Genomic DNA, 72,089 nt, shown 5'->3' with positions numbered 1-72,089 from the left:
AAGTTATAAGTTATAAATTTATAAATTATAAGTTATAAGTTATATATTACATGAATATAAGTTATATATTTATAAGTTAAGTTGAATCCCACATTGAAAAATGTAGGATATGAATTTGATTTTAAAAAAATTAAAAATTCGGCTGGAACCGCCGGTTCAGGGTCGAACCGCCGGTTTGGACCACCGGTTCAGGATCGAAATATATGTGAACCTAAACCGGCCCTTAACGTTTGGCGGTTCGACCCTGAACCGGCCCGATGGTCAACGGTCCGGGCCAGAACTGTTGACCACCGGGCTGGTTCAGGGTCGAACCGCCGGTTCCGGTTGGCCCTTGGCACCACTAAAACCGCCGCCACGCCGGCTGTGTCGGTAGAAGAAGCACCACCTCTGCCGATGCTTCCGCCGAGAGATGAAGACAAGGTTGAGCCGGATGTTGGCCTGCTCGGAATTCTTGCAGAATCCAGTACAGATGTAGGCTCTCCGAAGATGCTGCTCAGGAAACAACCCTTCTTCATAAAATCTGTGATGAAATCTTTGTTCTTACTACGAAATCTAAGTCTAACACCCACTTCCTCTCAAAATCAAAGGGTAAAGGCATCCCCTTCATCTAAATCTCCAAATTCCACCACTTCCTTTAATACTTGCACCTCTCGACATAAACCACAAACAAAAATACTATTCAAACTCTACAACGTTTCCAAGAATGCCCACAACATATACATGCATGTATATACTCGAGTCGAGCTAGCGCGATTTTTCCCAAAAACCTTTCTCAGCTATAGAGGAAAATCAACAAAGTTGAAGAAAATGGTGGGTTTGCAAAATGGAGGAATTGCTCTTGTGTTTCTCTGGTCTGGTCGATGAAGGAGTACTACTCTGTCTGCCTTCTGTTTTCTGCCATGGATGCGTAAAACATAATAAAATAGTAAAGTGCCCCCCTCCCTCCCCCTTCATTCATCCTCCTCTTCTCTCTCTCTTTGAAGAAGACTATGAAGAAGAAGAGGTCACTGAGATGCAAGGGGAGTTTTAAGCCCGAGGATCTAAAGCATCCTCATTTCTATTTTCTGGTGATGGTGGTGTTGATTCTGTTGTTTCTCGCGATCTACGGCCGCTCCTTCGCGATCCCGTACGTGCACGTCGATCAGGTGGTATCTGGATCCGACGATCGCCGGAGGGAGCGGCGCAGCGGCAGTGGCTAGTGAGAGAATGCCTAAGAGGAAGAAGGAGTATGTGAGGAAGAAGAGCGAGGTTGTGGAAGAAATAAAAAATGGCCCCATAATTTAATTAAAAAAAATAAAAAATAGTTGACTAACGGTGGCAAAACGCCATTTGATCAGAGGGGCTTAATTGAGCCGTTTTTTTGAGTTCGATGGTTTAGTTGCACACACAGTGAGTAAGGAGAGTTATACGCTATAAGGGCTACCACTTGAAGGGTGGATTTGCACCTTTTCCCTTATTATTATTATATTATTATTATTATTATTATTATTATTATTATTATATTATTATATTATTATTAGTATGATTATGATTATTATTATTATTATTATATATTATTATTATTATTATTATTATTATTATTATTATTATTATGATTATTATTATTATTATTATTATTATTATTATTATTATTATTATTATTATTATTATTATTATTATTATTATTATTATTATTATTATTATTATTATTATTATTATTATTATTATTATTATTATTATTATTATTATTTAATTGATTAATTAGTTCATAATTTATTTTAAGCAAATTATAATGTAATTCTCAGAACTAAGAATCAACTTTATATTATTATTATTATTATTATTATTATTATTATTATTATTATTATTATTATTATTATTATTATTATTATTATTATTATTATTATTATTATTTAATTAATTAGTTAATAATTTATTTTAAGCAAATAATAATTTAATTCTCATAACTATGAAGGAAGAAAGATGGATTTAAAAGGTGATATTTTTTATCATTCATTTTCTCATGATAAAGTTTACAATAAAGAGAATATACCCTTAGACTGCGTTTACTTTGATGGATAAATTTATCCATTGAAAAGGATGGATAACACAAATTTATGTGTTTAAATGTCTCCTTACTTTTTCAACATTTGACACAAAAAGAGATGCTTACCATTTTTCCTTCCTTATTTTCACTTCAATGATGAATAATATTATCACACCAAAAATAGAGGGATAATATTATCCATCCTTGAAGTAAAAATAAGGAAGGAAAAACGGTGAGCATCTCTTTTCATGTCAAATGTTGGAAAATGAATGAGACATTTAAAGGCATAAATTTGTGTTATTCATCATTTTCCATGGATAAATTTATCTATTAGGGTGCGTTCTCTTTGATTGTAAATTTATCATGGGAAAATGAAGGATAAACAAAATTTCACCCTTTAAATTCTTCATTTTTTTTTATCACATTTCCTACTTGACCCTTACTCATTCCTCATTTACACTACAAAGGAAGGATAATATTATCCCTCCAAAAATGGTGTGATAATATTATCCCTCCTTTATTGTGTAAATGAGGAATGAGTAAAGGTCAAATAGGAAATGTGGGAAAAGAAAGTAAGAATTTAAAGGGTGAAATTTTGTTTATCCTTCTTTTTCTCAAGATAAAATTACAATCGAAGAGAACGCAACCTTAAAGTAAATGCAGCCTAAATGAAAAATCATATTGTCTGAACGAAATTAATTCCACTACTTATTGACGATGCCGCGTTGCGGGAGGAGGCGGCGAAAGCTTCACCGTAATGGGGCTTCAGGAATGTTAGAGATAAAGGGAAGATGAAGCAGAGGATGCAGATATGAGGCAGACAAAGATTTTTTAATATTTAAAACTAAAAATTCATTATAAAATTCAAATTCAAATTATAACTTAAGAATAATCCTTCAGATTAAGGGTGTGTTAATTCTCACATATGATAACATCATGAACCGAAAACTTGAAATGGAACCATCACATTTCAAACGAAATCACTCTAATTTTGGTGGGCTTATGCACTTGTAGGTTAGTGGAGAAAAAAATGGAAGTTCCTTCAGAAATTACCGAATAATAAAGTAAGTATTTTTCACACTAAATATCTTAAATTTGAATTATTTCATAAAAGTGAGATTTATTAAATTCACGTCTCAGATAATGGCCGTTGGGCCTCACCATCATGAAAAGAAGAAAGACGAAAGCGCCCAATAATTAGAATAATGCTAAATAGTCACATTGTGGCCACCCACAATTTACCAAAATAAAAAATAATTAATTTTATGTAACTTATTTTTTAAAATAAAAATAAGATTTAGTTATTTTATCATATTTTCGATATTGTACTTATTTTTTGCAGTTTTTTTGTAACTTTTTTATTTTTATTAAAAAAAATTAAAAATAAAAAAGCAAAAAAAATACTCCCTCCGTCCACAATTTAAAGCCCTACTTACTCTTAAATTTTTGTCCACAAATTAAAGCCCTATTGTGCTTTTTGTACCTTTTTACCCTCCCTCTTTATTTAAAATTACTACCATTTGCCACTAATGGACCCACCTTACAACACCTTTATTATTTTTATATTCTATATTTATTACACTTTATTACACTTTATCACTAGTGAACCCACCACACAACACCTTTAACACTTTAGTCAACTACTTTATCACTTTAGTCAACTACCCTTTTATTTCATCCACATCACCATTTTCAGCTTTCTTAATCTCCGTGCCCACATCAAAGTGGGGCTTTAAATTGTGGACGGAGGGAGTAAAAAATAAGAACAATGTAGAGAATATAATAAAATAACTCAATCCTATTTTTACTTAAAAAATTAAATTAAATAAATCAAAATTTTTCTTATTATACTAATTTATGGGTGGCCACAATGTGGCTGTATAGATTTATTGCAAAATTTAAGTGCATGTTTCAACTAATATTAATACATCATTTATATTCTTTCCGAAATTAAATGCTCTCTCCGTCTCATTATAAGTGGCTCAAAATTTATTGGCACAAAAATTAAGAAAAAAGTATAAATTGATTAAAAGTGATAGGACCTACACCTTTTTAAAAGTTAAATTTTTTCATTTGTGAAAACATACTACTTATAATGGAACGTCTCAAAATGAAATACAGACCACTTGTGGTGGAAGGGAGAGAGCATTGTATTAATTACGGCATTATGATCCAAAAACCAAATGAATAGTGATCGAGGACCTCTGAAAGTTTTGTCGGCAATATAACCCTCTTAAAATTGACCTTACTATGAAGAGGAAAAAAATAAAATAACTATCTTATAGTACTTGAGGAGGAAGACTTAATTCACTTTTGTCTTCGCAAGCATGGGGACATTTTTAACTATTTTACCTGAAAATATTGTGTACATATCTGTAATTAAAATTTAAAATAAAACAAGAAAGAAGACACACTTATATATATATAATTTATTAAGTTGCATTTTTTAAAAGTTATTATTAAATAAAACACACACATTCTAACATATTTGTTGGAGGAGAATCGTCTTAATTACCAACAAGCTAAGTTTCGTCGTCAAAATAATTTATATATATTAGATATTAGATTACTATTCTTAAACTAAATATATACTAAAAAAATAATAGACGAACCGAAATTAATTTGTAAAGAAAATGCTCTTTTATATAGATATACATAACCAACAATTGTTAAAAAGAAAATGCATTAATTAACTTTCAACTTATATTTTGTCAGGAAAAACAAACAAAAAAGAAGATAAAGTAACGATTATAAGTACAAAAATACGTGTTGGTTTTATGACTAACCGAGTAAATCTTTTTGTTGACAGGATAGGACTAAAACCTTACGACCTCATCAGTTTTCCAATTTATGAAAGAGTATACAATAATGAAGCATAAGTGAAAGAGTGAATCATCTATAATTACATAAAGGGTAAAGGTGCCCCTGAACTATACTCCATAGAACATTGATTCCCCATACTTGGACAAGTAGCGTTGACATCTATGAACTTTCGAAACAAAGGTGTAATTAACACCCCGCGTTAAACGGTTGTTAAACGCTGTTTAACTTAATTTTTTTTAATTTGCGGTGGGCCCCATCTCCCTCCACAGATCCACCAGCGTCGGCGATTCCAACCCTGGCGAGAACCACCGGCTTCGAGGCCTCCCTCACTCATCGCCTTCCCTCTCTCACTCAATCATCAAAATCGGTTCCCCTCCCCCTTCTCTCCACTCTCACCGCTCCTCTTTCTCTGTTTCTCACCGCACTCTCTCTCTGTCCGCCATTGCTCACTTCTCCGGCGAGAATCGCCAGCCGCCGTACCCCTCACATCCCTCTGCTCTCGCTACCGCCTCCCATTTGTCCTCTCTCTTTCTTTCGCATCTTCGATAGTGGACGGCCAAGGATGGAGCGCCGCCGCTCCCCTCCCCCTCATCCCTCTCTCGCATTTTCGGAAGCGGATCTGTCCTCCCTCTCTCTCTCGCATATTCGACAGTGGATGGCCAAGGATGGAGCGCCGCCACCGCCGCTCGCCTTCCCCCCATCCCTCTCTCGCGTTTCCGGCAGCGGATCTGTCCTCCCTCTCTCTCTTGCATCTCCGACAGCGGACGACCAAGGATGGAGTGCCGCTCGCTTCCCCTTCTTCCCTCTCTCGCATTTCCGGCAGCGGACGACCAAGGAGGAGTCGTCGCTGCAGATTTGCTTCGGTTACGCTGCGCATTTGGTTGGGGGTGGGGCCCACTATAAAAAAAAAAGAAATTAAGTTAAACAGCGTCTAACAGCTGTTTAACGCAAGGTGTTAATTGCACCTTTGTTTCGAGAGTTCAGGGAGGTCAACACAACTTAACCGAGTATGGGGGGTCAAAGCTCTAGGGGGGTGTAGTTCAGGGAGGAATCTGCACCTTTGCCCTTATATAAATTATACTCAAAGTTTGGTTAGTAATTAACAATATTTATTTAGTATAAAGTATATAAACTTTTACTTTTTATAAATTTGTTTAAAAATATTCTTGTCACACTTAATCCTATGTGAAAGATATCCAAACTTGTGTGCGTGTGTTGGCCAAGCGGTAATGGGTTAATGTCTAAGAGCAAAGAGTTTGGGTTCGAGTCCCCTATGGCGCGCGCGACCATTTAAAATCTTTATCTAATATTGTAAATTTATCATCAAAACTTCTTTTTTGAATTTACATGCTACGTACAACTGATCTGTTTTGTTTGTCAATTTCTACAAACAAATAGCGAAGAGATAAGTTTTGGCGAGCATATTATTTATGACATCTATATAATATATAGAAGAGGAGTTTTCTCATTTTTTCCTCCTTTTTTTATCTCTCTTCTCCCATCAATTTTTTAACTATTTTTTTTTTCTCTTTTCTTTTTTATAATTTTAATTCTTTTCTAAACATGATCAAATTTAATTTATAAAAAAATATTCAATGTGCATCTTAAACTTAAATTCGTCAGAAGATCTTTAATATGGTATTAAAATTATCAAAAATGAATTTAAAACGAATAGGTTACTAAAATTTTAAATATTTTATTTTCTTTTTCTTTGTTAAAATTTTTCAACTTTTTATTTATGTTTGTAAATGAAAATATTTATTTATTATTATTATGTGAAATACTCTATAATAATAATGTGTAATATTAATTTTCATTATCAAATAATTTAATAACTATAATTATCATTACACTTTATACAAAATTGAAAATTACGTTTTTAAATTCAAAATTTTATTGAGTAATTAGTATTTTATTTTTAAACCATATTTTGCATTTATTATATTTTATTTTTGTTAATATTTATATATTTTTATTTAAAGATATCATTTAATTTCGATTTCGCCGTGCATTGCACGGATGATCGTACTAGTATAAATTCAAAGGAAGTTATGACTTATGAATTGTCATACAATTAATTTTTGATATCCACACGTACAAGATAATAGTCTCAGCTAAAAACCAAAATTTGAATATGGTTCGCATATTTATAGAAAATTAATCCTACATATGTATGGGTAAAATGGAGTATATTTGACGTAATTTTGAACTCTTAAATTGTCATGTGAAAAGAAGGCTTGATTTGATTAAATACGCATTGATATTGGTTTTGGTCTCGCGTTTTAATTTATTGGTATCTCGTTTCTCTGATTCGCGAGTTTTGCAATAGAAATGTTAAATTTCCTTTATTAGTACATCTCAGAGGCCAAACATAGCCTATGTAGCAGTTGTTAGGCACAGACCTTTGTAGCGTTGAAAAAGGCTAGTTAAACAATGCAGCAATTCACAGGCAGATTGAATACGACACACACCTACACTAAACTCAAGAAATCACACACACACACACATGTATCTCTGTGTGTGTATTCATTCTATTTGTAACATAAGTAAGTTTTACTACAACAAAATCATTCCATCATAATTGCTAGCTGTGGGACATTTATATTTGTAAATATATTTCTTTATAGGGATGACTTGTGCTGTTAAAAGTGTCCTCATTTTATTAACTAGTTTGAAATCAAGTTAGTTATTGGTTCTTGACTAAATGGATGGTGATAATTAATTTTCATATTCATATGTAATACTCCTTTCGTCCAAGTTAATCTGTTAGTATTTCTTTTTGACATGTTACTTAAATAAATTTTATTTATTAATGGGATTATATAAAAACTTTCTTTTATTACATGGGAAAATGGTGTGTTAAAATAAGGATAAAATAGAACAAATTATATATATGCATACAAATTATTGTATCATGCGAAAAATGCATTTTCTTATTTTGTGTATAGGACATCTCTAAAAGATATCGTATAAGACATCTCTAAACCCGTAAATCGTAAAATTTGTATGGAGTTCGAATATCTAGTATTTGAATTTGCGATAAAATTGCTACAACATTAAAGTTTATGTATTTTTTTACACCTTTTAAATTTCATGTGCAAAACCAAACTATCCCCAAAATTGATGTATTTAGGCGCTAATAACCCTACTATTAATAAATACTTGAATTTTAAATATATATATTTCTAAATAATATCTCTCGTTCATCGCACGATCTCACAACTAATAATTATATAAACAATAATGAATATCACAACACTAGAAACCAACAATGCCAAATGATAACGTGCCTCTAAATCAATATTTTTGTTTAAATTCTCACAAAAAAAAAAAATTTGTTTAAACACTTGAACCACCTTTGGTTTCTAATCTGCCTCCCCCTCCCCCAGTGTAACCAATATAGAATAGATGGCCCCTGACTTGTTTTGTACAGCGATTTTTATATTAAAAAAAAAAAAAGATATATCCCTTTTCTTTGTTGATTGTACGTTGGCTGTTCAATGATGAGTGAATTTCTTCTTTAGGAAAAATAAACAAAAACGAAGATAGTCGCTTCAAGACAAATATGAAAACTACCTAGTGTTAGCCGCATGTAGATCGATCGATTGTGCTTTCTCATGTAGTCATCTTTATTAATTTGGTATTTATATATTTCTTCTAACTTATAAATAATTGACTCCATGTCAATGAAACAAACTTTAAAGCAAAATAGAAATTAAAATATTTATTTCAGCAACAATTAATCTAGTGGCTCGATACAAAATTTAGTTGTGGATCATGTTTGAATCAACAATAGGAAATACGGTCACAAAAATATGATATACTGATGATAGCAAAAAAAGAAAGGAAAGGAGAGGAAATAAAATAAAATGCAAGATTGATTGATTGTGAGAAATCTGTGCAAAGGGGGTTTATTTGAGGAGGATACAGATTCGAATATCTGGTGACATAACATATGGAAAATCCAGGTTGTCTAATAAAGAGAGAAATAGATTGGTAGTGATGCCCATATTATTATAATATTGTCGTTTACACATATGAGTTAAATGACATATGATCTAACCATTTTACACAATAACGTGGTATCCCAATTACTGTGCTGTCCCTTTTGGAATCTTCTCTGCACCCATTCTTATTTCACCCTCTCCTTTCTGTCTCCCTCTGTCCGTATCTCATTCCCCCACTCACCTCCCAGATCTTTCCACACACACACACTCTCTATGTGTCATCATGCATATTCATTCTCATTTTCTTATTTATCATTATATTTGACCATTTTCATTGAATCTTTTCTCCATCTTATATATAAGGGATAATAGTATGCATAATATCAAACTACGACTATATCTTGCTTTATACGCTACACAAAAAAATATATTGAGATTTGTAATGGACATCCCATTATGAAAAATGAGACATTTATAATGGGACGGAGGGAGTATATTTTTAGTATATTATGATTTGCGACGATAAAGTGCAGTATGTTGTTGGTAAGACGCTTCTTCTTCAACCAACAATTCGGGAATTTGAGTCACCTAAAGGTAATGTTGTCCACAGGTTGAAAATCGCGATTTCGGAAGTGAATCGGCGGTTCACGATTCACTAGGAAGTAGAACTGTGACCGGCCCATTAAGAGGTCGAAAAGGGCCGGTTCAAGAGCTGAGTCACCGGTTTTCGATGTGTATATATATATATATATGTATATTGGTGATGTATTTTTCTTGTGAAATTACATTATTTAATACATTACATATAATGAAATTGTTGAAAAAATAACAATCGAAATAAAATTATGACACACTTACAATCAAAATATAATAAAATTCATATTTTTATTAAATTCAAAATAAATAAAGAATTACAATTTACACATACAAATAAATCACAATCTTCAAAATTCAAATTACAATATTGAACAATTAAACTAAATTTACTAAACAATTTTATTACACTAAAGTTTCTAAACTACGTACCAAGACTAACAACTAATTCTAAAAAATAAATAAAGGGAGTAAATTACATTTTAGAAAATAAAATGATAAAGGGAAAAAATGAATAAAAGGCTTAAGCTAAATTTTAAAATAAATATTAAAATTGAGTGGCCTACGTATCTTCATTGAATAATAAAGAATAAAATTCCATGTAATTCTCTTACCTTAACTTACCTATTCGGCTCGACATGACTCCTAATCAAAGCCCCCATCTGCATTGGATCTTTCGGATTCGGTGACTTCATCATTTGGGCTCTCGTCGCTTGATCACATTTGTTCTCTTGCTCTTAAGTCGGCTTTGGACCAATCATCGAGTAACATGGTGGCCTCCATATTTTGAGTGTCCATGTTGCTTTTTCTTTCGTCCAACACGAGCCCACCAATGCTAAATTCTTGCTCGACCGAGACTGTGGATGTTGGGACGGTAAATAGCTCATTCGCCATAACGAAGAGAATGAGAAAAACCTTCTCGTGCGTCGACTTGACCACTTGGGCCTGTTTCTTCAGAAATATAAGTACTAGACAAATACATATCTAATTTATTATTAGATCGACTCATAGTGTAGTTCGATTGTAACAATGATGATACGACTTGAGTTATGAGATTCAAATCCCAAGAAGTTAAGGCGTTTGAATACGATTGCCTACTACTACTACTATCTACATTTCTTGAAGATGGTTTGATTGAAAATAATTTTGTTCATGTTCATTAAATAAAGCCTTTAATGTTCTTTCTACTCTATACCTAATCTCGTCTACGTTGGGAAATATCCAATTTAAGTGTTCACTACTTTGTAATCTAATTTCATAAAATGACATTTTACTAAAGGCTTTCTAATAAATATCTAACATTCGAAAAACACCACTAAGTTTTCATTTAGGATCTAAAATATTAGCAACTAAAAAAATATCGAGAATATCTGAATAAAATATTTTAGACATTTCTCTACTATCAATTATGTTACGTTCGATAGAGTTGATCTTTTACTACAAGCATTAAAAGTAACAAGAATATACATGCAATGTTCTAAAACACGAACACTAATACAATAATAAACAGCCGATAAATCTGTTGCTGCACTTTGAAAAACCTTTAACAAATAAAATAAATCCATGCACTTATCCAAATAAGTGTGCAACAAAGTCAAATTAGCTTCAATTACTCAAGTAAAAAAAATGACATAAATAATCTGTATGGTATAAGGTAGAATTAAGCATTCGATATGTTAATCTTTAATAAAAGTTGTATAAAAAATATTTTTTTGACGAAAATATTTTTGCCATTTTATAGCAATAGACATTTTGCTATGTGAAAATTTAATAGTGGTTTCCTCCACATCATGTTGTGATTGATTGACCTCCACTTTTTATAAACTTTTCGCCCATGAATTCGGTAGCCTCACAACATGATGATGAAGCCATTTTCCTTAATAATGATGAATGATGTGGAGGATAGGTTCACGTGCTTGCAACTACATCTTCGCCCTCAGAGTCGAGGTAGATAAACTTGTCAAGGTTATCACGAGATGAAGGATAATAAATATAAGAAATGTAATAGTAGGACAAGTAGAGGTTAATTTAACAAGAGCATGAGTATATATAACAATAGCAATTTAGTAAGAGCAACTAAAGCACCTAAAGAATGGAGGACAAGTAGAAGTAGATGGAGAAGAAATGGTAGAATTGTTAACATAACGCGGTGAATTTTAAGATGTGTGTGTGTGGGAGAGAGGGGGAGGGGTATTATAGATAACAATGAGGTGAAAAAAATATGAAAATTTGAATTTGAATTTGATTTTAAAAAAAATTAATGTAAAACCAAAAAATCGTCGATTTTCGGTAGTTAAATTTCCAGTTTCCGGTGAAAATCGCAGATTAATCGCCCAAAATCGGCGGTTTTTTGCCTTGACTACCGGCATCCTGCACCCATAGCTCATCTCCTACCTCTACCACCCTGTCACGCCTGCCACCCTACTGAACCGACGGTTCGGTCCGACGATTAACCGTTAGTTTTCGGTTCTTGATTTTTGGGACCAGAACTGAACAAGGTGTTTCACTGTTTCAATTTCGGCCTGTGGTCAATGGTTCGGGGCCCAGACTTATTGTGGGCCGGTTCACTCGATTCCAGTTACAATATGTTGAATTTGTCGAGACTCTTACTTGTTACTCCATCCATCCCATTCTAATAGGCTCATTTCTTTTCGGCACGGAGATTAAGAAACTTACTTTTTAGTAGTAAAGTGGTTTGGTCCACCCCAATTAAGTACATTTTTTTTACTTAAAATGAAAAATGAGCCTATTGGAGTGGGACGTCCCAAAAAGAAAAACGAGCCTATTGGAGTGGGACGGAGGGAGTACTATTTTTTACTGTTCATGCACGCAATTACTCTATTGGCGTACCGTGCATCTAATTCATTTCTCAGGTTTGTTGGTATAACTTTTTACATTTTATGTAGTTTATGCTCTTAAATATGTTAATATACTACAACTTTATGTGAACTATATATGTTTGTATGTGAATAGTTGAATACTCTTGTAATATAAGTAACTTTCATAACACAATTTAATAAATTTCAACAACGTGACAAGTATTTCAGCAAACTCCATTATGTGAACACTCATTGATGCATGTATATTTAACAAACTGAATAATTGTGAATTTGTTACGATTCATTTGCAACTCATAATCAGTAATTATGTCATGCAATTAACTAATATTAAAAAACCATAACATTTATTGTTAATACCAAAGGTTTTCACAAAAATAACCATAAATGTAGCTGCAAAAATGTTAAAAACAAAAACAAAAAAATATTCAATACCCAATCCTGACATTATTCATAAATTTTGGACAATATCACTTTAGTAACACTTTCAAAGCGTTAAAACTTGGATCGAGGCATGTCTCGCGGTAATAAGCAGATGCATTTGCCAAAAGATCATTCTTCACATATTGTATGCACAACTCATCAATGTTGCACAATACCTTACTCGCAACCTGCTTAATTGAACAATAGCCGATGTTGACAAACCACACTTCTAGCTTGAAAATCCATCACCCATAAATGTTTCAAGATGCCTCAAAAGGTATATGCCAGTGTCAATTGTATTCCTTTTGTCAACCCATCTCATCATCACTACATGCATTTTTGATTTGGCAACATTGAATGCCTTAATATGTTAGCCTTTGTAAGCGAGGAAATCTGATAACAACATACGCTAAACAAACCATTTTTCATGGTTAATATATAGTCTTTTGCTGCTTCCCGGTGAAACCGCATCTCATCCTCATGCTTGAAAACCGCTAATAGCTACATTAACAATTGGGTACGTGTAGGGATGAGCAGCCGCCAGTTTGATGGACCGAATTTTTTAAAATGTTGAACCGACCCGGACCGAATCCTAAGAATGGACCGACCCGGAATCGAACCGAACCCGAGCAACGGGTCTAGTTCAGTTCAGGTTCGACTTGCCGACAATGTAATTTTTTTTCCTCTATGTATATCTGTAGCTAAACATATATCTATTGCATAAATAAACATTGCTTATCTTCTGATTGTAATTTGCAAGCTTGCTAGTGCTGTGCTCGAAAATGACTGATGCACGGGTTCACCCTGCGACCGCCGACGCGCTGTCGTCGCCGCTGTCTTCCTCATTAGCCAAGGACTCCGACAAATATCCAGTGCCGCCAAACCCTCTTCCGGTGAAACCGGTTGGTCACCTACGTCGTCCATGCTCTCACCCACCGCGGAAAGAGCGGGAGGAGCCGCTACCGCTGACGCCGCTGCGGCTGTTGCACTCTCTCCCTACTCACTTTCCTCGGGCGGAGCAGTGTGCTGAGTGACAAAGGGGAAGGCCTGGGCCGTCCGGCGCGAGGTTGGGCGGCGATCCGGTCCGGTACGGTGCAGGCAGCAAGTTTGAATGGGTAAGGGGTGGTAAACGGCTAGGGATCAGTGTTCAAACACCAGTTCAGATTTGAAGACTCAAACTTAATACGTATGGATTCTAGGGATATGGAATAATATGGATTAATTAAGGTATTAAAAACTATTAATATTATTATAAATATTAAATATATAAATAAAATAATTATATTTTATAAATGCATGGGTCTGTCCGGGTTCAGACTTGGACCGACCCAAAATATTTTCGGTCCTATAAATTGGACTGGGTTTGCTTACCTCTAGGTACGTGAATACCGACATATATTGCATAAATATCATTTCAAAACTCGTGAATATCTTACACTAGCATGTGTACATCGACAAATAATCCAAGCATAATGCAATGTTCACAAAAATAATAACCATTCTTAATCCACTCATACACAAACAATATCATGTGAATAGCAACAAATTATCCAATCATAATGCAATGTTCACAAGAATAATAACAAACATCCCTAAACCACATATCCACAAACAATATTATGGCAACACCTTATGTGAATACTTACACATAGTTCATAAATAACATTTCAAATAACATAAATATCTTACATCGACATGTGAACATCTACGAAGTATACAAGCATATATAATGCAATATTCACAACAATACTAAAAAACTTTCGTAACGTCTCATCTGTACAGTTCATGGGATGTTTAAGAACTAGGAATTAACATACGAAAACATCAATACTACTTATAACAGATCATGTGAATACCTATACATATTACTTCATGAATATATGTTTTAAACATGTGAACATCAACAAATTGTACAAGCATAACACAATATTCACAATAGTAATAAAAAGCATTCACAATCCACAAACTAGAAACATTCACATGTTTTACAATAAACATCTCCATTTACAGAACTCATCCAAATAAAGTAACAAAATTATTGTTCCATGGGAAATAAGAGATGCCAATACTCAAACACATTCAGATAAAATCGACGGGTAATATACCATATTCTGTTCACGTAAATTGATGAATAAACACAAAATCAATTCAAACAACAAACAAGAAAAAACTAATCGGCAATTGTTTATTCACAAAAATTTGAAAAAAAAATGCAACTCTTTATTCACCACAAATATCCATCTGAAATAAGTGGAACTATGATGCGTCTTCGACTTTTGGGCCATTTGGCCCTATTTTTTTCCTTTTATTGTGTCTGTTTGGATCTTTTGGGGAGAGAACAAAGTTTATAGGAAAAGAAGTCCAGTAAGAGGTAGAATGGAGAAATTAAATGTGGTCGGAATGAGCATTATCGGCCCAAATTGCAAGATGTCATGTTATCAGGAAGGAGCCGAGGCATAGTACGCCTCAGAATACATTTGAGATGCGGGAATCCCGATGTGTACCAACTGGTATGAGCCGAGCCGAAGAAGCAATCCGTTCGACCACTACCGTGAGCAGCAGTCAGCCGAAGCCAGAAACGGAGAGTCCAATCAAGAATATTTCATGGAAGATTGCAGGAGGAGGAAGAAGGGACGGGAAAGATCAAGAATTAGGAAGTGTTTACTCAAGAATGCAGCTGGAAGAGTATCTTCAATCAGATCAATCAAGGATTGAGCTAAAAAATGAAAGAAGATCATGATGAAAATATGGAAGCCAGAGCAGCTAGGGTTTGCCCTCTACCAATCGCCAATATTTAAGGAAGAGAAGATGCAGTCGGGAGAGAACTTTTGAACTTTGGCTCCCACTTTGTTATTCATTGTTATCTTAGTGCACTCCAGAAATAATTTAAATTACGTTTTTCTTTTAGTTTCTAAACACTCCATCGTTTAAGTAGTTGTTATTACAAGGACAAAGCTCGGGCATTTCGTTCCGGGTATTTTATTAACATTTATCTATCTACGTTTAGCTTATTTCTATGAATTCATTTCAATTTGCATTTATGTTTTGTATGATGTGTGAGTAGTTCTCTTGGTAATCATATTTGAGGGAAGGAAATGATTATTGTCGATATGCAAACATTCGGGAGGCTATTGTACCTTAGGTTGAGTCTAGTGGTTCCGGAAGGGTTTGAGCCTAATCATGGACAGTAAGGGCCTAACGGGTGATTTCCGTTCTGTAAAAGGTTGTCCATGTCAAGCAAAGGCCATGCATAACAAGGAGTGACAACTGGTATGCCCTCGACTGAGTAGCTGAGCAGGGTCAACAAAAGGCGTTGTAGATTCGAAAGGCGAGGAAATGATTTATGGGATATATTGTCCTCCCTCGGTCTTGGGCTTCTCTAGCAACTACCCATCAACTGTGACAAGGCATAAAGCCATGGTCATCGATCGAGGAAAGCGCTAAACACATTGTATGTGTATCTATGACTGGTTGGACGTAGTTCTAGAAATGAATAGCCCATGAGGTACATATGCTAAAGATGCGAAGCCGGGGACTTCTGGAGAGAAGGTTGGTGAGGGTCATACTTGGAGGATATCGGGTATGACTTTTACCTACGGAGAAGTGAAGTACAGACTTGTGACCGAGGAATTTGTGATCGAGGACTAAGTGACTACAAGGGACTCGACTATCCCAAGTGTGAAGTGTAATAACTTGAAACGCCCCAATATCTTTAGGCCACACCTTGAGATTATACGGAGCATGGACGGATCTTTAGTATGCCCGTGACCGAACCCAATATCGACAATAGTCAGGACCTAACTCAAATCTTACTCCTTGTTATATTTGATCTTTGTTTAGGTTTATTGCGCACGTTTGACAGGTTGAGAATTGTAACACCTCAATTTTTATGTTGAGAACAAAGTGGTTCCTCACTCCTCTTGGGATTCGACCCTACACTTACCACTAAGACTGGCTAGTCAGTTGTAGGTATATGAGCTTGTACTGTCCGTCTATGGCATACACATGTATTTTGATCGTACCATACGATGATGCGTGTCAAAATAATACCTTGTTTTTCACATAGTTTGAAGTATGTCGATGCTAGAAAAATTGAGAGCCGCCGACCTCAAAAGTCGACGCCTAGAAATCGAACCCTACCGCCCAAAAATTGAGATCCAACGAGCCTAGAAATCAAGAGCCACCGAGCCTATTAATCGAACCCCACCGCCGAGTCCAGACATCGCCGCCATACGTGAAGATGATGAACAAAATGAGTTTGAATCGATGAAAAACAAAAAAAATCATAACCTAAAACCAACCCATCTGAAAAACATCGAACCGATACCTTCTTTATTCACGGTAATGGAGGTTTATCACCAAAAATATTGTCAACCGACGCTCCTAGAAGTCTCTAGTCGCCAGTCATCGCCGTCACCAAAGATTCGAGAAGTCTTAAGAATGTGGGTTGTGAATAGTTGTGTTTTCTTAAAGATACCTACCGTAAAGAAAAAATATTTATTTCTTCCAATGATTTAGGGGATTTGATAAGATTAGGAAAAAAGAAAATATCATAAATACCCTTTTATGTATTTTAAAGAATTTTCAAGGTAATTCACGGTAACTAAAAAGTTGAAAGATATATTAAGCTGGGCCATTGATTTCACTTAATAAATGGTATATTTGGTCTTAGTTTTCGCTCTAATATAAGGGATACAATAGATGTTAACCTTCTCATATATATATATATATATATATATATATATATATATATATATATATATAGGGTGTGTGACGAGCCCATTTTTCGTGCTCTTTTTGAGTTTGTTTTTAGGTCTAGATTGAGTCCTTTTGCATATTTTTGTGTGTGTTTGTGCTTAGGAGGGCATATATTGGGCACATGAGTGTGCCCAATATATTTCCTGACTCACTTGAGGGTAAAAATCTATCTTTACTCTGTTTACATGTATGTTTGATTCTTTGCCCAGATCACCTGTTATATTGATTGCTTTGGTCTATGTTGGAGTCTTTCTTTTCTTTGCCTTTTTGTTTCTTATTTTTGGGCAAGGCATAGCTACACGCTTGAGGACAATGCGTGCTTAAAGTGTGTGAGTGTGACGAGCCCATTTTTCGTGATCTTTTTAGTCTGATTTTAGGTCTAGATCGAGTCCTTTTGCATGTTTTTTTGTGTGTTTGTGCCTGTGAGGGTATATATTGGGCACAGGAGTGTGCAGGGCCGTACCAGGGTAAAACAGGATGAATTCCGCACAAGAGGGCAATAACTTGAAAATCATTCTTGGCATAGCGACCTCGTACCATTTGACCAGACCAAGTGTCGTGCAAAATTTAGTTGTGTTCAAGGGAAAATCAGTAGCCAGACCGTGGGTGAAATTTGGGCAGAGAAGCGAACCAGACTTTGGGCAGAAGTTTAGTGTACTTGGGCACAGCGGCGCATTCCGTCAGTATAAGGAAAGAAGAAGGCGGAGATCATCTTGCCTTATTTACAAAAATATGATGTGATTGCTTACTATATGAACTAGGGTTGTATCATCTATACATGGAAACAAATCCCAGAAACCCTAGCTGTGCCCAAAAACCCTAGTTGTGCCCAGAAATCCTAGCAAAGCCCAGTTGCATGGGCCAAACCCATGATCCATTTCTTAACTGCTATATATATTCTCTGCCCGTAGACTGCTAAAAGACTTTTGGACACGCTCTACATTCTACAACCTCAATTTCGAATTTTAGCTTAGCCTTATGTATCAGTTGTAATTTATTTTATGAGTATTTTGGGAGGAAGAAACAAGCCTAATGGCCTTTTTTGATCTTGGTATGTTTTTCTTTGCTCTGCCCACAGTTGGTGTGGGGCAGAAGCTGTTTTTTGTTCAGAACTTTATTTACTTTATCAAGTTTGTTATTTTCTTTCATTGTCTTTGTCTTTATTTATTTTATTATGTCTAGGTAAACTTTTATACCTGGTTTGGGCAAAGATTAAGTTAAGTATGGGCATGTAAACTTGTGAGGTCTAATATGGGCACAGTCACTATGTGCGTGTGTTCCCAAAGCACTAGGTCATAATCTAAATATAATTTGAGCAAACCTAAAGTGTTAATCGGCCGGTAACAATTTGCAGCACAACTAGGTTACAAGTAATAATCAGGTCAAAGTGTTGAGTGTCTCTCACTTCGAATAGTACGACTGGTGTGGGCGAGTGGTGTATGCACTTTGGGCATACTTATAGCCAATTGGGTTTATTTCTCTTAATGTTGTTTGGGCAAAGCGTCTATTGAAGTGTCTTCATAGATGAATTGGTCGGATTAGATAGTGTGCATAGAGTGTCTCATGCATTACTTTACACGTAAGGATAGATTGGGCTGGGTGAGAGTGTGTTCGTGACGCCGTGACAATCGGGGGCACTTCTAATTGATCAACGACCTATAACCAATGACACATAAGCACAGTAAATAACTTTGCACCAATGAACAAGGACTTTGCCCATACTTAACAAAATTGTGCCAAAATCAGGTTGTCTTTATTATTAATATATTTTTTGTTTTATTTCAGTTTTATAGATTGCCCAGAGTAGATTAACATTCTGTTGTGGCCAGAGACTGGCGAGTGACACATTTGCCCAGAGAGGGCAACCTTTTATAATTGTGACATTGTGACATCAAGGATCAAGATACACCGTCTGTGGGATCAACCCTATACTTGCCATTAGCAGAACCTAATAGCGGGCATAGGAGAATTACGTATAAATTCATTTGCCCGAAATCTTAACGACGAGCTTCGGCAGTGCGTTTCTAGTGAGAACCACAATATTCGTGAGAACATGAGAATCATTCAAATCACTGTATCTGATATACAAATTAATGCATCCTTTATTAAATTTATTGCATTCGAAAAAAATAATTTTTTTGCTTCCTTCAGGATTCGAACCCAGGTTCTGCATTCATCCATGTATCCTAGGACTGATATTTATTTGAAGAGGGCAAATTTACTCTTTTTCTTCTCGATTTTCTTTTTGACGTTCCTTTAGACAAGTACTCTTTTTCCTTCTTAAAGTTTTTCCCATTAGTTTTCTTTATGAAGATTGTAATGAGACTCGGCCTTAGTCTGCGTTTTTTGTGCTTTCAAGGGTTTTTTTACATTTTTTCTTTCTTTCTATATCAAGCTTTATTTTGATCATAGTTTAGTAATTTTATCATACCTTTTAGAAGATAAAAATACTATTTATAAAGAAATGTATTTTAGCTAGGGTTAATTGTAGTCTTTACCCTATTTGAAAAACAAAAAAAAATAATATACCCACTATAAAAAGTATCCATTTTGAGGTTAAAATGACTAAGATGCCCTTAAGAAAAAAAATCTCAAACAAGTCCCCTTTCCCCCCTCCCCAAATCGCAGATACATCCCTAGCTTATTTCTCTTTCTCTCTCCACCGTGCCTCTGGCGCCTCCGCCGCGGCCTCCCGCCTCTACCTTCCACCTCAGCCGCCCAGCCTCTCCTCCGCCCAACCACACCACCCTCTTCTCTCTCTCTCTCTCTCTCTCTCTCTCTCTCTCTCTCTCTCTCTCTCTCTCTCTCCACCGCTTCCCTCCCTTCTCCCAAATCTGTCTCCGCCGCGACGCCTTGCCGCGGCGTGCCTTTTCATCGCCGTGCCTCGCCTCGCTACGGTGCCTCCTCCTCCATTGACGGCGCCGGCGATAGAGACACCCAATCCACCTGCAAAATCGAGAAAAATCAAGCAAAACACACCTACAAAATTCGGGCAAAATCGAATTGCGCCATGTTGGCGGATGCGGCGCCTCCTCCTCCGTGCAACTGTGCCTCGCCTCGTCGTGGTACTCTCTCTTTAGATCTGCTGCAACGAAGCTCATCCGCCGCACCGCTCCTTCGCCTTATTGGTTTAGTGCTCGACGGTTTAGTGCTCGACGCTCAGTTGCTCGAAACTTAATGTCGAGCAATAGTTTAATTTGAACTATTGCTCGACGCTCGACATCTCCGCCTTGCTCGACAGTTCAGTGCTCGACGCTCCACACCTCCGCCTCGCTCGACAGTTCAGTGTTCGACACTCAATTGCTCGACACGTTGCTCGACACCTAATGCTCGACACTCGACACTTGAGTGCTCGACGTTTAAGTGTCGAGCAATGTGTGAATGATACATAAGGATGAAAATATCCTAAGTGGATATAATTTGTTGTTTTGTAAATTGTGGGTATTTTTTATGTTTTGTCTTTCAAAAAGGTATATCCCATTTTGCCTCTTGTAGCTATTCTTTATCTTTTACACTTTCTAATAGTCATATATATACAAAATAAAATACTTTTTCCCAAAAATTGAATCCTAAAGTGCACATTAAAATAGATAAATGATACTAAGAATTAAGTTGAGTTAATGTAACTATATATTAGAGTAAAATTTGTACTCTATTATATTGTAATTATGTAGATAAGTGACAGTATCTGCAGATGTTCTTCTCTGAGTGTCTGTGTCAGTCTCTTCGAATGTTCTAAGTTGAAGTTGAGACATTCAGTGCCTTCATACTTGCGAATTTAGCAGATAATAACTTTGGAGTTATCTTATGCGATCTTTTTGGATATACATGGGCACGATTTTACAGATTAAATGAAGCTTTATAGGAGCACAGTTACAGATAGATCAAGATCATCCAAACAGAGTCATCATCAAGCTAGAACTCATGTTTCCTTTTATGACTAGGAAATGATTAACTTGGGCAACAAGAAGGTTTGGAACCTATAAAAGGAGGCCAATTTCGTTCATAATGGCTGGGAAAATTCGTGCTCAACAGCCCTCACGATGTAGTTGAGAATTCTTGTTCCTGCTAGGTGTCCCCCCGGACTTGGTACCGTCTTTAGTACATTCATTGATATAGTACTTTTACTTCTCCTAGCAGAAGAGTGTTTGTGAGTCATACACTTGAGCGTACATTGTAAAAGAGTTATAAACTCTTCTTTATTTTTTGTTCTTGTTTCTCAAGGGATTAGGTGCGCCTAGGAAGTTAGTCGTTGTCTAACTTTCAGTTATTTACCGTTGATAGAGTTTTGGGAAGATGTAGAGACAAGTAAGAGGGCCGGTGTCTTATTGTGTAAGTCCATTGTACATCTTAACTTCATATAGTGGATAATTTTCCCTGGACGAGCCCCCAGACGTAGGCGTGTTATCACAGAACTAGGTTATCATTCTGTGTGTTTCATCTTTCGTATACACATTTGTTGTTACAACATATCTCACCACATATTTTATAAATTAGTGATTTTTTCAGTAACATAATAGTACTACTACTTAATTATCAAAAATTTTATTTATTACAGAAACATCCTGAGTCCTAATATTCGACAAACGGGCAATAATTGGGTAGACTATGGCAAGCGTCAGCCATAAGACTGGTTTTCTGCTTTCAAATTCAAATTCGTAGTTATTCGTACATCAATACACTTTAAAATTTGGTGAAAGGTATCTAATTTTTTTCCTTTTTTTTGTGAGGAGGTGAAAGGTATCTAATTAAATACGTACGACATTATTCTTCCGACATTAACCCATTATCCAACTGTTCTTAATAGATTTCAACCCAACGGTTAATCTCATACAAATTTAGTATTGAATGCGACTGTATTAGTAGTATATATCACCACAATCTCCTATCCCAATATTCTGTTTTTTGATATATAAATCCTATCCCAATATTCTAACGAGTCACTTCACTCTATAGTTTCAGTCTCATATAATTCTAAATTTAGGATTTCATTGGGAATCTCTCTATGTATATACAGAGCTCTACTATTGTCAACAAATGTAGACCCAGCTTCCTCCACTTAGCTTACCACTGTATTTGATTTGCCCAAACTTCAACATACGACAAATGCATAAAGGCACATTAACTTTTCATTTTACTCTTCATTTGGAACATCCAAAGTTCCACCCTTCATCAAAATATAGTACTAGCAAATATGGTGTTTGTAAGGATATTATTTTTTTATATACGTTTTAAATATTGTGTATAGTATAAAAAAGTAATTTAAAACGCATAAAATATAATTATCTCAATTATTATTATGAGTTTAAGGATTTTTTAGGACAGTAACTTAGGTTGATTTGAAAATTAAGATAATAAATTTCGGACTTGTAAAAATAGGACAATAATTAATAAGTGTTGCACCCGCTGGACATATCTCAGCCAATTATCGAATTTTAAGACTTTTCCGCATGGACCAAGCACATGAAATCTTATTTGGAGCCGTAAAAATGACGTGCTTCCCACATAATCAACCCCTCCGTGCAGGTTGTCATGTGCTTGGTCCGTGCAAAAAAGTCTCAAAATTCAATAATTGGTTCATAAATGTCCTACAGATGCAACGATTATTAATTAGTGTCCTATTTTTACAAGTCTGAAAATTATTGTCCTAATTTCTAAATCAACCTAAACTATTATCCTAAAAAATCCTCTGACTCATTATTATATATATATATATATATATATATATATATATATATATATCGGTATCATTCATTGCTTTACTTATAATATTTACAATAATTATGTTAATTGAATCTTTGAGGATGACAAGAAATTAGAAGTCCTCTTGAGTGGAAAATTAGTACTACTCCTCAACAAAACACAAAACACTAAAGCCGTCACATATCATATCACCATATTCATATCATTACATAAATTGATAGCCTAAGTTAATTATAGAACGAAACCCTTAATTTGATGAATTCTTCAAGGGTAGGAATTCGAAAAACTGGAAAGGAGCAACGTGAGTAGCAATATTATTGATGGAAACACCTTGATCCTGGTTGTCGTCGCGGCCGCCGCTCTGGAGGGGGAAGAGCTGGAGGGTCTGCGCCTCAGCCGCGGCGGAGGAGCGGTGGTTGTAGGGTTCCAAGAAGATGTTGAGGAAATCTTGAGGCTTGAATTGCATAGGAATAGCAGGGAGAGTGACAGTAGGGGCAGAGGAGGAGTTGATGAGGTTGGTGGAGGAGGAAGAACAAGACAAATTCATCATCTGCCACGTGGCATTCCTTCTCCGCTGCTGTTCTGCATCATCATCGAACTGTACCCATCCATCATCTGCTTTACATTCTGCCTCTGCTTGTCCACTTTTCTGATAATCAAATTAATTGCATGCAAAATTAGTCAAAGACTAACCTAGCTAATACATGACATGAGAGAGAAAATCAGAGAGTGACACATCATTTCCCTAAATCTGTCATGCCTAATAGCCTATATGTATCCCTAAAAATCTCAACTAATCAAATATTCCTTCATTCCAAGTAAGTAACAAAAATTAAAATTGGTATGTATTTCAAAATCTCAAAGAGGCTGAGTAGGGGTGAAACTGTCAATTGACTTTAGAGAGATAGGTAATACTGTTTCCAAAAAGTAATGAAGAAGCACAAACCCCAAAAACCCTAGAAATTTTTTCCTTCCTAACAAAATGCAGCCCCGACAGAAAGGAAGGTATGCAGCTTTTGGATCATTTTCATTTCCCAACAAAAATAGCTTTTGCTGCCTTCTTCTCTCCTACCCCCTGAAACATTTTTCATTCCAACCAGAAACCTAATATCCCATAATCATCTCATAATTATGACCTAATTACCACAGGTACATTAGTACTTTCTTCCAAAAAATACTCCTATCTTTCATCACGATTTTTCGGATCTTTGCTTTTACATTTTCAAATTTCCCTTTAATTTGTTTTTCTCTAAATAATACTATTAATTTCCATACTTGATTAAAAATTAACCCAAGTCATATCTCAAAACATGATACTAAAGTAGAATCTAAATCTGTAGATTATATTATTGAAATCCATTTTTCCAGTGTATTTGAAAAACTATCTCAAACTTATGTTTTCATCTTAAAAAAACTCAATTTTACAAAAAAGTTCAATTTATGTTCGGGTTTATAAAATTAATTAACAATGGAATGATGAGTCATTTTTTCGGATCCTCACAATTTAGGGTTTTATGTGTAATTTTAAATTGAAATTAACTGACTCACTATTAATACGTGTGAAGACATGAATTTAATATAAGGGTTTGTAAAATGGAAATGTAAGTTTGAATGCAGAAAGGAGAGAGAGAGAGAACCTGAGCAGCTGTACTAGAGTTAGTAGGAGATGGGCAGTGCTTGGTGTGTTCAACTTCAAACAATGTCCTATTTGCTCCTGCGGACAAAAAGAAAAACAAAATCCACCACAGCTTTAATTTACAACTCAACCAACAATCCGAATGCAAACAAACCCCCATCGCGAAATCAAGCAACGATCGCAACTATACACGCCAGATTTCATGCTACCAAACAAATGGGGTTTTGGAAATGGACAGGAGGAATCGCATACGCATACGACAAACCTGCTGACGCCTCCCTCTTCTCGTCGGGGAACGACTCCAGCTGCCGCCGCCGCTTCTGCCGCTCCCTCGCCTTGTGATTCTGGAACCAGTAGAACACGTTCTTGCCCTCGATCTTCCCGTACCGCCGGAGCTGCGTCGTGATCAGCTGGATTTGCTCCGCCGACGGCGTCCGCGTGCCCTGCCGGTACAGCTCCTCCAGCGTCTGCAGCTGCTCCGGCGTCGGGTTCCACCGCGAGCTCACCACCACTTGCTGCGTCGTCAGATCTCGCTTCGTCTGCTCTGCCATTGCTGCTCACATTTTTCATCAATCTCAAATTCAAAGCTTCCAAAACTTGGATTGGGGATTTTTATCTGCTTCTCCCTATTATTTAATTACAAAATGGCATGCAAATATATATAGCTGAAGATAAGGGATTCTATAACTTGCCGAGATGGTGATTTAGGGCGAAGAGATCGGCGCCATGGATGCGTGTGAGGCAAGGAGGGGCGGCGGCGGCCGTGGCGGGTCGAGGCATGAGGGGGCGGAGTTTCCGGCCGGTGAAGGGGTCTTGAATGGTGTTGAAATCTCCGCCGCCGTCGCTGTATCCCATCATCCACATGATGAATTATCTGATCATGCCTTGAGCCCTTTTCGGATGCAAAATAATAATAAGTGAATTTTCGGTGGCAATAAAATTTAAGAATCAACTTTCCAGTGAAGAATAAAAGATCTTCCCTTGTCTAGGTCTGGAATGAAAGAGGTGAAGGAATTCTAGCAATAAATATAAAAGGATAAGCAATTGCAGCGTAAGATTACGAGAGAGAGAGAAGAAAGGAATGAGGAGGTGTTGAAAGAAAAGTGGAGGTTGACTGGGGTGTAGTATGATGAGAGGAAATGAAGAGGGAGGGGGGATAGGGGGCAGTGGCAGTCATAAAAAGCACAAGGGAAATAAGAGAAATAAATTAAAGAAAAAAGATGGGGGCTGTGAGCGTGGAATTCTGGGAGGGGGGTGGGGGTGGGGGTGGGGGAGGGGATTGAGTTATCGAGAAGTGGGAAGGGAGAGGGACGTGACGATCATGAGGGTTATCATAAGCCTCATCACCTTCTTACAACCTCATTTATTGTTCTTCTGCCTGTCTCGTGCCTTTCACACTTATTCTCAATCCGAACTGCCCCTCCGCCCCTTCTCCCGCCCCTTCTCTCTCTCTCGCCCACACACAAACCCAAGCACCGCACGTTTACCACCTATACTCATTCCTAACTATATGCTCTCAATATTCTTCATATAATAAAATATGTAGCTGCTTTTTTATAAATAATACTATCATGTTTTATTGATATCACATAGCCAAAATTTGTGTAACTAGGATAAGAAATAGAGCGTTATTCTAATCATATATATATACACACAAAGGATTGAGTAGAAATACTATATTTCGTGATAATGAGAATTTATACGTATAAGTTAGTCTATATAATTAAATAAATTACTTGTAATGCATAAATAACTATTTAAATTTGGGTTCGAATTCTAAACAGGACAAAATTTCACAAATTAACCAAATTACGGCTATTCATACGTTACAAGCAGCTTATTCAACTATATATACAAATTTATTCGTTATTCTCATTTTTTCACAAAAATAGTCATTCTCAGTACAACCTAACCATATATATATGATGTAGTACTATTGAGAATTTTATTTGACATGAGAACTGAAAATAATGAACAAATCAATAAATTCTACAATTAAACCAATAACTGATGAAGAAACGTATATATTTAATATGGTGAAAATCTCGCTCTTCCAAGATTCGAACCCACACCAAAATGTTTGTTAATAAAAATTATTAACTTATATATTCATCAAAACTATTAATTTGTTCCCGAGCATTCGGACGAATTCTTTATTATTAACACATTTATCATTTTCAACGAAATTGAGATTGCTAAATGTGTTGACAATTGAGAATGCGTGTGAATACGTCAATAATTTTAATGAACATACATGTTAATGAATATGTTCATTAAAATTATTGGTAAATCAATTGTGTAGATTTCTCTAAAATCAAATCTCAACCGTTAGATTATGGGTAAATCAATTATGTAGATCTATTCCTGTTTTATTCTCTAATAGTTGTTTTCATCCTAGCCCTACCATATATATATATATATATATATATATAGGATGAGGCTGAAATAAAAATATAGTTTAAAATTCTCCCTCCGTCCCATAAAAGTGTATCACATATGGGATGGCGTCGGTTTTAAGAAAAAGTTGGTAAATAATGTGTTGAGTGAAAATGAATTATTGTAGTTGAATTGATTGTCAGATTAAGTCCCAAAATGGAAGTGATACACTCTTATGGGACGGACGAAAATGGAAAATGAGATACACTCTTACGTACGGGACGAAGGGAGTACAAAATATAAATAATTTTCAGCCCTTAGATCATCAGGAAATTCATACTTTGTTTGATGAATTTATGGTCCTGAGTTCGAATCTCATAGGTAGTGATGAGGACTGGAATACTCATCAACGTTGTGCTTAGTAGTTTAAGGCTACTTTACCTGATTATGGTTGTTATTATTATTATCAAAGGAACTAACGAACGCAGGTCTAACTAAAAAGACTTGCTAACAAATGAATACGAAGAGTCAATCAGCCTTGACCAAAGTGCAGAGCTGCGCAGCTAGAGCAGCGCAGACCAGAGCAGTGCAGCAGAGCTGCGCGGCCAGTACAGAGCAGCGTAGTCCAGAGCAGCGCAGCAGAGCTGCGCAGCCAGAACTTGGCAGCGCAGACGAAGAAATGAACTTGGCGGCGCAGACGAAGAAACGAACTTGGCAGCACAGACGAAGTAACGAACTTGGCAGCGCAGACTACTCAAGTTACTCGGTAGCACAGACTCGCCTGTGTATCTCAAGGGAACTGCTCAACATGGGCAACGAAGGACAGCGCAGATGAGTCAAGTCAAGATTAAAGTGTATTAAGGCATTAAAGGGCCTAAGTTCAATTATTAGAGTTCATGGGCCTAAGGCCTTTAGGGCTCATTCTCACATCTATAAATAGAAGGTTAGCTTTAGCATTAAAGATCATGATTTATTTCTAAACAACACTTGTAAAATGTAATTATCTCGAAGTATAGTGAAACCAACGAAGAACTCCCGTGGACGTAGATCATTTATGATCGAACCACGTACATCTTGTCACATTTATCGTTTTTTAATTAGGGTAAGATTTCATGCTTCACCAGGTAGCAAAAACAAAAATTATTTTCGCAATTCAGACATTTACACAACGAATTCGTACATGTTCTACATAGAACTTATTTACTTACGATTTCTCTAAGATTAAATCTCAATGATGTAGATCTATCCTTATTTTATGCTCTGAAAGCTGTTTTTAGCCTAGCCCTCCATATATATATATATATATATATATATATATATATATATATATATATATATATATAGGGAGAGGTTCAAGAAAGAACCATAAATAAAAAAAGACCGGAGAACCATTTTCAGCCATTCGATCATCAAGATCTACGGTGGATGCATCATCTTGTTGGATGAATGCAGATCTTGGGTTCGAATCCTGAAGGGAGCATTTTTTTTTTTTAGTGCATTAATTTTAATAGCGAATGCATTAATTTTTACAGTGGATGCATTAGATTTGATGGTTCTCCCGTTCTCACAAATAATGTAGTTCTCTCTAGAACCACACCCTACATATATATATATATATATATATATATATATATATATAGGGGTGGACTACCGTGAAAGCACATCTTAAAATAAGAAATAAGAGCAATTTTTAATGTATGAATTTTATGTAGAACACGTATGAATTCGCTGTATAAAGGTATGAATTGTGAAAAATAAATTTTTACTATTTTTGGGATTCGAACTCAGGACCATAAATCCATCCAACAGGATTACGACTATGCCGTAGATCTTGATGATCTAAGGGCTGAAAATGATTCTTATTTTATATCTTAAGAAATGCTCTTATTTTAAGGGCTAAAATAAAAGCATTTCTTAAAATATAAAATAAGAATCATTTTCAGCCCTTAGATCATCAAGATCTACGGTTGATTCGTAATCCTGTTGGATGGATTTATGGTCCTGAGTTCGAATCCCAAAGATAGCAAAAATTTATTTTCACAATTCATACCTTTATACAGCGAATTCATACGTGTTCTACATAAAATTCATACATTAAAAATTGCTCTTATTTCTTATTTTAAGATGTGCTCTCACGGTAGCCCACCCCTATATATATATAAGGGATGGCTAAAATAAGTACAATTCTTAAGATATAAAATAAGAATCATTTTCAGCTCTTAGATCATCAAGATCTACGGTAGATTAATCATTCTGTTGGATGAATTCATGGTCCTAAGTTCGAATCCCAAATATAGCAAAAAATTATTTTTCGCAATTCATACCTTTATACATCGAATTCATACGTGTTCTACATAAAATTCATACATTTTTCCTAATTCTTATTTCTTATTTTAAGAGGTGCTCTCACGGTAGCCCTTCCCTATATACATATATATATATATATATATATATATATAGGAATGGGATCATATAGATCCCAATGCTTATAATAGATCCCTAGATCCAAATCTTGACCACACATTTATGACATGTGGCGCATCAAGATGGTGGCACGTGGCAAGGATTCCAAGGCAAAATCTGGAGAGGTAAAATTGGAATGTAATTTTCGGATTTAATAATTAAAAAAAATATACTCCCTCCGTCCACGAAATGAGTACCCATATTTCCTTTTTCGTCCGTCCACGAAATGAGTACCCATTTCTCTTTTTGGCAAGTGTACCCCACACATCTCTTTAATTAATACACTAAAAAAGTGGGACCCTTAAACTATTCACACTACACTCCATACATTTCTTAAAACCCGTGCCGTCCACAAATGGGTCCTCATTTCGTGGACGGAGGGAGTATTTTTTTTTAGATTTTCTCAAAATAGATATATTTTAGATGCATATAGTTTCACACAAAGATGCATAAAGTTTTCACATGAAATGCATAACTTTGAACAGAAAAATGCATTTAATTTTTCCAGTTTTGGTATTTTCACCACCCCACCCCATACCACCCCCCAATCCAGCCCACACCACCCCCCAACCCTCCCCATTACCACCCCCCAAAAATATGCATGTTTCACATGCATATAAAATCAAACAAAAATGCATAAAGTTTTCACATAAAAATGCATTAAATTATACAAAAATTGCATTTCATTTTAATAAATCTGGTAGTTTCGCCACCCCACCCCTGCCCCTGCCCCCTGCCCCCCCCACCCCACCCACCCCCCCACCCCAATTTTTTTTTTTTTTTTTTCAAAAACTGATTTTCTAATTGCTGGCCCACCCCCACCCACCCCCCACCCCCCCCAAAAAAAATTTTATTTTTTTATTTTTTTAAAAACTGATTTTCAAAAAAAAAAAAATTTGGGGGGGGGGGTGGGTGGGTGGGGGGGGTCAGTGGTCAGAAAATCAGTTTTTGAGAAAATAAAAAAATAAAAAAAAAATTTGGTGGGGGGGAGGGGTGGGTGGGGGTGGGGGTGCGGGTGGGTCAGTGGTCAGAAAATCAGTTTTTAAAAAAATTAAAAAAAAAAATTTTTTTTTGGGGGGTGGGGGGTGGGTGGGGGGGTGGGGGGTAGGGGTGGGTGGGGGTGGGGTTCTGGGGTGGGGTGGGGTTCTGGGGTGTGGGGGGTGGGGTTGGGGTGGGGTGAAATCTTATGCATATTTATATGAAACTTTATGCATTTTTATATGAAAGTTCATGCATTCTCGTATGAAACTTTATGCATCTAAAATATACATATTTTGAGAAAATATAATTTTTTTTTTTTTTGAATTTCGAAAATTACATTCCAATTTTACCCCTCTCCAGATTTTGCCTTGAAATGCCTTGCCACGTGTCACCATCTTGATGCGCCACATGTCATAAATGTGTGGTCTAGATTTGGATCTACGGATCTATTATAAGCATAGGGATCCACCGGAACCCAACCCTATATATATATATATATATATATATATATATATATATATATATATATATATATATATATATATATAGGAGCGCGCTCCAGTGAGACCCCCTATTTTTCGTGTAACATGAGTACAATGAATAAGACATATAATACTAATGAACAAAACGTATATCTAATGAACAAGATGTATATACTGATGCAAAATAAAATTTAAAAAATTCGTAATGAATAAGACATACTCCCTCCGTCCCGTTAATCAAGTCCCCTTTCTTTTGGGCACGGGTATTTAGGAGAGTTAAAGTAGATGTAAAAATAGTAGGGACCACATAATTAGTGCATTAATTAATGGTATTTTATTTCTTAATTAAATCAGAGCCAACTTCCACCGGCCGTCACCTTCTTCCCCAAATCTGCAAAATCCACCGCACCACCGGCCGTCACCTTCTTCCCCAGCTTCCACCGGCCGCCGCAGGAGCCACCACCCTCCGTCTCATCTTTGCACTGCCGGCAAGGCCACTATTTTCCCCCAAATCTGCAAAATCCACCGCACCACCGCGCCACCCAAAATCAAGCTCAGAAATCCACCGCACCAAATCTGCAACCAAAATCCCTAACCAAATTTGTAACCCAAATCTACAACCAAAATCCACCATCTTTGCTCTGCCGGCAAGGCCACCATTTCTCCCCAAATCTGGAACAGAGCTGGGAATAAAGCTCCCTAATCTGCAACCCTACCACCTCTATACTGTCGTCGTGCCGCCGCACATCCGTTCCCTAGCTCCCCCATCCCTCGACTCTCACCTCTCTCCCCCGACTGACACTCACACATCAACACCATCAGCACAAGCCAACACAACAACACCTCTCTACGCGAACCGCCGCTGCTGTGCTCGATTTTCGGCGAGGCAGCAGGACCTCCACCTTCGTCGCTCCATCTGGAATTCGCCGCCGCCGCTGCTGAGGGGCCGGCGAGTCGCCGCCCTTATTCTTGCTGAGAGGCGGTGGAGGCAGTGGAGAGATTGGAGGCGGCGGCGCGAGGCGGTGGAAGGTGGAGGCGGTGGAAGGTGGAGGGATTGGAATTTGGAAGCGGTGAAAGAAGCAAAGGAGAGAGAGAAGAGAGAAGTGACGAGAGAGAGAGGTGGGTTGGTTTGTGAGAGGAGAGAGAGACACTTAAATCTATTAATTGTATCCTAATTAATGCCAAAAAAGAAAAGGGGACTTGAATATTGGGACGGCCCAAAAAGGAATAGGGGACTTGAATATTGGGACGGAGGGAGTATATACTGATGAACAGGGCCGTATATACTGATGAACAATGCAGTATATACTGATGAATAACAAAATTTAAAATATTCTGCTCCCTCCAGGATTCGAACCCTGCGAAAAAAAATCACCCTCCAGATACAATATCAGCCATAGGATTGATAAAATAAACGTCCCAGATCGTGCCCTAGATCTCACTAAAATTAGGGGGTCTCATTGGAGCGGCCCCATATATATATATATATATATATATATATATATATATATATATATATATAGGGGTGGGCTAGAATAAAAACACTCTTAAGTGTATAAAATATAAACGTTTCTTAATGTACGAATTTTATGTAGAACACGTATGAATTTATCCAACAGAGTTACGAATTGCGAAAAATAAATTTTTGTTACCTTTACCTTTGGGATTCGAACTCAGGACCACGAATTCATCCAACAGGATTATGAATCAACCGTAGATCTTGATGATCTAAGGGCTGAAAATTATTTATATTTTATACACTTAAGAGTGTTTTTATTCTAGCCCTCCCCTATATATATATATATAGGGTTGGGTTCCGGTAGTATCCAAGCTTATAATAGATCTGTAGATCCAAATCTAGACCACACATTTATGACATGTGGCGCATCAAGATGGTGACACGTGGCAAGGCATTTCAAGGCAAAATCTGGAGAGGGGTAAAATTGGAATGTAATTTTCTAAATTAAAAAAAAAAATAGATTTTCTCAAAATAGGTATATTTTAGATGCATAAAGTTTCATACGAGAATGCATGAACTTTCATATAAAAATGCATAAAGTTTCATATAAAAATGCATAAGCTTTCACCCCACCCCCCACACCCCTGAACCCCACCCGACCCCTGAACCCCACCCCCACCCCCAAAAAAAAAAATTTATTTTTTTAAAAACTGATTTTTTGACCACTGACCCACCCCTACCCCCACCCACCCCCCCCCCCTCCAATTTTTTTTCCTCAAAAACTGATTTTCTGACCACTGACCTCCCCACCCAGCCACCCCAGCCCGCCAAAAAAAAAACAATTTGAAAATTTGATTTTTACATGCATAAAAAATTACATGTTTTACATGCATATACTTTCGCACAGAAATGCATATACTTTCACACAAAAATGCATTATGTTTTTTGAAAAAATATAATTTTTTTATTCGGTTGGAGGGTGGGTGGGGGGTTAGCGGTCAGATTTTTTTTTGGGGGGGGGGGGGTGGGTCAGCGACTCAACAATCTGAAAATTAGTTTTGAAAAAGAAAATTTTGGGGGGGGGGGGTGAGTGGTTAGAAAATCTGTTTTTTTTAAAAAAAAAAAAAATTGGGTGGGGGGTGGGGGGTGGGGCAGGGGTGGGGTGGCGAAAATACAAGATTTATTAAAATGAAATGCATTTTTTGTATAATTTAATGCATTTTTATGTAAAATATTTATGCACTTTTGTTTGATTTTATATGCATGTGAAACACGACTATTTTGGGGGGTGGTAATGCGGAGGGTTGGGGGGTGGTGTGGGGTGGGGTGGTGAAAATACCAAAACTGTAAAAATTAAATGCATTTTTCTGTTCAAAGTCATGCATTTCATGTGAAAACTTTATGCATCTTTGTGTGAAACTATATGTATCTAAAATATATCTATTTTGAGAAAATCTAAAAAAATATATATTTTTTTAATTATTAGATCCGAAAATTACATTCCAATTTTACCCCTCTCCAAATTTTGCCTTGAAATGCCTTGCCACGTGTCACCATCTTGATGCGCCACATGTCATAAATGTGTGGTCAAGATTTTGACCTACGGATCTATTATAAGCATTGGATACTACATGATCTCATTCCTATATATATATATATATATATATATATAGAAGGGCTACCGTGAAAACACTTCTTAAAATAAAAATAAAAACGTTTTTCAATGTATGAATTTTATGTAGAACACGTATGAATTCATCCAACAGGGCTACGAATTGTGAAAAATAATATTTTGTTACTTTTGGGATTCGAACTCAGGACCACGAATTCATCCAACAGGGTTACGAATCAACCGTAGATCTTGATGATCTAAGGGCTGAAAATTGTTTATATTTTATATTGTAAGAAGTGTATTTATTTTAGCCCTCTCATATATATATATATATATATATATATATATATATATATATAGGGAAAAGTTCTATTGAGAAGCATAAATATTTTGAGAAATGAGAAGAAATCATATCCATTGAATTTTGACAATCGAACGGTTTAGATGTAGTCTGATTTTACACAGCGTCTAACTATGAAAGGATATATAGGTAAATTACTATTTACCAAATCTTGTAATTACCACAATAAAGCTTTTCTTAGTTATGGAAGATCTTAATGTGTAGATACGTTAGATAGCGGTTATGCATTCCACTGCTGACTTTTTTTTCTTCTGCCCACATTCATTCAACGAAACATGTAGATTTGTAGGTTCCTCAATTGATTAGATAAAAAAAAAATTGTAATTGTTTCGGACATATTTTATATCAACATTAAGCGAAATTATCTTGAATGTATATTGCTTACACATAATCAGCAAAAATTTTATATTTAAAATATACCAGTACTATTTTAATTATGTAAAATTTTATCACTTCATCGAAACAAACAACATAATGTACTTGTATTGTCACAACCCGACCTAAGCTAGTGAATAGTTAAGTCGGGAAAAAGTGTGACTGAAAACAAAATAAGAAAAAGAAAAAGAAAATAGATCTTAATAAAAATCACTAACCTGCTTAATCAATAATTTATCAAAATATTTGTTAATTATAAACAATCTTTTCTAAAACTCAAAAGCAGACAACTCACAATACATAACGACAAGTTGTCTATGTATCAAGTGACATAATTCTGTAAGCTATTAGTTTGAAATCTTTGCAACACATCAATAAAGTAAAACGCACTAAGCGTTGCAGCGGAATAGCTTAAGTGGATTACATGTATGAAGACATGGAATCCTGAGCCTAATTTAGTACTTATATATCAAAAGCTTTGCTCTGCTGACATCCATCTGCATCACAGCTTAACCTGCACATTTAGAAAACATATGCAGGGCTGAGTACTAAAAAGGTACTCAATGGTCACATGCCGAAATAACTTGAAAGATTGCTCTTAGAGCTATAAATTGAGCTTGCCATTTTAAGCATCACACATGAGTTTTAATTAAATAACCTGTGCATGCAAAACTGTAAAACTTCCCTGTAATTATCATAAACTTCACATGCGCCTGCAGACATACTTCTTTGTACTTTACCATATCTGCAATGATAACTGCGTGCCGAGAAGGTGGCCACCTTCTACGGTCACTGACCGGCCGATACGCTAAATCGGCTCACGGTCCTAGACCGGCCGATACGCTAAACCGGCTCACGGTCCTAGGCCGGCCGATATGCTAGATCGGCTCACGGTCCCTTGTGTACACTAATCCTGTCTAATATTTGGATAGAACAGGATCCGAATTCGATTAACTTCTGGTGCCAGATAGGTATCATACACGCTCATAAAAGTTTTGGCAAGTCAATAACTTTAATATAACTTTATTCATGTAAACATCATGAAATAGTGTGCACTTCAGATTTTGAGTTTAGAAAGCCCACCTGATCGTGGTCTGACGACACAGGTGATTCTGAACTATCGTTTCACCGTCTCTCTTGTGTATGACCTTCAGTATAAATACTGACTAATAAATAATGAGGAAAATGATATGAACTGATTTAAAAGGAATACTTATGTTGATTTTAAGATGATAGTTCTATTGGAACTTATGGAATGATGACTGGTTGCTACCTGGCGAACTTATCAATAAATACCAGCATATTATCTAAACCACAACTTAAACTACGATAATCGTAACTCTGGCGTTAATCATAACTCCACTCGCTCTAATTTAATAGATAGCTATCAACTGGAAATAATATAAAACCCTTATCTCGTCTTCTTTAAAGAACTTGATTTGAAATAATATATATTGTCTAATTTATGCATAAACACATAGAGTAGTAGCATAAATTAATCTTAACGAACTAAAATAATTCTACATGTCTAGACCATTTAATAAATTAAAGTAATTATTAGCTAATAGCTAATAATCCTTTATACATAATTATAGGCTTACAACTAAATAATAAGCCTATTTGATTAAGTCCATCTTCTCATTTACTACTAAGGCCCAATCACCAAGTTTACTGTTTAAACCCATCAGAGATTTAATAGGCCCAAACATTATTAAGTCTAATCATAATTAACCATTTTATAAGAAATTAAATAGAGTTAAAATCTAGAGTCAATAAAAGAAATCAGATCTCTCTTCCTCTGGCTCAGTGCTCACACGCGTTCTCTCTCTCTTTCTCAGTTCTCTCAGCTGCGTCTCTCACTCTCCCTCTCCTTTTCACCCGGCGACGCCGCCGGTCCTCGCCGCCTCCGGCGCGGCGAGGCCGGCTCCTCTCCTTCCTCCCCCTCTTCTTCCTCTTTCTTTCCTAATTTCTCTCAAATCTCTAAAATTCCTAACTTATATATATAGGGTTTCTGTCTCTCTTTTCCCCTCTGAGATTCGTCCCTCCGGTAATCCCTGCCGCACCGCCGCCGTCTCCGACGCACCACCGGCCTCTGCATCCCAGGTATGTCCCTTCTTTCTCCCTCTCAATCCTTCTCTCATCTGTTTCTCTGTCCGTGTCTCAGTCTCTATCTTACTCTCTATCTCTCTCGCTCAAACTCTCTCTGTTGTGGTGGCCACCGCGGAGCGCCGTGGCATGGGCAGCGCCGGCGGTCGCTGCCGTCAGTTGCGCCTCCGCCGCGGTGGCTCGCGGCTGCTGCTGTTCCCCACCCCCTGTTCTATCCCCTTTTTTTTTCTTTCTATTCTATTTGTTTTTCTGATTTAAAACTCTTGATTTCAGAAATCGATGCTCTTCGATGAACATCGCCGGCGGCAGGCGTCACCGGTCCGACGAGGCAGCCTTGGTTTTACTGTGGCTGTTCGAATTTCATTCTCTTGTATATACTCATTAACTCCTTGTAAAACTGGAATTTCTTGTAAAAATTACTCTAGATGCTAAAGAAAGTTGGTGGTATTGCTTGGTATATGCTTTAAGGATGTGTTGCTATTGTTTATATCTGTTGTTCTATTCATACTGAATGAATGGGCTGTAAATAAAGAAATACTACCTGCTTGTCAATCGAATTGCTTGTAAAAGATTGTTGGGGATGACTGATTGTTGGTAAATGATAATGGGTGGCGTATGTGATTTGGCAGACTGGAGAATTGGTTTCGGTAGGAATTGAGGGAATATATACTTGTTTCATGTCGGTTTAACAATAGCAGCAGCAGCTGCGTAAAAAGTGATATACTACGTGGTGGCTGAATACTTAATTAGGATTAGTAAACCTAATAACCTAATTAAAGGCTAATAACTAATCAGCTAAGGTTCAGTTAATCCACATACTAACAAACCATTGGCCCAAATAACCACTGTTGGGCTTTTCTATTTTTTTATAAAACTCTTGGCCCATTTACTATTGTTGGGCTTCAACTCCTTCCATATACAAACAAATACTGGCCCAAATAATAAAGTATTGGGCTTAACTCCACAAATTCAAATAATCACTTGCCCAAAATATATTAATAATATATAGTATAATGTAGTGAAAATGCCGGATGTTACATGTATAAACATTAAATATTTCTGACAATTTTTTAAGTACGTTTAAAAAGTATCGAATAATATTTTGTCGAACATGATGATAACACTCATGAACATGCATTAAAATAGTTTATTAATTATTATGAACATATTTTACTAATTTGATGAACATATTCTAAATGAACATAACTCAATTTTTTCAATGAATAATTTATTAATTATGATGAACATATTTTACTAATTTGAACGCAATTTGTTGAACAAATAGTTATATCATTTGAACTTTGGTAGACTTTTTCAGATTGATGAAATTATATTTTCGTTTAGTATAATGAATTTTTAATCGTTTTGTATGAACAAATAGTTATAGCCTTTGAACTTTACTGAACAAATCTCATTTTCTAGATGAACATAACTCAATTTTTGCAATGAATAATTTATTAATTTTGGTGAACATATTTTACTGATTTGTTGAATATAATTTATTGTGTCGGCAACTATACCTGAATAATTTATGCAACTATATTGGAGGAAAAATTGTGATGAATATACCTGAATTTAGATGGAATGAATAACTAAGCAGATGAAAATATTGAGAAACAGTAGCATCCATATTTGATTATACAACTATTTCTCTATATCTATAACTTCTATTGCCTTCTCCTTCACTAGTATCAGAGATGTCTTCATTGCTTTGTTTAATGACCATACCTCGATGACTATGTTCCCCAATCGAATTGGAAGACTTCCGACCAATTCGTCGCTCCTGAAGTTTATAGGAAAATTTATGGAAATAATTCAGAAAGATACAACTTGTGACCCATTTAAACTTTGAAATCAAGAATTACTCAGGAAGAAGAGTGGAATTTCAGGTTGTACCTCGCGAGATTGGAAGTCTTCTGATTCCATAATGTGTATGACTTGTCCCATCTTGGGCCGTTTCTGGGCATCAGGATCAACGCATCGAAGGGCTACCAAGAGCAGGTGCGCATCAGCGCTTTGGAGGTAGGCCGTTCAGACAACTTGGGATCTGCTACTTCCTCAGATTTCCTGTTTCCAACCATCATCTTCAGCCATTCAACAAGATTAACCTGCATTGTATTTGTCGTCAATGAGAGTTGCAAGACGGCAAGGTAGAGGTTCGCAAGTTTTGCAATTGTTTCGAAACTAACCTCTCCCTGTGGCTGGGAATAATCAACCGGAGATGATCTCCATGATCAATATTCCAAATCATATTCTCGTTCTCCATGATCAATATTCCACATCACTCTTCTCGTTCAGCATACCAGTGCAAGCATATTCGGGAGCAACATAACTTGCAACTTAGATTCATTTATGATACCTGTAGGCTCCTTCGACACAGTAACCGAGCAACCTGGCAAGATTCTTGTGTCTAACATGTCCAATTGCTTCCACCTCGACCTTGAACTCTTTTTCAGCTTGTCTCCTGAGAAATGTGCAAGGGAAGATTTTCACATAAAGCTTGAAGAAAACACAACTCTGTGTTCCACCTTCCCCATATCTATCTGTATCTCTGGCAGAGCCGGAGATTTTCAAATCCATATCAAACAAATCACTCCTCTCAGCAATCTAGACCTTGTTACTGTTCATGTATGTATGACACTATTGAAAATGCATTAAATAAATCATCATTTGGATTTTCCAATGAAGGATAGTATTTGGTTCTATACAAGGAAAATCAATCTAAATCAAAATATGTCATTAAATTCAGATAAACGCAATAGAGTAAAATTTCAAAAAACTAACATGAAAATAACAAGTAAACCAATCAAATTCAGAGACCAAGCATAATTCAAAATTCATGGAACAAAATAATTAAATATTTCATAGCCATACGAGCTCCCAACGTTTTTTTTTTAAAAAAAAAAAAAAAAACTAAGCTCAGATATGATTTTCTCAATCCATAATGAATCTGTACTCATTAAACAGTCAAAGCAAATCACAATTTGTGAACCAGAACATAATTCCTCCCTAATTTACCAAACAACAAGTTCCTGAAGATTATACTAAATAAACCTACCCATATATTTGAACAATTTTTACCGTCCGTAACACGAAGCAATGGATCATGCAATTATACTAAATAGACCTACACAGTTCAAAGGAAATATTCACACGTTCATAGCAATATTTCCACCCATATTCTGTTTTTCTACATATTCAAAACATACAAAGATTCATCAATTTACAATAACCTTACCACAATACTCCACCGAAAGTTAAACCCGAAAAAACCCTCCGCTAGTCTTAAATCATATCTGACTTATTGTTATAAGCACCGGGTATTCTAATGAACACCATTTTCCTTCCAAATCCGGTTGGTTTGGTTGGTGGAGGCGGCGCGAACTGGGTGGTGAGGACGGCGTCGACGATTTTGAGGAAGAGGACGTGGTGGTGACCGGAGGAAGAAGCGGCGCCCCTCATCTCACCGGATTCTGGAAATGGTGACAGCGGCGCGGCAGACCGCCTAGAGCAGGAAGAGCGGTGGAATTTTCTGGGATTTCAGGATTTTTTTTATGAAATTCTTCAAAATATCAAAACGACGTTGTTTTCCCACGTAGCTTGCCAGTGTGTAAAAAAAGTCACGCGTAATGCCGTGTAATGTTAATACTGTTCACATCATCGCCGGTCAAACTTAAGAGCTGTCGGAATTTTCGCCGTATGCAATTTACGACTAAATTAAAAGGTGATGTATTCTGGAGCTAATTTTAAAGGTGATGTGCAATTTGCAAATCTCGTGATACTTCGTGTATTTTCCGATTGTTAACCATTTTCTAAATTATTCTATATGTAATTATTAATAAGTGGAGTATAAAGGAATGAGTAACAGAAAATCGTAAATAGCACTTTCGATTTTTTAATTCTTCTTCAAAATACAGTAAATGGAAGTAAAAACAAATAATGATTGTATATTTCCAAATTTCTTAACTAATGTCTTATTTAATAAGTCATTTCCACATGTCGTTTTTTCAATCGATTACATAAAATTGAAATTATAACTTGTCGGGCAATAGAGGATGATCATCTTCTTTTCATTATGTCATTTTTGTATGCATCTGTTTTTAAAAATTAAGAGGTGATGATCAACATGAAATTGTAAAGCTGTTGCATGGAAAATAAAAAAATTAGGGTTAGAATCAAGAAATTTGAATTAAAAAAAAAAAAAAAAAAATCAACTACATTATTCGATCTCAAATAATTTGAGAATCCGATCAGGATAACCTGAACGTCCCAAAAAATAATTATTTATTTTGGGGAGACAAGAAATAATTTATTACTACTTACAAGTCAATAAGTTTGACAGAATGATAGTCATTAATGAGGCTATGCCATTTTTCAGAAGGAAAATGACAATACCTAAGTCTGCAAGCCAAGCAGGCAACAAACTTGTACATCCCCACTTTCACTCATCCTTTTATAATAACTGCTCCTTTCATTTGTAATATGCCAAATACTATTTCTCATCTCTTTCACCTTATAATTATATATCATCACCTCATCATGGATACACTATATTCTGATATTCATCACATGCTCTGCTTTCACACTATCCCAGCCCCTATACAATTTTTTAAAGGGTATTAACTCTACTTTATAGCTTAGACCTACAACGAATTTAAATTCATTGTCTCAACTTTAATTTATTTTTTATATGTGTTGAACTTTAAGAAATTATATGATTATGTTATGTGTCTATATAAAAAAATTCAGCACTAAAAATGCCACAATCATGTACGTAAGAGTTTTAGCAGTGATTATGTATACATCTAATAGTTACATATTAATTACTTCATTTCTCCCTGAAAATTGTGACATTATTATTATATTGGGACGTCCCTAAAATTGGGATATTTTCTTATTTGGAAATGATTCTACAAATTTTCTTTCACTATTTACAAAAATGTGTGGAACACAATCTCCACTCAAATAGAATTATCATATTTTTTCTTAAAACTCGTGTCATCTCCACTAGGTCACAATTTTTAGAGACGGAGAGGGTTTAAATGAGTTGATGTTTAAATGATATTTAATATGAAAAAATTCACTTGTTAGAAATTAGGGGTGTAAATCCGGGTCGCGTACCCTACCTACAAATTGCGAGTACCCGACCCGCAAAATCACCCAAAATGCATACTCTCACCAGTCCCGCGTACCATGTGCAGGTACCTGAATACCCGCAGCGGATGTCTGCTACGGGTATTTAGGTACCCACATTTCCCGCAATTTTTTGAAGGCTTGTAATTTTGAAGGTATTTTTGTTCCGTTGGAGGGTATTTTGTCCCGCAATTTGCGGGTACCCGCACTACACGCGGGTATTTTTTCCATAATTCTTAAAAATGTAAAGCTTTGATGAATTTTTGAATCTAGAATTCTGACCAGAAACGTAAGTGAAAAAAACCAATATATTGGTAATCTATTGAATCTAATAAATTGTGTGCTCTCAATTCTCAAATTAGCCATAATTTCACAAATTATAGGCATAGCTAATAATTTCACTGAATTAGATATTTTATTTTTTTTTTTAAATTTGTTACAACCAAAGAAAGGAAAAAAACTCACTCACAATCTAGCTCCTAAGGTGACTCGAACCCCCGACCTATTGGTTGGAGGGGAAGCGTCTTACCAACAGACTGCGCTTCATCGTCGCTGAATTAGATATTTTAAATTGAAATAAAATGAAAAATTATTAAAATTAATTAATTAATTGAAATTGAATTCGGGTATGCGGGTACCTGTATTACCCGATGCGGGTACCCGATAGCCGCAATTTTCTATTACTCCATACTCGCACCCGACCCTCTTTGGGAATTAGGAATCGGGTACCCGATACCCGTACGGGTATCGTATCGGGTGAGAGTATACCCGATACTCTCTACTCGAATTTACACCCCTATTAGAAATATAGAATTACTAAGATAAATATTTTTATTTTTTTAATAAATTTTCGAGCCTATGAATATGCTCAAAATCTAAAATTTTAGGGTTAAGATCGAGAATTTTTAATCCAAAAAAAAAGTTACAACCCGACTAGTCATAATCAAATAGCCCAACGACTTAAACAGACTAATCCGATTGACATCCTTACCAACATCATCATCATCATCATCATCATTATCCTAATTAACGATCTTCAACACTCAAGATCTAATCAGGTTAGAATCAAATCAATTGTGTAATAGGATATTGGTGTGGTCCGTGTGGAGATATATTTATTTACTCCATTTATTTTATTATTTTACACAGGAAAGCCCATTGTGTGGAGAGTTGGCCCAATGATCTTTAATTCCCTAGCCCAAATTTGTTATTCGGCCCATTTCCAAAAACCTAGCCCACTATCCCATCTGCGCCGCTCCATCTTTTCCGCCGCCCGTCTCCTCGTTTCCCACCTCCGAATTCAATGCTCCTCCCTCCTTCCCAATGACCTCCACTCCTTTTTTAGCCCTGCTACAAGTCTTTCAATGGTAAGGAAGTTTTCACACCGTCTGAAATAGAAGGCTCTGCTATTCCTTCTTGAAGTGTCGTCAGATTCCTGTTCGTGGTTTCCTGAGTGGTGACTGTGGGTGTGAACTTCGCTTCGATTGAGTGCTTGTATCATCGGATTCCTGTCCATCGGTTTCCTGGTTTGGTGATACTTTGTGAGTGTGCAAGCCATCGGAATCCTGTCCATCGGATTCCTGTTGCTGGTGGCTGTGCAATCGAGATTGGGGTGCTGATCCGTTTCTCCTGTTCCCTTTGAGCCGTGATCATTGAGCTGCTGGAAGAGCCATTGCCTACTGTGGGAAAATCTGAGCCAAAGTGTCCCGAGGACACCTTTTCCCTTTCTCTAACTCTCCTTGTTTCTCTTTCCTCTGACTTTCCCTTGTTTCTCTTTTACTTGCTGCTTGTCTTTGTGTGTTGCAGAGAAGTGAAGAAGAGTAGAGGGATCGAAGCTCCAGGCGCCAGAGGAATCAGAGAGGAGGCGCCAGAGGAATCGAGTCCAGCGGGGCGGTGTCCAGTCCAGCGCAGCGGAGTCCTCCAGTGCAGCGGGGTCGAGGCTGCTAGGCCAGCGGAGTCGTGAATCCTCTGCCGATCAAAGAATTCGCTCCGAGCAGGGAAGTCGCCCCGAGCAGAGGAAGATCAAGTGCTTGAGCACGAGTGGGGGAGACAGGAGGTTCGGGAACCAAGTGGTGTAACCCTGGCTAGGCGAAGATACCCAACACATTGATTTCCAGTGAAGCAAACATGCACCAATGTCATAGGCAGTGCCGACTTCAGTCAACAATAGATCGACTAAAATTGACAGATCTGATTGTCTGAACAAGAAGAAAGAAGATAAATTCATAAGTACATAAATCAGAGGTGAAATATCATCACATCAAGATACCCTGTTAATCGAAGAAACACATGTAAATGTAATAATCAGTGCTGACTTACGAGGACTCAGTTTTGACAAAAAATAATTCTAGATACACAGTTAAGGAATATTTTTAGTTAGATAGTCAATGATGTCATTGCTTTGTATGCGACTTTAAATCATTTTATTCTTTTTCCCTTTATGTTTTCTCTATAAATAGCCATCACGAATTCATTTGTGGATAAGGCTGATACATTTTCGAATACAAGTGGTTCAAAAATTTCTGGTGATTTTCTCAACGCATTTCCGTGTTCTTCATTTCATTTCGGTGTTATTCTCTATAGGTTACCTTCTTTAATTGTACTATATTCTTAACAAAAATGGAAGCCCATTAGTTATTGTGTCACCATCAAATATATAACTGGGTCTTTGAGAAATTAATTAATTAAATAAATTTAAAATTAATCAATATCAAAATAAATAGTAAATTCATTCATATTATGTTTATCTATTTATATATTATCCAATCACCGCTCTGAGAGATATGATTCACATATCACAAACTCTTACCTGAGCCTTTAAATCCGGTCATGCTTGAATTTCATTGGTTGTGAGCCCAACAAATGATTATCAAGTCCATAACAATTAACATGTGGCCTAGAATTTATTCAGCCCAAGAAGGATATTTTAGAAGTTAGATATCTATTTGAATCCAAGAAAATTGAGTCCCCAGCCACAATGATTTGTCTCCACGTAGGGATGGCAGTGGATCTTGGACCCGGTCCAGATCCGTGGATCCAGATCCGTTTTTACGGATCTGGATCTCAATTTTTTGGACCCGACGGATCTGGATCTCAGTTTTAAAAATGGATCTGGATCTGGACTTGAAATTTTAGATCCGGATCCGGCACAGATCCGACCCGTGGATCCGTTTTATTTTATATATATTTTTTATATTTTATATTTAGTTTACTAATAATATTAACTAAATTAAAAATAATAAATAAATTATATTCAAAAGAATAAAAACTAAAAGTAATTAGATAAAAGTATTTTGTGTTATATTTTTCATGATGAAAATTAGATGTTGTTGATTTTGTGAAATTTTTTTAATTTAATTTAAAAATAGTAGATCCATGGATCTGGACCCGTGGACCCGCGGATCTGGATCTGGATCCAAAATTTTCAGATCCACGGATCTCGATCTGGATCTGAATCTGGTATATGAAAACGGATCTGGATCTGGTATTGGCCAGACCCGGTCCAGATCCGGCCCGTTGCCATCCCTATCTCCACGGGAATTCAAGGCTAAAAGAAAGAACATTTCTTTTTTATGACAAAAAAATGCTAAATGTACGTAATACGTCAGTACATAATTGAACCTTTTTATTATTTTATTTTTACGTAATACGTCAGTACATAATTAAGGAATTGATTATAGTTTAATTAAATTATAATTTACATAATTATCCACATTGATAATTATGGAATGAATGACCGATGAGACATAACTCAAGTGGTAAAGCTGAGACACCCAAAAACTCTCGTTTGTGAGAGGTATGCGGATTGCTTTTCCACCTTAATGTGGTGTAGAGGTCCCAGCTGCGTACGGATTGCTTATTTGATTATATATTAGATATTAGATATGCCTCTTGTAATTCTCAAAAAATCTCTATTTAAATTTAAAAAATAATTATGGAATGAATGTTACTCATAATCTTTCCTTAATAATTACATATTTTATTTCCTCATAATATGTAACTCACTTATGCTTTTTTTCTTTATTGTTAAAGCAAAATTGCCGAGAGAGGAGAGAGATGACGTGAAATAGCCGATTCTTTGTTATTTCATAAAAAAAAGATAGGAAAAAAAAAGGAATTATTATAATTGTGAGTTTGTCACATTCTTTGTTTATTTCATAAAACTATAGGTTATTATAAAAAGTAAAAGAAATTAGTGAAATAAAAATAAAAATTAGAAAATACATAGGAATGACTATAATTATAGTAATTCAACGTATGATTTAATCCATCCATGCGGTCAGCTTATCATATTTTTCTCATTATTATAATAATTCATTTCTATTTTCTAAGGCAACAAATAATCAAAAATATAGTCAACGTGCGAGTTGTATCTAGTTAATAATTATATATTTTCATGATAAATCACTCATCGATTTTATTTACGAACTAACGAGCCAAAGACTACTTTGTTCAAATTTAAGTTGTTTAGCTAATGAGCTTCACTAAACAAGTTTAAATAAGCTTTGATCGAGCCGGATTTTGAATAATTAACAAATACTTATTTCATTTACAACCTTACTAAACACTATGAAGAGTCTCGTACATTAGTCACATTATTCGATTGTTACATAAAATTATATTATAGTAAAATAACAACATTAAATATTAGTAAACTTGGATTCTAATACTCGAATTTCAATATAAATTGATATAGAATTAAAAAGAATGCCACACATTGGACTTTTTGTTTGATTATTTCTAGTGAAAAACAACGAGAAATTAGTAAATTGGAATTGAATGGTAAAAGATTAATTTGAACCGATATTTACGAAATTAAGTCCTCCAATAAACAAAATTGTTTAATAAAATAATTAGAATGCAATTTAAAATAAAAATTTAGAAATAAAAAAAATAGTTAAAAAATGAAATACATACAATAAGAAATAGAAATGAAAAAAAATGCTTATAAAAAAAAGTGATCCTAAGACCTATCAAATACTTCCTTCGTCCTGTAAAAATAGTTATAGGAGGGAGCGGCACAAATATTAATAAAATTGGTTAAGTATATTATGAGTAGAGAAATGGTTGCACCTTAAATATAGTGTTAATAATGATAAATTAATTGTATTGTAAGTGAAGAAAGGGTCCCACCATGTGGTAGAATATGCAAATAAGTTAATATATATATATATATATATATATATATATATATATATATATATATATATATATAGGGAGAGGTTCAAGAAAGAACCATAAATAAAAGAAGACCGGAGAACCATTTTCAGCCATTCGATCATCAAGATCTACGGTGGATGCATCATCTTGTTGGATGAATGCAGATCCTGGGTTCGAATCCTGAAGGAAGCATTTTTTTTTAATTTTTTTAGTGCATTAATTTTAACAGCGAATGCATTAATTTTTACAGTGGATGCATTAGATTTGATGGTTCTCCCTTTCTCACAAATAATGTAGTTCTCTCTAGAACCATATATATATATATATATATATATATATATATATATATATATAGGAATTGGTTCAATTGAGATTTATATATATTTTGAGATTTTGAGATAAATGAACATATAAGTACATTTTGATGAACTTGTCAATTAATTTTTATGAACGCGCGTTGGTCTAGGGTTCAATCCCTACAAGTGGCGTGTTTTTTAAATAAATTAAATAGATTTATATGTTCATCAGTTATATTGGTTATGTTCAAAGAATTTATTGATATGTTCATTTATCTCAAAATCTCAAAATATTTAAAATCTCAATATAAGCTAACCCTATATAGGAATATATATATATATATATATATATATATATATATATATATATATATATATATATATAGGGTTAGGTTTTATTGAGAAGCTCAAATGTGTTGAGAAGTTGAGAAGCAATCTAATAGATGAACTTCTCCCTATATATATATATATATATATATATATTAACTTATTTGCATATTCTAGAGAGAAGGGTTCAACAGAGAAGCTAAATATTGTGGAGAACACACTACAAAAAAAACTGTTTTTAGTGGCGACATTTTTTGTCACTGTATGTATCAAAATTGTCACTATAAGTGCTTAGTGACGACTTTTGTGTTCGTCGTTGAGTCGAGACTGTATGCACCGACACTAAAAGTATTAGTGACAACAACAAAAATAACGTCACTACATATTGAAGTATAGTGACAGATAGGGGTGGAAAATCGGGTTGCGGGTATCGGGTATACCCTCACCCGTCCCGATACCCGCAAAATTCGGGTGGAGGGTCGGGTGCGGGTATTGCATCCTCAAAAATTGCGGGTAGAGGGTACCCTCGGGTATACCCGCATTACCCGCAAATAACATTATAAAATTAAAATTAAATAATTTTATTAGATTTTACTTTTAGGAATTAACCCCCAAAACTCCTCCTAGCCCTAATTTTATGGATAATCGATGAAATAAAAAGGATATTTTCAATTGTTTTTGTGAAATGCGGGACAAAATACCCTCTCGCGGGACGAAATGCCCTCCAGCGGGACCAAAAACCCGCAAAATTATAATTAAAAAAAAATCGCAGGACTGTGAGGGTACCCTCATAGCCGCAGCGGGTATCCGCTGCGGGTATTCGGGTACCCGCATCGGGGAAGAGGGTCGGGTGAGGGTGCCGTTTTCGGCAGTTTTCGTCCCGCGGGTACCCGATTTTCCACCCCTAGTGACAGATGATCTTGTCACTGAAGATGATGATGTTGTGACAATAATTAGTCATCACAATATTGAACTTTTATAGCCACGTACAATGATCGTCATTATAGTTCATTGCTTCAGTGACATGAATTATTTGTCACAATAAATCACTTATGTAGTCACACATTTTAATTGTCACTAAACTATTCGATATATAGTCACATTTTTTATCGTCACTACAACTCCATCAATTAGTCACGTCTATTTACTGTCACTATATAATTTGGTATGTAGTCGCATGTCTTTATCGTCACTAGAAGCACATAAATTAGTCACATTCTACAGTTGTCACCAAAACAATTTGTATATAGTCACATGTGGCTACCGTCACTAAAACGACTCGATTTAGTCACATGATACAATCTAATATTATGTGTAAAATTTGTAGTGAGCATAAGGAGATGCTGATGCGAAATGGATGTATTGATGTGGAGAAGGAGCATGATCAAACTTTTACAAAATGGTTCGACCAACGAGTAAGTTTAGTTAATATTTCCCTTGTTATTATTTATTATCTCATCATCTAATTTATGTTCTCCATTAGATCACATTGGCATCAGATGAAGAAAAAGAACGATTTCATGAGGGTTTAGTACACTTGGCTAGTGGTCCCGATAAAAGAGTAACTCATTGTGAGGGTTGTACAGTGAATGGGTTACGGTTTAATACTAAGCGACATGATTTGGGAAAAAAAAACTCAAAACTGTGGTGTGGTTGTGAAAGTTGAAGATGACATGGGATTTCAAGAATACTACGGTGTGTTGGTGGATATAGTTCAATTGGACTATTTTGGAAATAATCAAGTGACATTGTTCCAGTGTGATTGGTATGAAGGCAAGTCAGTGCAAAAGGACAAATACAATTATACAAGTGTCAACTTATCAAAATCATGGAAGACAAATGAGCCATATGTGTTGGCAACTCAAGCAGAACAAGTTTATTATGTTAATGACATAAAACTTGGCAATGATTGGAAAGTTGTTATCCGAGCACAAGCGCGCAATATATGGAATGTGGTTGAGAATAAGGAGGATGAATGTGTAGTGAGTAATGAGTCTTATCAGCAAAATCAATCACATTCTACAGTCGGCATGATTCAACCTAATAATGATTTTGTCGAATGGTGTCGAAATGATGTCCCGGGATCAACCATCTCCACAACAGCAATAACACCAAGAAAAGAGCATCCTCAAGCAGAAGAAGAAGAAGAAGAAGAAGATGAAGAAGAACAAGAAGATGATGATGATGATGATGATGATGAGGAGGAGGAGGAAGATGAAAAGAAGGACAAGATCGACGACAGCGAAAATGATTTATGATGTTTTTTTAATTCTATTTTAATATATTTCTTGTTACAAGAATTATTTAAACAAGATTGACTCTTATTTCATATATAATAAACGTGATCACGTCTTTTGAGCAATACTCTTATTCATAATAAGCGTGATCACGTCTTCTGAGCAATACTCTTATTTCACAATAAGCGTGATCACATTTTCTGAGCAATACTCCTTATTTCATAATAAGCGTGATCACGTTTTCTGAGCAATACACATATTTCATAATAAGCCTGATCGTGATCATGTCTTCTGAGCAATAATCTTTTATAAGTCAAAGCCTCATATTAACATCAATTCATTGTATTATGCTTTTTTTATTATAAACGTGATCACGTTTAATATGCAGTAGTTTGGTTGAAGAATATAATACAAATCGCATTTCTTAATATTTATAATATTTTATTTTTTTGTGACATATGGTGACAATACATCGCGCCAACAATTAAGTTTGTCACTAATGAATTTTTTGGTGACAAGTGAAACGACTGTCACAACTTAACAAAGAAATTTAGTGACAATAAATAAGAACAATCAATAAAGTATGTCACTATAGCACTTTACGGTGACACTATAATATATTGTCACTATTTATATGATTGCAGTGACAAATTTAACAACCGTCACAGACGTATAGTGACATTAAATACTGACAATAATACAATTTATCACTGTTATAATCATTGTGACGAAAATAAATTATTATAACTATAAAAATATTTATACTGACAAATTAACGAGTGTCACTGATATATAGTGACAATAAATAATGACAGCAATACAATTTGACACTATTATGTTATTTTGTGATATTAATACGTGTTGTCACTATATTCAAACTTGTAGCGATAAAAATATAATTGTCACAACTATACAGTGACATTAAATATCTGCAACAATATAATTTGTCACAATTACATTGCATTGTCACGATACACAATATTGTGACTATACATATGTTTTGTAGTGATAAAAATAAGATCATCACTAACATGTAGTGACAATAAATACTGACAACAATTAAATATGTCACTACTACACTATTTTGCAACGGTATATCGTGCCGTCACTACATGCATATTTATAGTGACAATACTCAAGTCGTCACTGATATATAGTGACAAAAATTTTCGACAATAATAAAATTTGTCACTGCTACATTATTTTGTGACAATGATTTTTTTTGTCACTGAAAAGCTATTTGTAGTGACAGAAATATGATCGTCACTCGTATTGTTGCCACTAAAAGCTCTTTTTTTTGTAGTGACAGAGAATTCGTAAAATAAAAATGAACAGATCTATAATTTTAATGAACAGATCAATGTACCGCATGAACAGCAATTTGCCCCAGGTTCGAATCCTACTGGTGGCGAGTTTTTCTTTATTTTTACCAAATACGTATGTTCGTTAGTTATGTTGATCTGTTCGTAAAATGAATAGATTTGTTCATAATGAATAAAAAGATAATTCTCTATTGAACTCAACCCTATATATATATATATATATATATATATATATATATATATATATATATATATATATATAGGGAGAGGTTCAAGAAAAAACCATAAATAAAAGAAGACCGGAGAACCATTTTCAGCCATTCGATCATCAAGATCTACGGTGGATGCATCATCTTGTTGGATGAATGCAGATCCTGAGTTCGAATCCTGAAGGGAGCATTTTTTTTTAAAAAAATTTAGTGCATTAATTTTAACAGCGAATGCATTAATTTTTACAATGGATGCATTAGATTTGATGGTTCTCCCGTTCTCACAAATAATGTAGTTCTCTCTAGAACCACACCCTATATATATATATATATATATATATATATATATATATGATAATCTATTGTAGGGTAGTATTTATAAATAGAATATGATTATTTTTTGTGAATACCCCAAATAGGAAAAATATGACTATTTTTACATGACGAATGGAGTATAAACTTTATTATTAAATTGAAATTTTGTTAAAAAAGAAAAAAGAAAAACCTAAAGAATCCTTGAAAGAACAGAGAAACAGACTAAGGGTCGAGCCTCATTAAAATCATTTTAAGGAAAACCCAATAGAAAAAACCTTAAAAGGAAAAAAAAGTACTCGTCTAAAGAACAAACTCAAAGGCCGAGAAAAACAACAAAAAGAAAAAACCACACGTATGAGGAGGGGGATATACTTCGGGAGCTCAGGCCTAACCATCGCCCCCAAGTAAATCCAGAACCACACTCATGCAGGAAACCAAAAAGACGAGCATGCCAAGAAGACCAAACAACCATCTCGGTCGTTGAAAACCGAAATGAAACCACCCAACGACATCTCGTAAGAAAAGAGCAAAAAGCCTCACGGTCAGGGAAACCTCCGCAGAGAAAAGACCGTGAATCCCAAGAAATAATCTAGTCAAACCGGCCAAGAAAAAAGTCTCGACGCTAGAGGCCAGGGAGAATAAATCTCGACCAATGGCGAAGCTGTCAAAGGAGTCCGACCCTTTGGGGCCCAGCTACCAGCGCACCAGTAAATTGAAAAAGACTCCAAAGGACACTCCAACTAACACCACCACTAAAACACCAGAAAGGTAAGGGAGTAAAAATTTTCATTTCACGTACTTGTTATATTAAAAAAAAATTGGAATAAAACATTACTTTATACATGTCAAATTATATAGATTTGTCTATTTGAATTACTTTAATTGTGTTATGCAAGTTTTAAATTGGGAAAAGTATCAAATAAGCCCCTATCATAGTGGCCCTTATCACGTTGGGATCCCTATAGTCGAAGTTGGCCCAACTAAACCCCTAAACTAATTAATTTCGAATAATTTGGTCTTCCGTTTTAACGCCGATTTCACGCCGTCTGTTTCTTATTTATTTTTATTTTTTTAATTGTTGTGGACCCCACAGTTAACGGCCTGAAACCCCCTTTTTAATTTGGGGCATATTTGAAATGAGTTGAACCCTAAATCGCAAATTAGGGCTTCAAAAATCTGGAGCATTTGTGTAGTTTAGTGAAATTTATCGAGGATTTTTCGGTGTTCTCAGTTTTCGAGTAGATTCATGAGTTTCAATTCTGTCTCCGGTGGGTTTGCGTCGAGCTCCTGGCGCGGTCGACGTCAGTGTGATGTATTGGAGAATAATCCAAAATTTTGTGAGTGCGAAGGTAAAATGTGTAGGGGAGGTTCTACGGTTGTCGAAATTGGAAGGTATGTTCGTCGGATTCATTGCTCATGTTTATGTGCAATGTTTTGGCTTGAACTCCCTGTTTTTGCATGTTTTAGACGAAAAATTGTGGATATTTTGATTGGATGGACGAACCTATGAGTGAAAGAGCAAGGGAAGTTATCAATGAGTTGAAGAGGGAGAATTTCAAGCTCATGAGATTGAAGGGAAGCTCAAGCTCAGCCATGGATGTGGATAGTGAAATTGCTAAGCTTTGGGGTGCATACTATGAAAGAAGAATCAAGGAAGAAAAGTAGATTAGTTACATACATTTTGCTTGGTTCTTGGTTGATGTTAGCGTATTTTGCACTAGCTTAATTTGACTATGTAATTTGGCTTTGAAATTTATCTTAAATGAAGCCTATTTCCCCTGATTTTTGTTCTTGGATCTTGGTTGATGTAAGATAAGCAAACTGTGTACTATATTTTGCCTATGAAATGAAGCATATTTCCCCTGTTTTGGATTACGATTTGTCTTCTTATTTGACATCAAAAACTGATTCAATGATTCATGAAAACACCAAAATAAAAAGTGATTCAAGGGCATGAAAGCACAAGATTTCCAATGACAAAATAAAAAGTGATTCAATCACATGATAACCAACTGATCCACCAAGTTTCTCAGCATCAACAACAAGTTTTAACTTTCATCCAACCACATCAAAAACCATAAACAAAAGCACAAGTTTTGAGAGTAGCTAACACATAATAAATAAGTTTTTCAAGCTTCCAAAATACCAATTCAACTGGTTGATCCAGCAGTGGAATTGACATTTTTCCCTCGAGGTGATCTCCAGAGGATTGCTTGGTCCAGCGGCTGTTTTCCCTTGCCTCTTGGAGCCTTGAATGGCTTGGAGGCCATCTTCCTGACTTTTGAACTCTATCCATTTCATTTGCTTCCAAGTAGTTTTCTTTTTTCCTTCCTCAACTCGAGTTCATTTGGAATTGCAAATTTAGTGTTTGGATCAGGCTCTCTAGGGATACCCTCATCTATCACAACTGACTGTGAGCTGCCACCCTATTTTGTGGTTCACATAAACATGTCATGTCAACATATAGTATGTGTTAAGTGAAGAATGGATAATCAAATGAACACTTAGTTTTAAGAACTTACATGTAGAACTGTCCTACCGCAGTTAGAAGGCAACCAAATGTCACACCTTTAATGTGACAACCATCCAAGGAGATCAGGGGCCTACAACCTTTCTTCCAGTTCTGCCTGCAAGCATCAAACATCACAAAAAGTCTTTTAAATACCCTCCTACCATTAGCCAATTCATCCTTAGACAACTGCAGCTCCATCTTTGAACCAGAATTGGTCTCTTTCACTTTCTCAATGTAACCCATCAGCATGTTGAACTCTTGTTTGTAACTGCCTTGAAGCTTGGTGATTATTGCTTTCTTAGCCCTCTTACACTTCCCCATACTGACATGTAGTTTCAGGTGCTCTTTAACATGTCCCTGCATATCCTTAGCTGTAAACCTAGGATTCCTGTAGACTACATCCTTGAAATAATTTGCCAAATAAGATTGAGAAGCACTAGGCACTTCTCTTTGCCTACAACAACTGTGCTCTGCCACCAATGTTTTAATGATCAAACCCTCTTTATCCCCATCCTTTGATGCAAGTAATAAAAAGGGACAGTCCTTTTCACTAATGCATACAACTCTAACTCGCTTAGGTTCATTCTTCATAAACTTAAGCTTGTATCCAAATCTCACATAATATCTGGCTAAAGCCTCTCTAGCATCCTTTGCCTCGGCAAAGGTCATGCCTAGCTCAAAGTTTCCTTGCTCACCCTGGTCTCCAGTATCATACCATCATCCTTCACTATATCCTCATCACTATCTGTCATGTTGTCACTATATGTGCTAGAGTCCGAATCAGAACCAACCCCCAAAGGATCATAAAAAGTGTGATCATGCTCATCCCCTTCATTCTCACTACCTATTTCATTTACACCTATACCATCATCCTCTTCTACATCATCCCCTTCTCCAATCTCGGCATCATAAACCCCCTCACGCTCATTTTCGATCTCCAACCCATGAATATCCTCTAATTGATCACCTTCCTTTTCCTCATCAAACAATGGTAAAAGTGTAACAGGGGGCAGGGGATCTCTTTCATGGTCAGCAAACAAAAGAATCTCCTCTGCTCCAAGTAACGGAAGATAATCAAACACTTTTTTACAATGCTCATCATTCCTAAGTAACACTAATCCCTTTTCAATGGTATAATCTCCATCCAAAGCATACACACTCTTAGGTCTACTATCATAACACTTAGCAAATTCTTCAAATATACGATCAAGACTCATGTCATCAAAGTTTTCGTCAATTTCAACAGAATTATAGCCATCATAAACCAATTGTGCATATTCTAAATCCTTCTTCCAAATACCCCAATAATTAAAAATAAAAGTTACACGATGCATGCTACAACAGAAAGAAGAATAAAACAAGAAAATCAGTTCACATTCAACCATTGCGAAAACAATAAGACCTAGAAAATTCAAAAATCCAAATAAATCTGAAACTTATGAGGTTTCCACCAAAAAAGAAAGTAGATAGCGTACCTTGATCGTGATTTGGTGGCCTGACACAACAGCTTCGTCTTCCTCTCGCTCGTTTTCTCTGGAATCCACTGATTCAACGATGGATGAGGGTTTAATGTTGAAGAGGGTGAAGAGACGATTCATATGGCCATCGGTTGTTAGGAAGCCCACCATTATATTAACTGTGGGGCCCACAACAATTAAAATAAAAAAAATTAGAAACAGACGGCGTGAAATCGGCGTTAAAATTGAGGACCAAATTATTCGAAATTAATTAGTTCAGGGGTTTAGTTGGCCCAACTTCGACTATAAGGATCCCAACGTGATAAGGGCCACCATGATAGGGGCTTATTTGATACTTTTCCCTTTTAAATTCAAATTTAAAAGATATTTTTTATCTAAAAAAAATTACATAATAAATTATACTCCAGAGACATTCTCGTCGAGCTTTTAGTCCTTCTCTCTCAAACCTACTCTGCCACAATTCCTGAACTCTGTACAAGAGGATGAAGTTATCGAGCTGACTCACCCGACCCAAAAGCCCAACCTCACCTTCAACAATTTTTTCTTGAATTCTCACAAGTCACAACACTCAAATATTTTTCAGAAAGTCTTAAAACTTTATATCTTCCTTAGAGTTAAAACATGTCAGTTATATCAACAACAAGCCTTAGTTTAGTCCCACTCTTGGGATAAATAGATTGGGCACATCGATTGATTACTTGATAAAATATTACTCCTTCCGTCCCGGCCAAGACGCTACATTTACATTTCGGCATGAAATTTAAGGAGTTGTAGATTAATGTTTTAAGTGTGTAATAATAAAGTGATAAAGTAGGAGAGAGAAGGTAATAAAGAAATACTTAATTAGTGTTAATTAAGTGTTTAAAATTTCTTATTTTTGCCAAATATAGAAATGTACTCCCTCCGTCCCACGAATCTTGACGCGTTTGGATTCGGCACGGGAATTAAGGAGTTGTAGATTAGTGTTTTAAGTGTGTAGTTAATAAAATATAAAAGTGATAAAGTATGAGAGAGAAGATAATAAAAGTGATAAAGTAGAAGAGAAAGAGAAATAAAAGTAATAAAGTAGGAGAGAGAATGTAATAATTACTTACCCAAAATGGAAACGTGTCAAGATTCGTGGGACGACCCAAAAAGAAAAACGTGTCAAAATTCGTGGGATGGAGGGAGTAGCATCTTTGTTGGGACGGCCCGAAAAGAAATATGTAGCATCTTGACGGGACGAAGGGAGTATATTATGATAAATTAACAAATTTGAAATAAAAAAATTATAAGAAAAATGATTATAACTGTGAAAAAAAATATCATACGTTGTGTACATCGATCTATTATAAATTAAAGTTATATTATGTTAAATTTTTGGGGAGGATTTCTATAGCCGTTAATTAAAGAGAAGAAGAACTCGTTAAAGTGAAAAGTGAAAGGCATCTCTGTAAACAAAATTTGACGTCGAGTCTTTATTAAAGTGAAATAACACTATTCTGTGATTTTAAGCCAACTGTCCACCGCAAAGTTTCCAAATTTTGTCACACTTTCTTGAGTAACGTTCGTGAAATTTGAGTTTTTGGAATTTGTGTTTTCAATACTAAATTAATTTCGTCAGCAATAATGAAGATTATTAAATACAAGAGCCGTACATCTTTTTCTACCATTATGTAGACAATTCATAAATCAATGTGTTTTTTCTATTCATAGATCTATGTCGGCCAGTAAGGTTCAAAAGCTGGGAGATGAACAAATCGTGAATCCATGAATATAGTGTCTTACAATATTAGAGGCTTGGGAAGCAGTGTGAAACAAAAAGATGTGAGGGATATCATCAAAGCTCAGAATATCGATTTGTGCTTTTTACAGGAAACTAAAATGGAGTGCTTCAAGGAAGATGTCTGCAAAGCCTGGTGGGGATCGAATAGCGTCGATTTCGCTGTCCGGAAGGCCGACGGAAGATCGGGAGGAATTGCCAGTGTGTGGAATAGAGAAGTTTTTGAGGCATCAAGCACTTGGAATGTTCCAGGAGCGGTGATCGTCAACGGAGTTTGGAAACAAGGTAATATTAAAACCTGTTTCATTAATGTTTACGGACCTGCAAATTCGGGTGAGAAGACAGCACTTTGGGAGGTGATTGGTTTGATTGTTGAACAGAATGAGGATATATGTGTGTGTGTGTTGGGCGACTTCAATGCCGTAAGGAAACCGGATGAGAGAATGGGATGTGGGGAGATGAACATTTCAGCAGAAATTAGGAACTTTGACAATTTTATTACAGAGGGTGGGTTGATGGAGATTCGTACCCAAGGGAGGAAGTATACTTGGTATCAGCCAAGTGGAGCCTGCAAGAGCAAATTGGACAGGTTTCTTGTCAATGAGAAGTGGCTTAGAGTGTGGGCTTCAACCAGCAGTCGGGGGATACAAATATCAGTGTCGGATCATTGTCCAATAATTCTCACAACCAAATCAACGGATTGGGGTCCGAGGCCATTTCGCTTCATCAATGCGTGGATTTCCCATCCAGAGTTCGCGCAGCTGGTGGAAAAATTGTGGGGGGAGACAAGGGTTAATGGATGGAGGAGTTTTGTAGTAAAAGAAAAACTTAAGAAGTTGAAGGGAGCTTTGAAGGAATGGAACTTGACCTCATTTGGCAACATTGAACATAGGATCCAAAATCTTAAAGATGAACTCTCGCAGCTGGATGCTTTGGATGATACGCTCGGGTTAGAAGAGTCCGAAATAATCAGAAGGAATGAAATTAAAGCCAATATCTTTCTACAGATGAAAAACAAGATAAGCTTGCTACATCAAAAAACAAATGGAAAATGGCTTCGGGAAGGAGACCTCAATACGAGTTTCTTTCATCGTGTGATTACGGGCCGAAGGAAGATGATTGATTTCTCAGGGCTTTCCTTCAACAATCAATGGATTTCAGAACCGGAGATAGTCAAGAGCAAAGTTAAGGAGCATTTTCAACAGTTCTTCAAGAAAAGACAAAGGAATCTGCCGCGATTTCCTTCAGATTTCATGGAAAGAAAATTGGACGACAATGATAGTAGATGGCTCATCCGACCCTTCGAGGAAAACGAGATCAAAGAAGCAATCTGGAATAGCGACGGGAACAAAAGTCCGGGGCCGGACGGATTTAATTTCACATTCTGGAAGGCCTCTTGGGACACTATCAAAGGAGACCTCGTCCAGGTGATGGCGGAATTCCATGCTAATGGTAAAATTCCAAGAGGGTGTAACACTTCGTTCGTGGTTCTCATACCAAAAAAGCAAGAAGCAGGGTCAATTGAAGAGTTCAGACCCATCTCGTTGATCAGCAGCCTTTATAAGATTATTGCCAAGATCCTTGCAAGGAGATTGAAAGAAGTCATGGGCTCAATCATTTCCGACAATCAGAGTGCCTTTATTTGTGGAAGATTCATTCTTGATGGTGTAGTAATTCTGAACGAACTGATTAATGAGGCAAAAAAGAAGAGGCTCGGCAGAATCTTTTTCAAGATTGATTTTGCAAAGGCCTATGACTCGATCGAATGGGATTTCATTGACGCCATGATGGAATTACTTAACTTCGATCCTCAGTGGAGGAAGTGGATTAATGGCTGTCTCTCTTCCGCGTCGGCAAATGTGTTGGTCAACGGATCGCCGTCGGGGGAGTTTTCGATGGAAAGAGGTCTACGCCAAGGAGATCCGATGTCTCCTTTTTTATTCCTTATTGCAGCTGAAGGACTCCATTCGCTGATTCAGAAAGCAACGTCAAAGCAATTGTTATTCCCTGCCGAAGTGGGGAGCGAGAATGTGCTGATTTCTCATCTTCAATACGCCGATGACACAATATTTATCCTTAATGGTAGTGAGAGGAACGCAGCTGTTGTCAAGAATATTCTACATCTTTTTCAGTTTGTTTCGGGGTTGAAGGTGAATTACGAAAAAAGCAGTTTGATTGGAGTGGGGGTCGAGGAGGTGAAGGTAAGGAGGATGACTGATATTCTGGAATGCAAAGTTGGCTCATTGCCTTTCAAGTATCTTGGTATCAAAATCGGGGGCCGATGCAATAACGTCGGTGATTGGAATAACATTGCCGATAAAATCAAAAAGAAAGTTGTAGATTGGAAGGTGAGGAATTTGTCTTTAGCTGGTCGTATTACTTTGGTTAAAGCGGTGTTGCAAGCCATTCCTATCTATCAGCTCTCCTTCTCTCTCATGCCTAAAACCATCGTGAGACGTGTCAATTCTATCTTTGTCAAGTTTTTATGGGGAGTGAATGGTGAATCGAAGTCTTTGGCTTGGATTAAATGGAGTGATCTTTGTTCTAAATTTGATGAAGGTGGGTTGGGCTTTAGAAATTTAGAGGAGTTTAATCGAGTCTTGGTGGTGAAATGGGTTTGGAGGTACCTTCAAGAAAGGGAGTCTCTGTGGGCAAGGGTGGTGAGATCTATTTTTGGGGAGGTGGAGTGGGGGGAAGAGGGTAGGTTGAGGTTGGGGAAGAGGCATCCGAAAGGGGGATGGTGGCCAAAGATTGTTGAAGGTTGTGGGGGGTCGGCCGAGAATTGGTTTGTTCAAAACTTATCACGTCGAGTGGGTGATGGGTTTGATACCAAGTTCTGGGGAGACAGGTGGGTGGGACAAAAACCGTTACGTTTTGTCTTCCCTAGATTGTTCCAGTTATGTGGTAATAAGGAGGCGTCCATCGGGGAGTCGGGCAGGTGGGTTGAGGGTAAATGGGAGTGGGAGTTTCTTTGGCGTAGGGAGTTGTTTGAGAGGGAGAGGGGGGCGATCGAGTCCTTGAGCGAGTACTTGTCTGTTTTTGCTCCTTGTGCAGGTAAGAAGGATAAGTGGACTTGGAAGGCGACTAAAGATGGAGAATTCTCGACAAAATCTGCGTATCAAATTATTGCACCTACAATAATTGAAGAGCCCACAATTAACACTCCAGTAGATCTTCTGGCAACGGTGTGGAAGTCACCCATCCCTCATAAGGCCAAAGTCCACGCTTGGAGATGTCTGAGAAACAGGTTATCTACGTGTGATAATTTGATTAAGAGAAACGTGGCAGTGAATGTTGAGGAGTCTTGGTGTAATGGGTGTGTGGCTAGTGAAGAGACAGCAAACCACTTGTTCCTGCACTGTCATAAAGTTCAACAAGTGTGGGATGAGATCCAGAAGTGGATTGGTATCTTTTCAGCGAGACCCATGAAGCTGGAGCAGCACTACAATTGGTTCATTCATCTTGGGAAAGGAAAGAAGAGCGGTAACATGCTCAAGGCGGTCTGGATTTGCACGGTGTGGCTTCTTTGGAAACGACGTAACGAGAGCAGATTTGAAGGGAAAACGTGGGGGATCCAAAATTTGATGCTGGAAATTAAAGGAAGAATTTGGAGTTGGAATAAATCTTTTGGTATTGTTGCAAAGGAATCGAGCTTCATTTCTTGGTGTTCTGATTCCTTTTTTCTCTCTTCTTGTTTGAATTTTTAGGTACTACTGGTACCACAGTTATCTTAATGAAATTTTTTCTGATCAAAAAAAAAAAAAAAAAAAGTACTACCCAATGTCACTTAGTAGCAGTAAATTATCGTAATACGGTTTCTCATTAAAATATTCTGTGTACTTCCTCTGTTTTTGGGACTCGCTTATTTTCAACATGAATATTAAATATAATATATAAATTGAATAAAAATAGTGGATTTCACATTTTCTAATAATTAATTATTAGTAGTTTTTATGAAAATGAGTCAATTTTAAAATGACGAACCCAAATAAAAATGAGCAATTTTGAATTGGTGAAGTATCACAAAAAATTAGAGTGGAATTCAAATTTTTTTCTTTAAAATTTCAAGAAGTATTATAAAAATTCAATATGAAATTTATTAAATTTATATAATAATACTCACTAATTATTCAAAATATTTTTCTTGTTAAATAAAAAAGTATGGTTATTAGTTAAATTTTGAAGTCCCTGGCATTCATTTTTCTTAGAAAAAGTGTATATGGTCATTAATTATATATCAATGACATTTTAGCCGTGAAATTTTAAAAGGGTAAATATCACGTTAAACTTCAAACTCTTTTCGCACTATCAATTATATCCTGAACTATTGAAAATAATCTTGATATTTACCCATCAAGAGCATCCACTATGGGAGTGCGGAAGCCGGCCCTCAATTGTCGTGCCCCCTTCATCCGCGCCCAACTCTCCTCTCCACTACAAGCTCGTATGGTCAAATAGGTAGGCGGTGCATTGCACGCGCCTACCTATTTTTTAATTAATTTTTTATATAAGAATTATTTAAAACTTTAATTTTAATTTTAATTTTAATTTTAGCTAAATGTAGCTTCACTATTTATAATGTACTACACACTATAGAAAAATCTATATTTTTCAATGTGGAATTCAATACTAAACTTAATGTAGCTTCAGTATTTATAGTTTACTATAGTCTACATATTGTAGAGAATCCTACATTTTTCAATGTGGGATTCAAATACTCAAACTAATGTAGCTTCACTATTTATAGTGTAATACATATTGTAAAAAATCCTACATTTTTCAATGTGCGATTCAATACTCAACTTAATGTAGCTTCACTATTTATAGTGTACTACACATTGTAGAGAATTCTACATTTTTCGATGTGAGATTCAATACTCAATTTAATGTAGCTTCACTATTTATAGTGTACTACACATTTTTAGAGAATCCTACATCTTTATTTTTCAATCAATGTAAATTTAAATTTTAATTAAAAATAATATTAAAAATAAAATTAAAATTAAAATTTAAGAGTTGGGGTGTTGGCTCTCCTATAGTAGGGGGTGGACTCTTAAATTATGAGGACCACATTTAAGAGCCCGCCTTGATTTTCTACGGTGGATGCCCTACATATTGCTTTGAGTTCTTTCTAAAATGACTAGGTTTTTGAAAGGTTTAATGCGATCATCTAATTAAATCAAATTATAGATTTTATGGATTTAAGAAATATTATAATATAATAATGTGATAATAATTAGAAATATAATATAATATAATATAATATAATATAATATAATATAATATAATATAATATTAAAAAGTTATAAATGAAGAATTTAGATAAATAAGAAGAGAGCTCCAATCATTTATCATATTATGTAATGATTAGGATTCTTTAAATTTTAATTAAAATTTATTAATTACAATTGAAATTTAATCAAGACTAATGCATTTACGTTTAAATATATCGAAAAAAAATTGTTGCCGTAAGTGATTTATGATTTAAGAATGAAAGCTGCATTCGATTGCTCAGTTTAACTATAGTAATGTGCTTTAGTTGTGGAATCATATTTTGGTCATTAAAGAAACGGTGAGATTTGAATCATAATTTTACTATCTGTAAAGAAAAGCTTAAACCTTATTTTCATGATTTACACAACACATATAATACTTATCATTTGAATATCCCAAATGAGCAGTTACCGAATGAATATGGAGTAAAAAATATTGAGTACGTGATTACGTTACGTGGGACTACCAATACTCAATTAGTTAAAACTTTATTCTTTGGAATGCGTGAAGCTCTGTGGCAAACGACAATAATTCTAGTAGAATCTCTTTGGACCTTTGCCTGCAACTTCACAACTTGGTCAATAATTATTTTTGTATATTTCTTAGTAGAAAATTCTATGTTGGATCGACTTGTCGATTAGGTATTTTGGTATACACAACTCATCATCTTATTATTATTTTTATTTATACATAAAATATACTAGTAATTTATATTTTTTCAAAAAAATATTTATTACTCCCTCCTTCCCCAAATAACTTTTTATATTTTCTCTATGTGACGTCCCAAATAACTTCTTATCCATTTTGAGACCACATCATTAACAATACTTTATTTATTTTTACTTTTTAACCTTTCACTATTCATAATATTAATTATAACACATTTTCATCACTTGTATACTAATTATAATAATTTTTCTCTATTATTAAAACACTTAACAACTTCTTCTTAAAACTCATGTCATTTTCTATTAAAAAATTATTTAAAGAACGTAGAGAGTATATTTTAAATCTCATTCAAATTTAATATTTATAAAAATTCTAACCACACAATATATTGATTTAGATGAATTATTTTCTCCACTTCATACACTAATTAGCAATCATTCATAAATACAATACTACTGCATGTTGCATAATTTTACAATAAAAGATTAGACATTCACTTTTGCTATCGTTTCTTATTGGGTTGTACGAATAATTTGAATTGTCTATAAAGTTGCGTTTATTTTATTGAAAAAAAGAAAAAAAAAAAGAAGAAGCATATTTTTATAATTTTTTCACTATTTTCACATATTTATTGTTATAAAAAAATTTCTCTAAACATGAATATTTTCTTTGGCAGCTCCTTTTCATTTTTTATTCTCTTTAATGTTGAATAATATTAACCTTAAATAAAGATGTGATATTTTCATCTCTAGTAAACACATGATAAAAATGGAGGAAAAGATAATATTTTCTCATATTTTCATATCCACCATTTTTCAATAAAAATTTTACAATCAAAATAAATGCACCCTAATTGAATTTTTATTGTTAGAAATTAGGATGTTGCATATTGTCAGGATTTCTGAATTCTATAAGGTAAATTAAATATCATGTTCGATTGGATGAATACACTCCAAATCTCAGTCTCAAAATGGTGTTATGTACGTAGGATTGTTCTGACTTCTTTGCTATGATAAAATTAATCCCGAATGATCTTTACTTAATCTTGACCAACCAACAACCCAAGTGAAATTTGAGATAACATATACTCCCTCCGTCCCCAAAATAAGTTCATTTTTGGGATGGCACGAGTTTTAAGGAAAAATGATAAAATGTATTGATAGTGGAGAAAAATATGTTATAATTAGTATTGAGAGTGGTGAAAAGGTAAAAAAGTGTTATAATTAGTATTGAGAGTGGTGAAAAAGTGAAAAGTAAGAATAAATAAAGTATTATTAGTGGTGAGGTAGTTGTCCAGAAATGGAAAGAAAGAAAGAGGAACTTATTTGGGGGACGTCCCAAAAAGGAAAAAAGAGGAACTTATTTCAGGGACAGATGGAGTATACCTTAATAAGTAGTGGATCTTGTACCTAATAACCTATCCATAATAACTAAAACTAGTACGTCCATCTGTGCGATGCACGGCGAAATCAAAATTAAATGGCATTTTAAATAAATAAAGGGTTAATGTGTTGATGCACCCCTTAGGGTAGAGACCCCTATTGCGTATACCCCTCCATAGTCGACATTAGATCAAATAGGCCAACGAAGTCCTAAAATTCAAGCAATTAAACCCATCTTACAGACGGTCATTAACGCCCGTTACCTTTTAATTATTATTTTTAAACCCAAATCCCCCTTCTTTCTTCTCTCTCGGCCGACAGTCGGGGGCTCCACTGCACTTGCAGCGCCGGTCGTGCACTTCGTCAACCAACCGCTGCACCACATCACATTGTCTTCCCTCGACAAATCCATATCCCGATTTGCCGCCAATAAATACTTCTCGTCGAAATTTACACTTCTCATTAGGAAATGAACACCAGGTGTTTGATTTTTTTGCCTCTGAGAGAACAAAAACCCAAAATATTAGGAGCAACCCAACTCCAAATTGGTGAAGATGAAGTTTCGCAGCTAGTTGGCGGTATAGTCGAAAAGGGCTTCTCCAAAGTTGGGCAGACTAGGCCATTGGCTCCGCCTTCGGGGCCGCGTCCCACCGTTCTGCCTTTTCCGATGGCGCGCCACCGCTCGCACGGCCCGGTCTGTCTCTGGTACTCTCTGTCACTTGCTTCTTTTTGTGTCGGAGGTATCTGTTATTCTTTTTTTTATTGCTTCCCCTCTTTTGTAAGGTTCAATTGTAGCTACCGATCGTTCAATTGTAGCTTATGATAAGTTGGAATGATTTGTTTTCAAATAATGATATCGTTTTTTGTCTCCGTTTTGGATACATCTGATTGTTGAGCATTTGTGGATGTTATATTTATGTTTTTAATGTTTCGAAACAGAGCTGGTAGGCGCGGATATACAGAGCTGGTTGAGTGAGAAGATATGGGACTACTGTGTGGAGTTGGGATTCAAAACCCAATGACCAGCCGGGATAGCCCCGACGAAGGGGGGGCAGAACCGCCGGTAGAACGCTCTCATTTTTGAAAAAAAAAATAAAAAAATTTAAAACTAACGGACGAAAACGGTCGTTTAAACCTTGGGCTTAATTCTTTAATTTTTTGGACTTCGGGGGCCTATTTGATCCAATGTCAACTATGGAGGGACGTACGCTATAGGGGCCTCTACCCTAGGGATGCATTTGCACCTTAACTCATAAATAAATATAAATATATACAAAATATGATTTAAAAATAAAATATCAATTACTCAATAAAACCCCAAATTTAAAAGCATAATTTTTAACTATGTATAAAGTGTAATGATAATTATAGTTACTAAATAATTTTTAAATTATTTGGTGATGAAAATTAATATGAAAATTAATATACACATTTTTATTATATAGTATTCCACATAATAATAAATAAATAAATATTTTCATACACGGACATAAATAAAAAAGTTTGTAAAATTTTAACAAAGAGAAATAAAATTATATGTTTTAAAATTTTAATAACATATTCGTTTTGAATTCATTTTTAATGATTTTATACCATATTAAAGATCTTGTTACGAACTTAAACTTAAAATGCATATTGAATATTTTTTCATAATTTAAATTTGACGATATTTAGAAAAAAAAATTAAAATTATAAAAAAAAGAGAAAAAATAGACGGAAGAAGAGACAGAGAATAAAAATGAAGAAAAAAAATAGAGGAAGAAAATAAAACGATATTGTAACAACATTGAAAGAAATCAAGAGCGTATGATAGCATCCATCAACTTTCGTCAAAAGTTCCTCATCATCACTTGATAATGTGCTTACTGTTGGAAATATGGTTTTAATGCCATATCTGGAAATTATTATTTAATTAAATATTTATTATTTAATTAAAATAATGATTGTATGTTAATCTACATCTCGAGTAGATCAACGTGATATACTTGAAGTCTCAAAACCGATTTCCGATGAGTGAGATATTGTATGTCAAAGTTTGGATGTTGAAGAGGAAAAAATAACATTTGTTATGTTATCCCACATTGGAAAACATAGAGATGTTTTTCATGTATAAGAATAGCAAAGCACATGGAGTTAATAAATTGACTTGTGGGCTTGCTAGTGGGCTTGATCTAAGTACTAGCCTCGCGCGCACACACACACGCGCGCCGCCGCCGACGATCGATCGGATGACGACGTCGCCGCCGCCGCCGGACGGGCGGGTCGGGTCGGGTACGGGCCGCGGCCAAGGACTTGGATCTTGGCAATTGGTGCTTTGGGGTGGTGTTTGGGGCCCAAACTATTTTTTGGACCAACTCCATTGGGCTTTTAATTTTTGGCCCAACAGAATTATTTTCTTGGCCCAACTGAATTATTTCCTAAGCCCAGCCCATAACAGCAACAGTTGACAGAAGAAGCAGGACGCCAACTTCGACTTCTGCATGGCGTCTTCAATTTTGCAACTAAGTTTCTTCAATGACTGCGCCCACCGGCCAACTCTTCAACCTTTACGGCTTCCAGCCGTCGGAGTAGAATTCAAGGTATTGAATTCATACTTACCACATGTCTATAAATAGACTTGTGGAAAGCATGCAGATATAACGAACAACACCAACAAATTTCTGCATTCTGCCATTTACAATCACACTCTCTGCAAACACTTGTGCTCAGTTCTTGATCCTATTAAGTTCGCCGGAGCTCGCCGGATTGTGGTGCTACATCCGACGAGACGTAGTCGTTTTACCTTTGGGGAAGATACGCCAAACCGAAGAGCACTACCGGGGCGATAATCTTCTTGCGGGAAGAGATTCATCTCGACTCGACTTTGTTTATACGTATAATTTATTTATACAGTGTATTTCAGTTGTATCGAATTATTTGAGTTGTAATTTCTCAAATTATTTACTTTGTAATATTTTCAATTATTTTTGAGTTGTAATTTCTCAAAATAAATATTTTGTAATATCTCGATCGTGTACCCGGTTCTAACAATCGCAAGAAGATTAATTTCTCTGCCGTTGATACACGTTCGAGAAATGGCTCACACCGACGTCAATATGGATGGCTCCACCACCTCTGCAACCATCGGTTCAACCACGTCGTCAATATTTTCCTCGTTTGCATCAACGGGGGCTTCATCGTCAACATCTAGAACTATTGGTCTTGCCGAGAAACCATCAACGTTCTCAGGCAAGAACTTCAAATATTGGCAAGAGAAGATGCTATTCTACCTCACAACCGTGGGGTTTGCCGGATTCTTAATGGAGGATAAACCTCCAACCCCGAGTGAAGGGGAAGGGGAGACAAGCCAAGAAATTCGTGCCGGATATTTGAACTGGTGTCGCGGCGACTACTTGTGCCGTAACACCGTTCTCATGTCTCTGGACGAACGGCTCTACCGTGTTTTCAAGGTTCATGAAACCGCGAAACAATTGTGGGAGGCCCTTGATCTGAAATATCAAGTGGACAAGGCAAATACTACCAAGTATGTCGTTGCCAAATGGTTGGAATATAAAATGGTTGACTCCCGACCATTGATGGACCAAGTGGAAGAGTTCCAAAATCTTTCACATGAGGTTCAAGCCGAAGGGATGCCCTTGGCGGATGCATTGCTCGTTGCAATCATCATAGAGAAATTACCTCCTAGTTGGAGAAAATTTCAAAACCTTTTGAAGCATGAGCGCTCGGAGATGTCCGTGCCGATATTGTTATCCAAGCTTCAAATGGAGGATCACGTGAGAAGTCGTGATCAAAAGGGAAAAGCTTCGATGGAGGCAAAGGCCAATCTCGCCGAGAAAGGCGGTCCCTCCAACAAACGTGGTCGTCCTAACCCTAATTATAAGGGTAAAGGAAAGCAAAGCGGTAGTCAACCATCAAAGTTTGATGGTGTATGTTATAATTGTGACAAAAAAGGTCACATGGCTAAGGATTGCCGCAAGCCAAAGCGGAATAAAGCAAATGGCAACGTGAACAACGTCGAGAAGGACTTCGACGATTGGAACCACGATGACTTTGCTGCCATGATCTCCGAGGTGAATCATGTGGACAACCCGAACGCTTGGTTCGTGGATACCGGCGCTACCGTCCATATATGCATAAATCGTGAGTTGTTCCACAACTACAAGGAAGTGGAAAACAAAACGATAATGGAGGCTAGCGAGCGGACATCCCAAGTCCTTGGCATGGGAGATGTGATTCTTCAACTCACGTCGGGCGTGGAGATCACATTAAAAGACGTATTACACGTTCCAATTGTCCGAAAGAATTTAATTTCGGGCTTTAGGCTTACGAATAAGGATTTTGAATTGTTTTTCAAATCTGACTATGTTGTAATACGCAAGTGGGGAAAGTTCCTAGGGAAAGGCTATGCCTCCGAAGGACTTTTCAAACTTGGTGTAAGAGCTTGTAAGCCTGCCAAGGCTAAAATCAATAAAGATGCATCAACTTCTTCTGCTTACTTGATTGAGTGTTCTGATTTATGGCATTGTAGACTTGGACATGTTAATCTAAATGCTATAAAGAGATTAGTAAAAATGAATTTACTAAAATTTGATGAATACAACTCACAAGAAAAATGTGAAGTTTGTGTTGAAGCCAAAATGGCTAAGTTACCGTTTAAATCGGTAAAAAGGAGCACTCAACCATTGGAACTTATTCACACCGATGTTTGTGATTTAAAGTTCGTGCAAACTAGAGGTGGCAAGAAGTACTTTATCACCTTTATAGACGATTGCACAAAGTATTGTTACCTTTACTTATTGAAAAGTAAAGATGAGGCTATTGAAGCTTTTAGAAACTTCAAAAATGAAGCCGAGAATCAACTTGGATGTCGAATTAAGATGGTTCGAAGTGATAGAGGTGGAGAATATGTAGCTCCGTTTGCTGAATTATGCAACGAAAGTGGTATAATCCATCAAACGACGGCTCCTTATTCACCACAATCTAACGGCGTTGCTGAACGCAAGAATCGAACTCTTAAGGAGATGATGAATGCCTTGTTGATTAGTTCAGGATTACCCCAGAACATGTGGGAGGAAGCTGTCTTAACGGCCAACTATATCTTGAACAAGATTCCACTCAAAGGGAAAGATGTAACTCCCTATGAGCTATGGAAAGGAAGGAAACCTTCGTATAAATACCTCAAAGTGTGGGGGTGTTTAGCCAAGGTAGAAGTGCCTTTACCAAAGCAAGTTACAATAGGACCTAAAACGGTGGATTGTATCTTCATTGGTCATGCACTTAATAGCAGTGCCTATCGTTTTATAGTGCACAGATCGGAGATACCTGATATATATGTTGGGACAACGATAGAATCAAGGAATGCTATATTCTTTGAAAATATCTATCCTAACAAGGTTAAAGGTACATCGAACTCTAATGATGGAGTTGATGGTGATACTACAGGTTCTAAACCTATGGAAGTAGCTAGTAATTCTACTCAAGTAGATGATGCCACGGGTTCTAATCATGTACCACCTAATAGGAAAAGACCAAGGTCTAAACCTATGGATGTAGAACCGAGACGTGGGGAACGAGTTAGAAAAGCTAATGTCTATGGACCGGATTATGTTGTCTTGATGCTAGATGGCGAACCGGTGACGATTAAAGAAGCTATGTCTGGCTCAGATGCAGCTCTCTGGAAAGAAGCCATCGATATTGAGATTGATTCCATTATGCAGAATCATACTTGGGTGTTAGTGGATCTACCACCTGGAAGTAAAGCTTTAGGATGCAAATGGATCCTAAAGAAGAAGTACAAATCTGATGGTACTATAGATAAGTACAAAGCCCGACTTGTCGTTCAAGGTTTCAGGCAGAAAGAAGGGTACGATTTCTTCGATACCTATTCACCTGTGACCAGACTAACATCTATTCGGATGCTTCTCGCTATTGCTGCCTTGCACAATCTCGAGATTCACCAAATGGATGTGAAAACTGCGTTCTTGTATGGCGAGTTGGAAGATGAAATATATATGAAGCAACCTGAAGGGTTTGTAGTACCTGGGCAAGAGCACAAAGTATGCAAACTTCAAAGGTCTTTATATGGGTTGAAGCAAGCACCGCTTCAATGGCATTTAAAATTTGACAGTGTAATGTTGTCGAATGGATTCAGAATCAATGAGTGCGATAAATGTGTCTACATTAAGAATTCTAATAACGGATATGTTATTGTTTGTCTTTATGTAGATGACATGCTCATCATGGGAAGTAATTCCCGAGTGATTCAAGAAACCAAAGGCATGCTAAGTAAAAATTTTAGCATGAAAGATATGGGCTTAGCTGATGTTATCCTTGGAATTAAAATTCTAAGAAGACCTGATGGTATTACTATAACACAATCTCACTACGTTGAGAAAGTGTTAAAGAAATTCAACGCTTTTGACAAGCCAATAGCTAAGACACCATGGGAACCTAGTGTGCATTTGAGTGTACACAAGGGAGAACCTGTTGACGCGATAGAATATGCGAAGATTATTGGGAGCTTGTTGTATCTAACAAATTGCACTCGTCCCGATATAGCATGCTCGGTCAACAAGTTGGGCAGCTTTACAGCTAACCCTAGTAATGAACATTGGAAAGCTCTTGAAAGGGTTTTGAGATATTTGAAATATACTCAAAACTATGCGATTCATTATACTAGGGAACCCTCTGTACTTGAAGGGTACTGTGATGCAAATTGGATATCTGATGTCAAAGACTCGTTTTCGACGAGCGGTTATGTATTCACTGTGGGGGGTGGTGCTGTGTCTTGGAAATCCAAGAAGCAAACATGTATTGCTAGATCGACCATGGAATCAGAATTCATAGCTTTGGATAAAGCTGGTGAAGAAGCCGAGTGGCTTAAAAATTTCCTCGAGGATATTCCATGTTGGTCGAAACCTGTGTCGTCCGTGATAATTCATTGTGATAGTCAAGCTGCTATCGGACGAGCACAAAATTATTTGTATAACGGTAAGTCGAGACATATTCGTCGACGTCATAATACCGTGAGACATCTGATCACTAGTGGAGT

General features: G+C 36.0%; 2 protein-coding genes and 2 long non-coding RNA genes across 4 annotated transcripts; 1 reads left to right on the top strand and 3 right to left on the bottom strand.

Moving 5' to 3' along the window:
• Positions 1-23,266: 23,266 nt before the first annotated feature.
• Positions 23,267-26,082, bottom strand: LOC130990266 (WUSCHEL-related homeobox 1-like). The gene is made up of 4 exons (XM_057914499.1): positions 25,440-26,082; positions 25,013-25,300; positions 24,749-24,825; positions 23,267-23,760 (listed from the first exon to the last, which is right to left on the bottom strand). Exons 1-4 carry the CDS (start codon positions 25,609-25,611, stop codon positions 23,359-23,361), a joined length of 939 nt encoding a protein of 312 aa, XP_057770482.1. The 5' UTR covers positions 25,612-26,082; the 3' UTR covers positions 23,267-23,358.
• A 10,394-nt stretch (positions 26,083-36,476) lies between these two features.
• LOC130990270 (uncharacterized) lies at positions 36,477-37,421 on the top strand. The gene is made up of 2 exons (XR_009090883.1): positions 36,477-36,959; positions 37,236-37,421. It is a non-coding gene; the product is annotated as an uncharacterized LOC130990270 (long non-coding RNA).
• Positions 37,422-38,348: 927 nt separating this feature from the next.
• LOC130990283 (uncharacterized) lies at positions 38,349-40,504 on the bottom strand. The gene is made up of 4 exons (XR_009090903.1): positions 40,201-40,504; positions 39,152-39,426; positions 38,859-39,070; positions 38,349-38,745 (listed from the first exon to the last, which is right to left on the bottom strand). It is a non-coding gene; the product is annotated as an uncharacterized LOC130990283 (long non-coding RNA).
• Positions 40,505-54,479: 13,975 nt separating this feature from the next.
• Positions 54,480-55,142, bottom strand: LOC130990593 (uncharacterized). Its single transcript, XM_057914815.1, has one exon. It carries the CDS (start codon positions 55,140-55,142, stop codon positions 54,480-54,482), a length of 663 nt encoding a protein of 220 aa, XP_057770798.1.
• Positions 55,143-72,089: the final 16,947 nt, after the last annotated feature.

The sequence above is a fragment of the Salvia miltiorrhiza genome, chromosome 6 (genome assembly GCF_028751815.1).
Source record: "Salvia miltiorrhiza cultivar Shanhuang (shh) chromosome 6, IMPLAD_Smil_shh, whole genome shotgun sequence".
NCBI lineage: Eukaryota > Viridiplantae > Streptophyta > Magnoliopsida > Lamiales > Lamiaceae > Salvia > Salvia miltiorrhiza.
Note: the sequence above shows the minus strand (reverse complement) of the source record. Positions and strands in the feature narration are given on the sequence as shown.

Bases quoted from the DNA above. Each gene is read 5' to 3' on its own strand.
- LOC130990593 (XM_057914815.1), bottom strand. From the start codon at position 55,142: ATGACCTTTGCCGAGGCAAAGGATGCTAGAGAGGCTTTAGCCAGATAT.
- LOC130990266 (XM_057914499.1), bottom strand. From the start codon at position 25,611: ATGTGGATGATGGGATACAGCGACGGCGGCGGAGATTTCAACACCATT. The intron at 25,301-25,439 runs GCAAGTTATAGA...AAATGTGAGCAG, and splicing joins CGCCCTAAATCACCATCTCG to CAATGGCAGAGCAGACGAAG. The intron at 24,826-25,012 runs GTTTGTCGTATG...TTTTGTCCGCAG, and splicing joins GAAGAGGGAGGCGTCAGCAG to GAGCAAATAGGACATTGTTT.